Raw genomic sequence first — 72,089 nt, forward strand, 5'->3', positions numbered from 1 at the left:
CCCATAAGTGTCCCTGTATAGGCGTCCAAAAGGTGACTCCTCAGTTCTCTATTGTCTATTCTCCTGTGTACTTCCAGGCAATGGCACTGATGACAGGAAGAGATCATGCTGAGTAGTTATCAGTATAAAACACCTGAGAATAAGAAGCCCAAGACTTGCCAACAAAGTACTGTCACATCTTAGGCCAGGTTCACACTAGGTTTTTGCAGTCCATCAAACGTATCCGTTTTTAATGGTTACTTTTAACATACACAAATATGGGGCCAACCAGGCATACGTTATACGGACTGCAAAAACGCAGCCTACGTTTATTTTTCTTTTCCGCCTTCGGGTGCATTCACACGTACAGGATCCGCAGCAGATTTGATGCTGCGTTCATTTATTTAGTGAATTCTTCTGCGGATCTGCACCTTTAAATCTGCTGCGGATCCTGTATGTGTGAAGCTACCCTAAAACAGTTTTGTTTGCTTTTGTTCAGTTTGTTTTTAAGTTTATGGTTTAAAATGAGGTGTAATAACAATAATAATGTTGCCCTGTCAGTTTCACTTCTGATTTTGGTTGAAGATAAGACTGACAGAAATAAAATGTGTGAACATAGCCTTTTTGTATTTTCAGCCCACTTCTGGTTTCGGTTGATCAAATACTGACCAAAATGCTGCGTGTGATCATAGCCGGAACATTTCAATCTCATTTTGCTTGTAATTTTTTTTTTAACTATTCAGCTTTATTCAACCCTTTAAGGAAACAGCGGATTTTGGCCTTAGGCTGCATTGCCACGTTCCGTGTTCCTCACAGAACACAGACGTGGAATGCTTGTAACGGACTCTCCCCTCGCCCGGGCAGCATCTGTAATTAAATTCTGGGAGCGGGGGAACTGTAATGAATCAGCCGTGTAGCGCATATCTGTACAGTTCCCCCGCTCCCAGCATCTAATTACAGATGCTACCTGGGCAATATGAAACTAGGAAAGGGGAATAAGGCTGTAAATTATTGGCAGGCAAGGAGTTAAAGGAGAAGTACGGCCAAAATGTATTTTTTTTAAATCTTATTACCTAAGAAAAGTTCCAAATTCCTAATATAAACTAATTATGGGAAATGCACATATAGTGCTATTTCCCTCAAATTAGTAGATCAGGCAGGCTTCAGATTGTCACGAATCAGATGTAATTCACATGAAGTGTCCAGCAGGGGGCACAGTATATGTAGCAGTCTATGTAGTGTAGTATCATCTATGTAGTTTAGTGTATGTAGCTGAGCCTGCATGTATTCATCATAGGTAGAGGTGTGTAAGATGTACACAGGCTCGGACAGATCTCAAGGAAATGCCACTCTCCCACTCATGTAGAACTACAACTCTCAGCAGGCACTCCTGGCTGCTGTTCAGCCTGCACTGCACTGGGCAGCACAGGGAGAGAGATGCATCTAACTACCTTTCCCCTCCCTCCCTGTGACATGTGGGCTGAGCAGCAGCCAGCAGCGCCTGCTGAGAGTTGTAGTTGTGCAAGACTGGGAGAGCGGCATCAGATGTCCTTAAACTGTTCCCTACAGACCCCCGACAGAAAATGCCATCCTCCTACCCCCTACATACCCCAGATGCCGTAGGGGCTGAGTGGCAATCTCCCAACACTGCCCCATGCAGACCCCAGACATAGAATGCCTCCCTCCTACCCCAGATACTGTATGGGCTGGAGGGCATGCTAAGAGTTCCCTCCTCCCCCTCCAGGTGACAGGATGCTGCTGCTGTACGGAAGATCAGCAGTGAGGAGGGCATGCTGACAGTTCCCTTCTCATCTCTAATCATTATCCCATAGCTGAAGTTCAAAATTTAACCTTGGCATTGAGGCATCAATGACCCATGGTCATGAAAGGGTTAAAAGGGTATTCCACTCAAACATAACTTCTCATATCCAAAAGTGAAAACATTTTCCAGCAAAAAAAGTCCTTAAAAACATTTACTTTATTGTAGAAAAAACTTCCATAAAAAACAGCATGTGAACAGGTACATATATCTAGGTGCGGTTCGGCTGTTACCAGCCTTTATCACAGCCAAATAAGAAATGGACATACAACATACAAATCTAAATCCACAAATAAAACCAAAACACCAAACAAAACACCCTCTCATCACATGGTATCCGGTCCGGTGTGATGAGAGGGTGTTTCCTTTGTTACTTAATTTGTATATATATATATCAGTTGTATGTCCATTACTTATTTAGCTGTTTTTTATGGAAGTTTTTTCTACAATAAAGTAAGTGTTTTTAAGGACTTTTTTGTTGGAACATTTTTTCACTTTGCTGCTGCGGACTGTTCCCTGTAGAGTTCCTTCTGCATTTTTGTTCCAACATGATGACTATGGACAAGGTAGAGTGTCTCTAAAGCTGCTATGATATTTCAGCATAATTATGGTCTATGCTTTTCTTTTTTCTCATTTCGCCTGATTATAACTTTTCATATGTTGCTGCCTATGGCGAGACTAACAATTCATTCCATACGTGTTATTATCTATTCAGTCTCCTTCCCCCAGTTCTCAGCTGTTGCTTTCTGCTGAAGACACAAAAAACTGTGTGTGAGCTCTTTTCTCTGTCTCCCCCTACTCCCCCCTCCCTTCTGAGACAGCTGATGTTAACAAGTCCCTGACAGGCTTTATCTGCAACTTTGTAGCTTCTTTGTAATGCTATGAAGGTTAATCTGAGGTCAAGTTCCTGAACTCAATGGGGGAGATTTATGAAAGGGTGTAAATATAGACCTGGTGTAAACTGCCCACAGCAACCAATCACATCTCAGCTTTCAGCTCTGATAGGATAAAAGAGGAGTTGTGACTGGTTGCTGTGAGCAGTTTACACCTGGTGTATACTTATGGTGCGTTTACACAGACAGATTTATCTCACAGATCTTTGAAGCCAAAACCAGGAACAGACTATAAACAGGGATCAGGTCATAAAGGAAAGACTGGGATCTATCCTCTTTTCAAATCCATTCCTGGCTTTGGCTTCCAAAATCTGTCAGATAAATCTTTCTGTGTAAACGCACCATTACACCCTTTCATAAATCTCCTCCAATGTGATTAATCCTCCCCGCATTAAAAAGTTGCTACAATAATGCTTATGGTCCTTTTACACGGAACGATTATCGTTCGTTTCGCATTTGAACAATAATCGCTCCGTGTAAACGCTGCGAACGATCAAACGATGAGCGAGAAATCGTTCATTTTGATCTTTCAACATGTTCTCAAATCATCATTGATCGTTCGCAAAAAAATTGCAGAACGTTCCGTGTAAACATTCTTTCATCCATTTCACCTATGTGTGAGAGGCTTAAGCGATCGCAAACCGATTGCATAACGATTTTTCCGTATGGTGTATTGTTCTGTCTAAACTCTGATCGTTATAAAAAAAAACATTGTTCATTCAAAATCGTTAATCGTGCGATCGTGCGAATTATCGCTCTGTGTAAATTCACCATTAGTTACATCAGCCTTCTCAGAAGGGAGTGGGGGAGGGGAGGCAGAGAGAAAGTCTCACACACAGATTTTTGCGTTTTTAGCAGAAAGCAGCAGCTAAGAAATGGGGGAAGGAGATTGAATAGATAATAACAAGTATGAAAGGAATTTGCTAGTCTCACCATGGGCAGCAACATATGAAAAGTTTGATTGAAATACCCCCTTAACTAAAAGGGCTCAAAATTGAGCTTGTGCAATATTTTGCACTTCCCACTTTTGTTCAAGGTTGTAATAAACATTTAGAACATGAAATGAAATTATTTCTGGCTGTTTAGGCCTCCTTCACACACATTTTTTTTTAGCAAAGAAACAGGTAGCGGGTAATTATGGTCGGCACCACCTTAAATGTCCATGAAGCCCCAGAGGGTGAGCAGTGCATTAGAATTAACCAAATCTAATGCTCACTATTGCCTTGAGAAGGTGTGATGTGAACCTATTGTCCATGTAGTGTTACCTCCTGTTCATCTCCCTCCTGTTATCTGTGAACAAGCAATACAATTGGAAGATGACTATGAGTGCAGGAGATTACTCTCTGGTGAACACTTTTTTTTTTTTTTAATGGTTGAAAATTTATGTAAAAGCCTTAGTCACAAACATTTTAATGGTGATTTTTTTTTTACATTCTATTTATGTATTTTTTTTCTGCCATCTTTTAAAGGCAATGTGGTCATAGCTGCAGACATGGGCAGATACCTGACAAGGATCTTTTTTACCTATGACTCTTAGCTGATGGCTGACTGCTAAATTATTCTATCATATTTTCCTTCCAAGCCTACATCATAGAGACTGTGCTGTGCTGCTGCATGCATGCCTTCTCCTTCCCCTACTCTGGTTTGCTTCCAACATTGAGCACTAATATACAGGCCCGGGCTCAGCATGGCCTCTATGCCTCTTGAACTTGGAAAGGAAAACATGATTTTATAACTTTGCAACCAGCCACCAACTAAGAGACAGGTATTTTACCTCCCTATCAGCTATCTGTCCACGTCTGCAGCTCTGATGTCCTATGAGTCCTGTACAGAAGCCAATTTAAAAAGCTGGTAAAGGTCACCCTACTAGAGAGCATGAGTTGCTTGGAGTATTTAAAGGGGTAATCCAGCGCTACAAAAACATGGCCACTTTCTTCCAGAGACAGCCTTCTGACGACAGATTATCTGCCAAAGATTTGAAGCCAAACCCAGGAACAGACTGTAATCAGAGATCAGGTCATAAAGGAAAGACTGGATTTCTCCTCTTTTCAAATCCACTCCCGGGTTTGGCTTAAAATCTTTGGCAGATAATCTGTGGTCAGATCTGTTGGTGGAATAGTGTTTCTTTTCAGCTAGGAGTGTTAGGGTGCGTGCACACTACGGAATTGCTGCGTATAACCCGCGGCGTATTCCGTCGCTCGTCTCCGCACGCGGCGGCGCGCATTTCCGTCCGTGGCATAGACACTATTCTATGCAAGGGCGGATTCCGCGTTCCGCCAAAAGAATTGACATGTCAATTCTTTCGACGGAACGCGGAATCCGCCCGTGCACAGAACAGTGTCTATGGCACCGGCGGAAAAGCGCGCCGCCGCGTGCGGGGACGAGCGACGGAATACGCCGCGGGTTATACGCGGCAATTCCGTAGTGTGCACGCACCCTTCGGGCTCGTTCCCACTGAGCAAAAGCAGCTGAATTTCTGCGCTGAATCAGCGCTGAAATTTCAGCCGTTAAAATAGGTGCAGAGCTAATTTCCATTGTGTTGAATGGAAATTCTGCTCTGCAGTTCACACGGTGGAATTTCCGCACTGAACTAATCCGCTTTCCGCCAGAAGAATGAACATGTTCATTCTTCCGCTAGCGGAAGCCTATACAAATCAATGGGGCTCTGATTTTCTGTTTCAGCGCGGAATACAAGCGTAATACAAGCAGAAATTACTCGCTGAATCAGCGCGGAAATGGGTAAAGGGGGGGGAGGAGGATTCTAGTATATGTTCTGGTATAGTCTAGTTTACTCACCAAATACTCGCTGAATTTCAGCGCTGAATGCATGCGGATTCAGCGCGGATTCCTCGAGTTTTCCGCGCTGAATTTGTCAAGAGCTGATTACGAGCTGAACACTTTCCTAGCGGAATACGCAGGGATTCTGCTTACATTCTGCTTATACTCTGCTCGGAATTCAGCGTCAGTTGATTTCAGGCGGAAATATTTCCTTGCGTAATCCGCTCCTTTTGCTCTGTGTGAACGTAGCCTTAGAAGAAGCCTAGGAATATATCCAGGTGGGATGGCCCATCTGCAGCCAGCCTCAGGGTTACAGCCCCTAGTCAGATAATGATGTGCAGAGACTCATATACGATCTGTTATTTATAATGTTACATGCTATATTACATATTGTGCGGGATCCTGTTTCCAGAATATGTGCGGATTCCTGCTGTATATATCTTGTATGTGTACCATTCTGCAATGCTTGTATACAGTATTACACAGACATGCAGGATTCTTGCTTTCAGAGCACGTCACTTACCTTTCCTCACATACAACATGCACTGCTGTTCTAGCATCCCTGCCTGCACTACTCTATAACCTCATAACCGTACGTGCATATCATCTCCTGCACAGCGCCCCCGTGAGGACCGCCCGTGTATAGGAGCAGCAGTGCACATTAGGCGCGGGCACGCTCGCAGATGACGTCACCAGCAGGAGCCGCAGCATTCATGTTTTCCTTGGCAGAGCAGCGTGCCGGAAGTGAAGAAGAAGGCTGGGCGCGAGACACTGAGCCCCTCCCCTCTCTCCGGTCAACGCTCCACGTTCACCAATAGGAGCGGAGGGGCGGGATCAGCGGCCTTTGGTCCAATGGGAGCTCACCACGACCAGCGCTCAACTTACTGGGAACTAGTTGAAGTGCGGCAGGACAATTCCCTGTCAGTGTATAGGAGCCGAGCGGTGTGTGTACCGGGGTGCACGATACATAGAGCAGCATGGTGGCCCCCAGCGCCTGCGCCCACAACCTCCTGTCCTTCTTCCCCTTCCTGCTTGTCCTGTTTGATCTGCAGTATGAAGGTAAGAGGAGGCTGTGTCCCCGCACATCACTGGGCCATGGCACTCCTGGGCTCCCATAGGCTGCAGTGCTCTGCCCTCTCCTCAGCCCCTACACTCAGGGGCAATGCCAGAGCCCACACACCCTGCATGGGGGGCAGAACATATTCTCCTACTCTGTATAATGTGTCACCAGGGAGAAGAATATATATATATATATATATATATATATATATATATATATATATATAATTATACCAAGGCTGAATGAATGGTTACTGTATAACTATAGTGAATATTCTATGACAAGGGGCTCGTGTGCTCCAGCTCCGTAGGTATATATATATATATATATATTATACCTGAGATCACAATAGTGGTAAACAGAAGAGGTTGGTGGGATTTGTCTGGCGCAACCACCCCTATTGGAACACCGGCCACGTTCCCCTGTAACTTCTCTGAATGAGGAGAACTCCTGGCACTGGTGTGAAGTCAAATTCAGGATTTTATTTGATGCAACGCGTTTCGAGGGTGCAATCCCCTCTTCATCAGGCATAATACAGGTAACAAACAACAATCTTTTATAGTAAAACAGTAATGGATGACCCGGAAGTGCTTTCTGCTCTCTAGTGACCTCTGACATCATCATCCCACATTACACTGATACTAACAAACATTTGGCTAAAAACACATATCTTTCAACCGGAGATTGAATAAAATAAAATAAAAATACACATCCTCATAAAAAGCGTTCTTTACATTTAGTGGAAATGCTTCTCTGCTGTTTTCCAGACTTATAAGATCACTATCTCTATCCCATATGGCTTTATAGTGCTGAACATAGATCATTACCAATATCAGCTGCAGGAGGCAGAATGTCTAAATGGTCTAGTGGTAAGTGTCTGGCCTATGACCAATGAGCCTAGCTGAAGTCATGGGTTCAAGCCCCTTGGGAGGTTAATAAATAGAATAAGAGTATAATAAATTTCATTTTACATATATCTATATTGATACTACATAGTACAAGGTAAATCCACCCTACAGTGAGTGATTATGAATTTATATTGTGTGATTGATTATAACCTTAAAATATACATCAGATCTCTGCTACTTGGAAATCATTATAATATAGAATATAATATAAAAAGATATATAAAAAAATTGTATAAAAACGGCATTTGCTAAATACCTCTATAATATGTACTATTTGTGATCGTCGAACACTACCCATAGGTATAAGTATATGTGAATCTTCACTTGATAGACCTCAGAGTCTGTGGCTCACCTTCCAGCACAATATAAACATAGTTCTGTACTCCTGGGTTTTTTTCTTTGCATATACCTGAGATCACACTTACATTAGTATGGAGAGTGTATTGCACATCTATGTACACATTGTATGCTAGTCTGGGAATGTGTTCACAAACTTCTGTATTGGAAACAGTCAGCAAGCCTCTTGTCACATGCTCCCATAGCAGCGTAGCAGCAGTCCTGTAATGCAGAGGAACAGGAGGCTACATCACATTACTATACAGCGTATAGACTTGGTTTAGGCTTGGTTCACACTTCCGCCAGGACTCCGTCAGAGAGCTGACAGATCCCATTGACATCAGTGGGGTTCATCAGGCTTCTGTGTGGTGTCTGTATATTATACAGGATTTGTTTGCTGTATTTTTTAGATCCTGCAAAGTAAATGGAGCTTTCCGAATGAAAGAATGAACCAGCCTTAGTAAGAAGCCTGTGTCAGATTCTGTCAAAAACCTGGAGAGAACACCACAACATGCTGTGCTAGAAGACAGCATGGAGGAAACCTAGTACAGTAGTTATGCATGAACCTAGTACTAGTAGTTATGCATGTAGGCCGGGCTATAATACAGGGTAGAATTGAGAATCACTTCAGGAGAAGTGATTAAATGTGTGTACACAGTGACTCCACCAGCAGAATAGTGAGTGCAGCTCTAGAGTAAAGCACAGGCTATAAAAGTAATGTATGTACTCAGTGAGTCAACTTCATTCATATGTAAACCATTGACAGGCAAGTCTCTTTAGAGCAGGCTTTACCTCAAGCGTCAGTATCTACCTACCAATGTTGGTTCTCTCATAAGTGTATATGGGTGTGTTTGTATTGTTTTATTATTATTAGAGAAAAGTTCTGTATTGGATAAAAATACGGAACACCATTCAGCTGCAAAACTGATTAATTTTTGCGAATTGCAGATGAAAAATAGAGGATCCAGATTTTCATCCTTGAAAAGATACTGACGTGTGAATGTACCTCTAGGGCACTATTACATGGAGTGATAATCGGCCGAATCAGACTGACTCGGACGATTATCACTTTGTGTAATAGAGACAACAATCAGCCGATCCTCACCTGATCGTGTATTTAGGTCCAACGCCAAAGACATCACTAATGATGTTGGTGCAGCCCTTGCTAAACGATTATCAAGCCATGTAATAGGCTCAGTAAACCTAAAAGATCAGTGCTCATTTACATTGATCGGGCCATCATTGGCCTGTCTAATAGGACACTTAGCCGCACATTCAGCAATGTTCCAGGGTGGGAATTGTATGTTTTCAAATAGGCTTAGTAGATTAGTTCTGAATTCAGTAGGGAAGACAGAATACACATTGGCTTCCTAGTCTTCTGGCTTTTGCAGTCACTTAACTGCAGGTAATTATGTAACATTTACAAAACAATGACTGATTCTCTGTAAGAACCACCTCTGGGCTCTGGAACCTGCACCAATCGGAGAACTGTGGCCTATGCTGGTGCCATCTGTTCTGCTTGCAGTGCTGCCCTGTTCAGGCAACTCTACCATCTATAGAAGTTACACAAACTGCATGAAACACTCTGGTTGTGTATGGCTTCCGGACCACCAGCAAGCCTGACAAGGAAAGGGGCTCTCTTTGTCACTATAGATGCAGGTCCCACCTCTGGAAGCCACACCAGTCAGCCATGTATGGCTATTATCAGGATGGTTTAAATCCTTATACTTGCCCCCTTTTTCACTTCCAACATCTCAACATCAAGAGGTACATCCTCTTCAATCTGAACCAAGGATAGAACGTACATACTCTTCAATCTGACCCATGGATAGAACAGCGCAGTCACGGGGAAGCCAGTGCCGCAGTCCGTTTTTTGAACCGTGGCCCGCTTCTTGTGTACGGCGCCATTCTATGCACGGGTACCGGGCCGGGGCTGAAGCATAGGAGGTGGGCCGGCCCGCTCCCAGTGGGAGGGAATTCCCTCCCCTCTATGACGCGGCTCCATTAGAATCAATTGAGCCACGTCATAGAGGGGCAGGGGATTCCTCCCACTGGGGGCGGGCTGGCCCACCTCCTGTGCTTCAGCCCCGGCCCGGTACCTGTTCATAGAACGGCGCCATACATGGGAACTGGGCCGCAATTCAGAAAACGGACCGCGGCATCGGCTTCCCCCGTGACTGCGCTGTTCTATCCGTGGGTCATATTAAAGAGTATGTAACTGATGGTACATCCTCTTTAAGAAAGAAAGGTGCCAGTAAAGGCTATAGAACCCCCCAAAAAGAAAATCCAACTACTCTCAATGTAGATCATTGCATATTCCACTTTAATTTTACACGTGGTCTGCCTTGTTCACAAAAATGATTTGTTTGAATCCAGCCGTATACCAATGATAAGGGAAGCCTTGTGGTCTGTTTACACAGAGCGATAATTAGCCCAATCGATTGTTTAACGATTTTGAAGCAACAATTTGGTTTTTAGAACTATCAGAGTTTAGATGAAGTGAAAAATCGATTAAAAAAATCGTTATTGCGATCGTTTTAAGATCGCTTAAGCCCATCTCCAACATAGGGTGAATCGGTGAAAGACTGTTTACAAGAAGCTATCTGCGAATTTTTAGGGAACGTCCAACGACTATTTGAGAACGTGTTGTAAGATCACAATGACTGATTTCTTGCCCGTCGCTTGAACGTTTGCTCTGTTTACATGAGCCGATTATCACTCAAATGCGATTGTTCTTGCGGAAATTGAACAATCATCGTTCCGTGTAAACGCACCATTATTATATGTGATTAATCAGTGATGAGTTCCAGCTGTACAATGTAGTAGCTCTTGTGTGGCCCTAACATTTAAAGTAAAAGTTAATTGGTGTTCCTGAGTACCTCACCGCCATAGCTTCACATTAGTTGTAGTAATTCTCTGCTTTATGCTGCAGCCCACAGGTATGGAAAGCGTCTCCAGCTAATGAGAACACTTGTCGGTGCCATATGTCAATTGTTAGCTTCTTGTTTGTGTGTATAGACTCCTCAGTAATTACGCTCATTCTGGAGTGATTGCATGTTTAATGCTTGCAGGGTAGTTATTACCTCCGCACTGATAGCACGCTGGGTAAGCCCAAGTAGGTATTAGCGCTCATTCATTATAGAAAGCATATCTTCTTCTGTGCACATGCTCCTTTTACTGAAACGGGTATGACGGGAAGTGACCGGTCCTTTAATGAGAACTTACTAAAACATGAAGGCCTTTGCTTTATCTTCAGTAAAAGAAATGTTAACAAGAAATAGAAAACTGAAGGAAAGCTGTTATTTCCTCCTAAAAGTTATAAATTAAAGTGGAAGCAAATTCAATACCGTCTGAGGTGGGAAGTGTTATGTACGTGCTGGAGGATGCACGGTGTAAGTGCCCCATGTGTTTAAGGGTGCTCTGATGTCATTAGAAAATAAGCTATATCCTTCTAGGTGTGTGTACATTTTTTTTTCCCCTATGATGTATTATTTCACATTGTGCATCTCCACTGAATGTAGAGTACCTCTTTCACATGTCTACTGGTTGCCAATGGAGACGGACAGCAGTTTAGTTGTCAGAATAGAGGCCATGATCGCCCTGCAGTGATCCTTCCCCCATGTATAACCATCCTTACATGACTTTCTGATGCTTTGTCTGACAGGTGTGGAGTGTGGAATAAATGCAGATGTTGACAAGCACCTTGAGATGGGGAAGAAGCTGTTAGCCGCTGGGCAACTTGCAGATGCTTTATCCCATTTTCATTCTGCTATTGGTGAGTACTGGATAGCTGATAATTTGTGACATCTATATGGAGTATCTATAGAAGTACAACTGGGGAAAGAAACTAGTGCAAACTGATCTGACTAATGCAAACATTAAATCTATCTATCTTTTTTTATCGACAAATAGATCCCTTTTAAAGGAGAAGTCAAGTGTAATTTCCCCCCAAAAGTTATACAAATTACCAATATACACTTATTACAGGAAATGCTTATGAAGTGCTTTTTTTTTCCCTGCACTTACTACTGCATCAAGGCTTCACTTCCTGGATAAAATGGTGATGTCACGACCCGACTCCCAGAGCTGTGCGGGCTGTGGCTGCTGGAGAGGATGATGACCGGGATGATAAGGGGCACAGGGCACTGGAGGGACACTGAGCATCCCTCTGCCATCATCCTCTCCATCAGCCACAGCCCGCACAGCCCTGGGAGTTGGGTTGTGACATCACCATTTTATCCAGGAGGTGAAGCCTTGATGCAGTAGTAAGTGCAGGGGAAAAAGCATTTCCCGTAATAAGTGTATATTGGTCATTTGTAAAACTTCTAGGGGGCAATACAACACTTTAATAAAATTTTTTGCTGGTCTTCTACTTTAAGTACTATCAGCAGGTTAGACAAATCTAACCTGCTGAAAGCCCCTTACAGCGCCTGGGAGGCTGAGGTTAAAGGTATGTGTGTTACCTTCCTACTTGACACGGGTCCTGGAGTAATCTTTGCTCTGAAGCACCAATAGGAGCACTGCTGTGTCATCGGTCCACTCCTTCTAATAATAATCAATGGAGGAGGTGGGCCAGATGATGCAGCCGGGCACTGAAGTGCAGGATCGGTGCTGGAGAGGAAGGTAAGACACATACCTTCCTACTTGGCGTCCCGGGCGCTATAAGGGGCTAAGAGGAGATTAGATTTGTCTAACCTGCTGACAGTTTCCCTTTAAAATTGTGTTTTGACAAAAGAAGTGTATCTTATAAAGCCATGTGCTCTTCAATAGAACAGTTTATATTCAACAACAGTGACCCCTATATATGACCTTAAATAGTGAAAACAAGATTGCTATGAGACCTGTTAGTCCGTGTACTTGTAAAGGGACTGCCAGGAGCTCCCATAATCCTCTTTCAGACATCCTCTACTGACATTACAGACATCACAGTAAATGTGGCCAATCCAATTTCCTCAAAATTGACTGTTTGATGCCAGCTCACTGTCTTTTTTTTTTTTTTTTTTTTTTTTTTTTTTTTTGTTAGATGGTGATCCAGATAACTACCTGGCGTACTACAGGAGAGCAACAGCGTACCTGGCCATGGGCAAATCTAAAGCCGCAATTCCTGATTTGAGTCGAGTGATTGAGCTGAAACCAGACTTTACATCAGTACGTAATGCCACCAAAGCTTAACTGCAGGGCAGGAAAAATAACCTGCTCCTAAGTATTTTGTTATCGCCACTTTAGAAGGTATAAACCTTTAATACATGATGGAGAATTTGGGAGTTTTCAAGTAGGATTGTGAATATGACTGAAAGAAGATGTGGACACTGCTTGGCAGCCCAGTAAATTGTGCACGCTTTCCTGAAAGCGATTGTTTTGTAGAATAAGGGCTATGTAAGGGGTTGATTGTTTACAAACAATTCATGTTGTTGTGTTGGTTTTTTTTTGTCTCCCTCCCTCTCTTAGGCAAGATTACAGAGAGGACAGTTACTGCTGAAACAAGGAAAGCTGGATGAAGCAGAAGAGGACTTCAAAAAAGTGGTAGGTTTCCTGCTAAAAACTGTTTGGCTTTAAACTCAGCAACTTGTTCTAAGTTAAAGGGGTGCCCCAGAGAAGAGAAAACAGTTTAACCTTTGCCGTAAAGTCTTCCAGTACTTATAAGCTGCTGTATGTCCTGCAAGAAGTGGAGTTTTTTTTTTTCCCAGTCTGACATGGAGCTCCTTTGTTGCCACCTGTTTCCATGTCAGGAACTGTCCTGAATGGAAGAGGCTTTCTCTAGGGATTTGCTACTACTCCTTTCCTGACATAGACATTTGCTACTACTCAATTCCTGACATGGACAGAGGTGGCAGTAGGGAGAACTGTGTCAGACTGATGGCTCATAGTAGGGTAGAGAAGGAACATGCTCAATCCTTTTGATGTGTATGGCTGCCTTTAGTGCGACAGCACATGCAGCTGTGAACTGCAGGCAGGACCTGGGCTTTGCCAATTTAACCCCTTAACGACATCGGGCGTAAACTTACGCCCTCGCGCCCTGGTACTTGGCGCATCAGGGCGTAAATTTATGCCCGATGTTTCCCCGATCGCTGCGTGTTCGCACACAGCAATCGAGGAAGATAGCCTGCTATAAATCATAGCAGGCCATCTTAGCTTTACGGCACGGGGGGTGGTTAACACCCCCCGTGCTTACGATCGCCGCTATAGGCTGATCAATTCAGATCAGCCAATAGCGGCGATCGGAACCTTTCCGGGTCATCGATGACCCGGAAAAAAATGGCGGTCGGTGCTGTCTGAGGACGGCACCGACCGCCATTACTGTAAAAAGTAATGGTGGTCACCGTGCCACCGGCCCGATCGCCGTGAACGGCTGTCCGGTACCGGCCGGCCGTTACGGCGATCGGGCCGGTGGCACGGCGATCAGAGTCCCACAAAATAGTAAATACCTGCCCTGGACCCCTCAGCTAGGTAGCCGAGGGGTCCAGAGCAGGTATTTGTACATTACTCACCTGTCCCTGGCTCCTGATCGGCGTCTTCCGGGTTCGCAGCGTCCTCGTGTTCGTTCGGGTCTTCGGCTTCCTCCGTGACGTCACGTTCGGCTTCTTTCGGCTCCAGCGGCGGCTTTTTCCGTATTTTGCGCTCTGCTGCCCTCTAGCGGCTGATATGTGTAATACACTTATCAGCAGCTACAGGGATGTTCAGAATGTAGAAATATTTATCTTTTTTTTTTCAAATTTTTTTTTTCTATTTTCCGCACCCTATCGCCGCTGAGCGTTGATCAGCATCGCACGAAAGTGCGCTGCTAATCAGCAACTCCTCCTTTTTGGCGTAGTTTTTTTTTTTCTATATTCTACTGCCACGGTCTGCTGATAAGTGCGGCATTTATCAGCAACTCCTTTGTTGGCGTAGGTTTTTTTTTTTTATACTTACTGTAAAAAAACACGTAAAAAACACTACATTACACCACACTACATTGAATAAAGTTTGACACTACACCACTACATACCCCATATACCAATCCCAGTATAAAGATGGCCCCCAGGGTGTTTTCGGCGTCAGAGGGATACGTTATTCTTGCCTCCGACACCGAAACAGCCAGTGAGGATGAATGGGGGGGATCCTTCTTTCCTCCATTCTTCATCATCATCATCATCCAGTGACGTGTCTGGGGGTAGCGTAGCGTACGCTGCCCCCCAGACACGTCTTTTCCGCCAGTACCGTCCCAATAAGAGATGACTGTATGGCGTGAAATTCTACAAACTCTGTGAACGTACCTCAGGGTACTCTTACAGATTTAGGGTACGTGCACACTGCGGAATGGCGAAGGATAAACCTTTGTGCATTCCGCAGCTGGCACCCGCCGGCGGACTGATGTGGGCGCGCGTCTCCACCCGTGTCATAGACTCCATTCTATGCACGGGCGGATTGCATTGTCCGTCCAAAGAATGAACACATTGGACGGAGAGCGGAATCCGCATTGCATAGAATGGAGTCTATGACACGTGTGGAGACGTGCGCCTGCATCAGTCCGCCGGCGGGTGCCAACTGCGGAATGCACGAAGGGTTATCTGTCGCGATTCCGCAGTGTGCACGTACCTTTAGAGTGTATGTAGGAAGGGACACCCGAATGCAGCCCCCAGATGCCCCCTCCCCCCCCCCCCCCCCATCCTCGGAACAAGTGGGAAGATCGTCCGGGAACTGATCTTCCCACTGCTGGATAAAGGTTACCACCTGTACGGGGATAACTTTTATACCAGCACCCCCTCTTCCGGTCCCTCGCTGCCCTGTAGCTTGCGGCACGATCCGAAAATATCAGAAGTAGTAATAGAACCCTAATATCTAGCAGCCATGGAGCGGACCCAGCGCTTCTGGATATGAGGGACCCCGTATCTCACCAGGACAACATTTTCCAGGTGACGTCCCCCCACACTGGAGAAAGGGAGACCCCAGAAGAAGTGCAGAGTGTGGAGTAACAGGGGGATCAGGAAGGACACCATTTACTAGTGTGACACCTGTCCTGATCCCCCCCCCCCCCCCCCCCGGCCTCTGCATACTGGATCGCTCCAAGGCGCACCACACGTCATTGGGGTTCTACATTTTCTAAATTCCTTCCCTTATTCCTATTTCAGGGGTCACGTTGATCCAGGGATTATTCTGATCGCCAATATGGAGTCGGAAGGAATTTTTCCCCTGTGATGAGGCTACTGTTGTCTGCCTCACGAGGGGTTTTTGCTTTCCTCTGGATCAACACAGGTTGAGTTTGATGGACACCTGTCATTTTCAACCTTATAAACTAATAATTGGCCTAATACCCCCAAATAAATTAGAATTGTCCCTTTTCCCCAGCTAAGTAGGTATGGCTGCCATTCCCATTAGAGGATGCCATGATGCAATTATAAAGCCTCTGTGCGGCCAGGACAGTAGAAACCCCCCACAAGTGACCCCATTCTGGAAACTACACCCGATAAGGAATCTAACAAGGGGGGCAGCGGGGATATGGCCCCCTGGTGACGGCCACAATTGGGACGTGAAAATGAAAAAAATTGTATTTTTTATTTTCTCAGCACATGTTCTACGTAAGTGCCCGTCACCAGTGGGGTCCATATGCTCACTGCACCCCTTGTTAGATTCCTTATGGGGTTTAGTTTCCAGAATGGGGTCACTTGTCGGGGGTTTCTACTGTTCTGGCAGCACAGGAGCTTTGTAATTGCGACATGGCCTCCATCCTCCATTCCAGCCTCTAAATGGCGCTCTGTCCCTTTGGTGACTTGCCCTGTGCCCATATGGCACATTATGCCCACATGTGGGGTATTTTCGTACTCAGGGGAACTACCCTACACGTTTTGTGTTCATTTTCTTTTTTAACCCCTTGTGGAAATGGAAAAAAATCAAGGCTAGACTAACATTTAGTGTAATTTTTGTAAAATTTTTACTCTAAATCATTAATCTTGTCATGATTTTTTCATTTTCACAAGGGGTTAAAAGATAAAAAAAAAAAAACATTTAATGTGTAGCGCAATTTCCCCTGAGTACGGAAATACCCCACATGTGGACATAAAGCGCCATGCGGGTGCAGGGTAAGCCTCCAAAGGGACGGAGCGCCATTTGCTTTTTGAAGGCTGGATTTGGATGGAATGGATTTCGAGGGGCCATGTTGCATTCAAAAGGCCCCTGTGTTGCCAAGACAGTTGAACCCCCCCCCAAGTGACCCCATTATGGAAACTACACCCCTCAGGGAATGTAACAAGATGTGTAGTAAGCATATGGACCCCACTTGTGACGGGCACAAATGTGGAACAATGTGGCGTGAAAATGAAATATTACATTTTTTACACTATAATGTTGGTTTAGCCTTGAATTTATCATTTTCACAAGGGGCTAAAAGAGGAAAAAAAAAACAAAATGTGTAGAGCAATTTCCCGCGAGTCCGTAAATACCCCACATGTGGACATAAAGCGCCATGTGGGCGCAGGGCAAGCCTCCCAAGGGAAGGAGCGCCATTTGGATTTTGGAGGTTGGATTTGGCTAGAATGGATGATGAACGTCATGTCGCATTTACAGAGCCCTCGTGCTGCCAAAACACTGGAAACCCCCCACAAGTGACCCCATTCTGGAAACTGCACCCCTCAGGGAATCTAACAAGGGGTGCAGTGAGGATATGGACCCCTTGATGACTGGCACATTTGTGCCATGAAAGTGAAAAAATGAAATTTTTTACTTTTACGTCACATTGTTCCACATTTGTGCCCGTCACCAGTGGGGTCCATATGCTCACTGCCCCCCTTGTTAGATTCCTTCAGGGGTGTAGTTTCCAGAATGGGGTCACTTGTGGGGGGTTTCCAGTGTCTTGGCAGCACGAGGGCTCTGTAAATGCGACATGGCCCTTGAAATCCTTTTCAGTGAAATTCCGCTTCCAAAAGCCAATTGGCGCTCCTTCCCTTTGGAGGCTCGTCCTGCGCCCCCTTGGCACTTTATCGCCACATGTGGGGTATTTCCGTAATCGGGAGAAACTGCGCTACACATTTTGTGTCTTTTTTTGCCTCTTATCCCTTTAAGAAAATGAAAAATTGAAGGCTAGAACAACGTTTTGGTGTAAAAAATAAATTTTTCTTTTTTCACGCCATATTGTTCGGAAAATCTGTGAAGCACCTGTGGGGTCCAGATGCTCACCGCACCCCTTGTTACATTCGTTGAGGGGTGTAGTTTTCTAAATGGTGTCCCTTTAGGGGTGTTTTTTAGGTTTTGGCATCCCAGAGCCTCTGCCAACCTGAAGTGGTACAGTCAAAAATGACCAAATATAACGGAGGCGTTGAAATTCACTAGGCGCTCCTTTATATCTGAGGCTTGTGGTTGCGTCAAATAGCGCAATAGGGTCACATATGGGGTATTTCTATAAACTGCAGAAACGGGACAATAATTATTGGGGTGCATTTCTCTGGTAATAGGTTTATAATTATGAAAAATATTGGATTACAATAAAATCTCTGCACAGAAAATTAAAATTTTCAAATTCCTTACACACTTAGCTTTTATTTCTGTGACTCCCCTAAAGGGTTAAAACACTTTCTGGATATGCTTTTGCAGAGTTTGGGGGGTGCAGTTTCTAAAATGGGGTGCTTTGTGGGGCTTTCTAACATACAGGCCCCTCAAATACACTTTAAACCTGAACAGGTCCCTAAAAATATCTGATTTTGAAATTTTACAGAAAATTTGGAAATTTGCTGCTAATGTTTTAAGCTTCCTATCGTCTAAAAAAATGAAAGATAGTTTAATAAATGCCGCCAACATAAAGTAGACATGTTGCTAATGCTATTTAATATATAATTTATGTGGTATAACCACTTTCTGTATACGCAAAAAAGTTTCAAAGTTGGAAAAATGCATTTTTTTCAAATTTTTTTCACATTAATTGGGGTTTTTTCATAAAGATTTGTTTTTTTTTTTTTTTAATAAACAATTTATTCAGTTTTGTAATACAGCAAAATGAAAATACAGATCAACCGGTACAGAAGGCTGTCAGGTACGTACTGAAATCATAAGAAAGGGGGGAAACCGCATGGGAGCGGGAACGCTTAATCTAAGAAGGTTCAAGCTTGAGCGTTATGCAATGAGTCCGCATAGGATCGCACATGAGAAGGATCAGGCCCATGCGTCAGTTAGGTTTGAGCGGGCGGGCAGCATCTAGTGGCGAAGAAGGGAGTAACAGTTTCAGGTAAGATTAATATTACAACATTTTGTTGGATTCGCCTGAGTATGCGTTGTGGACGAGAATCATGAGGCTATAGGTCAGCAACCTGTTAACTCCCAGGTGGAGACTAGTATATCACATAACCTGACATTTAAAAGTTCTACCTTAACTAAGTAACAAGAACAAAACAGAAACAATAAAAACAAAATCAAAATGGGTTCCCGTGTCCTGATGTCTGGGGCAAGAACTGGTCCATCTATAGCAGAGTAAAAATCTCACAAAAATGTGTTGCCTTGCGTGTTTTGTTTTGCTTGGGGGTTATCAAACAGTAGCTAAGCGAGATCAAAGCAAATGCTCGGAACAGTATCCCCTCAGGCGGGGGGGGAAATCGGGGAGGGTGAGCTAGGGGCTGTGGGAGTCTGAATTTTGAAGATACCCAGAGTCCCTTTCAGGTCTTCCGTGAGGTACCAAGTTGACTGGGTGAAAGGGCTGATTAGCAAAGGCAGTTCAATAGTAGGGATGTACTTGGTGATAAAAGGCCTCCATTTTCTGAAAAGAGGGCCCGTAAGAATTTCCTTTGATCTCATAGCCAGCTTGCGCTCCACATAGAGTAGTTCACGTAGGTGTGTGATCACTTGTGTCAACGTCGGAGGGGATGGTCGTATCCACTCCAACATTATGCACCTCTTAGCTACAATTAGGATGTCATGAGCGAAATGGGGCAGGTTAATATAAGAGTTTTCGTCACCTTCCCCAGTCACTCCTATGTGAAAAAGGGCCTCTACCAGAGTAAGTGTATGGGATTGAGGAGTTAGCTCCTGTATAAGAGAGGACACGTCTTTCCAATAGGCTTCTAGGCGTGGGCAGGTCCAAATGCCGTGGAAGAGATCCGTCTTGGGGGTTGAGCATTTGGGACAAGCTGGTTTGCGATCAGGGAGTAGGACAGAGGGGGGGAATTGAAAGGCATAGATAGCGTTATGAATGAGCTTAAGCTGAAGCTCCCTCCATTTCTCGTTCCCAATTCGCTTGTAGAAGGTTCGTAGTCCCATTATGATATGTTTAGACATATGTGGGTTGTTTAGGATCTGGTTCCAATATTTCCCAAAAGGGGATTTGGAGTTCGGGGTCAAGTAAAGAAAAAGTTTTTTATATAAACTAGATATGGAATTATCAGGGGGGTGAAGTAGTAACTGGTCAAAATCGTTTGGTGGGGCTTCAGAGCCCATGTCCGTCAGTCTAGAATGAAAATATGATTTGATCTGTTGGAATGAAAGAAAGTCAATGAGTGGGACATTAAATTTAGCGGACAGTTCAGGCAGAGTGAGCCATCTACGTTCCGTTGGGTGGAGTAAATCACCTAAGGTTTGCACGCCCCTACCTTTCCAGGTGGCTAAAAGGCGGCTATTAGCTCCCGGAGGGAAATCAGGTACATTCCACAGTGGAAAATGTTTAGAGCACCTAAAGGGCCTTTTGTATGCCAGACGGATCTGTTTCCAGGCAATGACTGTATCCCTAAGCACTACTGACAATTTTAGGGATCTGGGCAGCGCAGAGAGAGGACCATGCAGAATCGCCATTGGATGCCATGGTGCGAATAGCTGACGCTCCAATGGTGTGTTGGAGTGCATACGTGTGTTATGTTGCCAATCTAGCACGTGTCGAAATAGGCACGCCAGGTTGTAGCCCCTTATGTTCGGGAAGTTAACCCCACCAAGGTCCCTGGATAACATGAGTTTAGTCAGTGAGATTCGTGGTTTCTTACCAGCCCAAATAAATTTGGTAAAGGAGGAAGTCAATGAATTTACGTCAGAATGTCGTAGAAGGATTGGGATCGTCTGTAGGGGGTATAGTAAACGGGAAAAGCAAGACATTTTTATTAGGTGGCATCTGCCTATAAGAGTCAAAGGGAGAGATCTCCATCTAAAGAGGTCCGTCTGTATTTTGGAGATTAAAGGAGGATAATTAAGGGAATATAGAGAATGTGGGTTTTTACCTATAGTGATACCCAAATATGTGATAGTCTTTTTGGCCACAGTCAGTCCCAGTCGTTCAAGCTCCGCCATTTGAGACCGAGAGGGGCTGAAGAGAGGAAGAACTTCCGATTTGGAGAAGTTGACCCTATATCCAGAATAAGATCCAAAATCTTCCAAGATTCCAATCAGGTTAGGTATATCTTGAACAGGGTTATCAGAGAATAGAATTATGTCATCTGCAAAGAGGGCCGTCCGTGCCGCCACCCCGCCCACCTTAATGCCTGGGAAAGCAACTCCTGAGCTGAGGTATCTTGCTAGAGGTTCTAGAGCTAGGTTAAAAAGAAGTGGCGACAGCGGACAGCCTTGTCTTGTGCCCTTACAAAGGGGTATAACAGGGGATAAGAAACCGGGCGTATATATCCTGGCTTTGGGGGCAGAGTATATGTGGGAAAGTAGGTTTCTAAAAGCCCCACTAATGCCAAAGGTGTCCAGTACCCTCCCCAGCCAGGGCCAGCGCACATTATCAAAAGCCTTCTCGGCGTCCAACGTGATTAATGCTGGCTGTTCTCCCGGCTGGGGAAGGAGATGGACCCTGTCCAAAACTGTAAGGACAGTTCGGATATTAGCAACCGCAGAACGGTTGCGAATGAAGCCCACCTGTTCGTGGGAAATTAGGGATGGTAAGATATCCGACAGCCTGTCCGCCATTATTTTGGAGATCAATTTAGTGTCCACGTTTATAAGTGATATTGGACGGTAAGATCCAGGTAGGAGAGGGTCTTTACCTGGTTTGGGTAAAAGCTTGACATATGACATGTCCGCTGAGGAAGGTAGACCTTTGTCAGATAAGGCATCATTGTATACGTCAGACAGGGTGTCGGATATCTGTTCGCACATAATTTTATAAAATTCCCCGGTATACCCGTCCGGGCCAGGGGCTTTGGAGTTTTTAAGGGTTTTAACCGCTGCACTAACAATTTGTGGGGTAATAGGGGCGTTCAAAAAGTCAAGTTGGTCCTGGGAAATGGTCGGGAGGGGGACCTTAGATAAGAGGGTGTCAGTCAAAGTCGGAGGGGATGTGTCTGAGTACAAGCTTGTGTAGTACTGGGCTAAGTAGTCACTGATCAGTTTTGGGCTGGTAAGAACACGATCGTGGTTATCCTTGAGGGCGGTGATATGGTTAGGTGGGGTACGACCTTTTGCTAGGTTGGCAAGTAACTTACCCGCCTTGTTTCCATACTTATGAAGGGTGACCTCCAGTTCTTTCTGGAAGAAGCTCTCTCTCTGCGCAGCCCAGTCATCAAAGGCTTGTTTGGCTCGTACCCATGCCTCTTTGGTGTTGGAGTCTGGATTCTGTAAGAAAGCAGTATAGCAAGTTCTGAGATGTTTACTATTACTTTCGTAATTCTTAAGTATATCTCTCTTTTTAGCGGTCGTGTATGCTATTATGTGACCCCGGATAACCGCTTTCGCTGCGTCCCAGAATAGGGCGGGGTTGCCCCTGTGGGCGATGTTATCAGCGGCGTAAGACATCCACCAACCTTTAAGGAAAGAGACAAAGGACTCGTCTGTGCCAAGAGAGGAAGGGAAGCGCCATAAAATATCCGTTCCTTTGGGGAACTGTTCTAATAGAGAGATCGTTATTGGGGAATGATCAGAAATTACCAGAGGTTCTATGTTTGTGTGTCCTACTTTCATATAGAGGTTTTGCGAGACTAAAATATAATCAATACGAGACCAAGAGTCTCTCGGCGCTGAGTAGAAAGTATATGCTCTCTCTACTGGGTTGTGGGATCGCCAGGGATCTATCAGGTTAGTGGACCTTAGCAAAGGTGGGAGTACCTTGTCTCTTCCCTGAGCAGGGGGACCCAGAATTCCTGATGTCCTATCCTCCAGTGGGTGTAGAACCGTGTTTAAGTCTCCCCCTACTATCCTATGCGGTACAGTGTCTGTTAAGAGGGATGTTTCCAAATTTGCAAAGAAGGGGGGCGTTTTCCCCATTTGGGGCATAGACGTTGTAGACGCTCAAAACACCACAAGGTGAATTCAGGGTCATGTGATGTATACGTCCCTCATTATCATGGTCTGTAGTTACCAGGGAATGCACCAGGTTCCTGTGTATCAAGGTTATGACCCCTGCTTTTTTGTTTACCGCCGGGGACCCATATACCTCCCCCACCCAGAGTTTTTTTCATTCTAACATAGTCCCCTTCCTCTAGGTGTGACTCCTGTAATAGGGCTACGTCAGCTTTGAGTTTTTTAAGGTGCCGAAGCACCATCATGCGCTTCTGAGGGGAACGTAGCCCCTTAACGTTCCAGGCTATGACTCTCATAAAGTTGTAGGTGATAAGAGATTTGAGACGGCCCTACAGAAGATGTATATATGCATGTGAGATTGCGATGGAACAGATTACCCCAGACCCAGGACACAGGACCAGAACAGGAACACCAATGTCTGGAAGATAGATAAAATGAAAATGAAAATACAAATACATTAATGGAAAACAACATTAACATTAACATAGCGCCATCAGGTGGCAGAATGGCCAAAGCAGGACTGTTGGCCACAAGTGTATAGGCGCACATAACTTCCTTTTTTCAGGGGAAGGAACACCCCAACAGACACTCAAACCTTTTCTGTAAGGGTATAGTATGTGTGTGTGGGGGTGGGGGGGGGGGGGGGGGGTAGGTGTTAGTAGGCGGTAGGCAGTAAGGAGAAGTGGGGGGAAGTGGGGAAAATGTTTGGTATGATGGAAGTAGAGAGGGGAAGCGGGGGAAGGGGAAGGGAAAAAGGAAACGGAGGGAGGGGAGCCACATACAGTGGGGAGTTGCCCTTAAGAGGGGGGAAACACGTGATTTCTGTCTCAGGTCCCACCGTGTAGAATAGGTGGCAAGTGAGAGGTAGTCTCAGAGAAAGAACAAATTAGTTAGAATAAAACAACAATTAAACTTTTTGTGGAAACTAGGTATGCATATACTGTGAGTACAACCAGTTGTCAGTCGGAAGCTAAGTTCAGTTTCAGGTAGGCAAAGAGGTTGAGGCAGCAGGAGACATATGCAGCTGTTTGCGTCTTTTCTTGTCCGGGCTCTGGAGAAAAGAGGAATCTTGTGTCCCTTGGATCATAGCTTCCGGAGCATTCAGGGGGTTTTCTTCGCCCGGGTGGAGTAGGGGGCATGTCGCTGCGGCTTCTGGGGAAGCAAAATTTTGTAGGCTGCCATCATTGTACAGGACTTGGAGAGTGGCTGGGTATCGGAGCCTGAATTTGACTCCACGTTTGTATAAGGCAGAGCAAATAGAGCTGAAAGCTCTACGTTTTCTGGTAGTTTCAGCAGAGTAGTCAGCAAATAAGATCACTTTGTGCCCTCTCAGTAGCAAAGGTGTGTTTCTGGCCCTGAAGGCCTTTAGGATTTCCTCTTTATCAGTGTAGTCCAGGTATCTCATGATCACTTGGCGCGGGCGCGCTCTAGTTACGCTGTTGTCGTCAGGGGCCGCCATGTTTGGGCCTAGGCGATGAGCCCTCTCTACCTTTTTGGGAAACGTTAGCCCTAGGGCCTCAGGTAGTTCGGATTCACAAATCTGTTTAAGGTGCTGCGGTTTTATTGCTTCTGGGAGACCTACTATTCGCAGGTTATTGCGTCTTGCTCTGTTTTCTTGGTCTTCTAGTTTATCACGCAGCAGCGCAGTTTCCTTGGTGAGCATTCTGACCTGCGCCACAGTGGAGGACGAGACATTTTCCACCTGGTCCATTCTATGTGCTAGCTCTCCAATATGCCGAGTATGTTGCTGCACCTCTACCTGGAGTGCTTGCAGGGAGGCAGTCAGCGTGGAGATCAGAGTCTCTTTCAAGTCAGGTGCCAGACGCTCCGCCACTGCGATGGCAAGGTATTTATAGTTAATAGGAATAGCCTGACCTGTTAGTGGAGAGTCCATTTCAGCCGGCAGAGATATTTGCGAGTCCTGAGACAAAAGGACGTAGTCATCATCCGCCGGGCCTGTATTGGTCTGCGGTGTGTGTGAAGCAGCAGCGCCCGTTCCGGTCGGCTGTGAGAGCTCCCCATGGAGCGGAGACGGACATGCTGCATCCGCCATCTTGGGATCCTGTTGCGCAGCTAAAGCGGCGGCTGTCGGTCCCGGCGGCACGCGCAGGACGAAGCGATCCATGCAGGAAGCAGCACAGGGATGATGTGGCACAATCTGGCTCCCGTTCTCTCCGGTCAGGTCGGTATAAATGCGGCTGGGTAAAGGCGGTCTGGAGGAGCTGTGTCCCGCACGTCCTCACATCCCTGCGCCGGAACCGGAAGTATAAAGATTTGTTATGAGTATCGACTCCAATTTACCAGAAATGTAAAGTACAATATGTCACGAGAAAACAATCTCAGAATCAGCCGGATAGGTAAAAGCATCCCGAAGTTATTAATGAATAAAGTGACACTGGTCATATTCATAAAATTTGTCTCTGTCATTAAGGCCATTTCAGGCTCTGTCCTTAAGGGGTTAAACAGTGGCATGTGTAGGTGCAGTGCACAATTATCAGTGAATTATAAGCACTTTTGGAAACAGCACATACAAGTCACCAATAATTGCAGGCTGTGCCTGGAATAGCCATTGCTTAAATCACCAAGCCCAGATTCTGTCTTCAGATTACCCATGCACTATCCCAGCTGCTGGCATTACGTGTAAGATTACCCTTAGGCCCCTTTCACACACTGGTTTATTCTGTCCACATTTGAGGGCAGAATGCAGATCCATTTATTTCTGTGGCCCCATACACACATACTGTAAATGTTATAGGTCTTTGTTGGGGCTGTGCCACAAAAAATGCACGGATCGGCCATTTTGAATCAGTGAAAATGCGGACAGGTTGTGAACGCTTCACATCTACGGGCAGGCCTACACTTCATGGCTATGTGTAGGATGTGTGAGTCGGACCTTAACCTTTAATTGCATTAGCCTTTCTAGAATATATGATACTGTGATGTTAGTGTGAGCTTCATTTTTAAAACAAAAGTACAGAATACAAAGATCTCTTCTTAATTGTTTTTCTTCCTATCAATAAATGTATCCGTAATCGATGAACCAGGTTTGGTGCGGACAGTGGCCTTATGATGGGGTTTTCGTCATGTGTCTGCTGAACACGCATACATATGGGCTTTTATTTGGCTAACATTCTAGTCACCCATAAACTTTTTATTTGACTCTCTAAATTGATATAGTCTCTTTTACTTATGGTTAATTGTTTAATAGATATTGACCATCTGGTGTATTTTTAAATGAATAATTAGGTAAAACTATAGAAAGTTGTTTTTTTTTTTGTTTTTTTTAATAGTCTTTCCTTACCTGTTGTCATGTCAACATTTTCTGTCAAGCATTACCAAGAAATCAGAATTAGATTAAAAAGAGCAGTCTTTGTGCCAGCCACAGCGGACATCACTTAGAGCAGGAAAGATTACCAAAGTCTTCACAACAAGTCATTACCATGGGAGAAATTCAATATCTTAACTTTTAAAATACTCCATCAAACATGTCCCTGTTAGTCGTGGGCTGAGTGTATTATAAAACAACTAGGTCACACGGCCATTCTTCTCAGACCTCCAGAATGTCAACAGATCAAAAGCGACACCGGGAGAGGAGGAGGTAAATCACTAGACAATTACATGGAATGAGAACAGGCAGCTGGAAAATGTCTTCCTGCATCAGCCCCTGATTCCTTCTCCTCTTTGCATGTGTCTTAGTGCTTTTATTAGACTGTCTCGATTGTGGCTGTGCTATTACCGCATCAATAAATAGAAGGCCAAATGACAGTGTCAAAATTAGTTATGCAGATATATTGGTGGTCTGCAACAGGCTGAATTCATTTGCTTAACCAATGCAAACAAATGAGTGTGAATAACATGGGGACATCTGTGTATGCCTGTCACATTACACAGCTGGCTGCACTTTTACTTTTGTGCACTACTTGCATTAGACATCCTGTGATGGAGGTTTTGTTTTTAGACAAGTAACTATAACTCCCTCTCATTTGTGTTAAGCGACGGCTACATAGGCAGTGCCATCTTGTCACTGAACTTAGTGCAGCAGCTAGTCCCTGCATGTGTATAGTAGACTGGACCAGACCTAATTCTCAGTATTGGGTACAGGGGATCCCTGTGAGTTAAGAGTAAAATAAGGGTTGCTTGACTACCACCTTCTCTGTTCAGAGCTTTTGGCTGGATTATACACAGTCCTGTAACGCAGGTAGTTACCTTGAGTGGCTGCTGTTTGGAGCAGATCACTCCTAGAAGATATTGGCTGGGAAGTAACAGCTTGTTCTGAGTAACACTAGTGCTTGCTTATTCAGCACAGATATCGATCACCTATAAATAAAAGAACAGTGATTTTCTGTGTCCACTCTTTTTTTTGCACTGGGATTTTTTTCTTTTCATGCCAGGTTTACTTTCTATCTTTCAAAGTGCTGCATTAGTCGCCCATTCACCCGTTCCCAGCTTCTCTGCTGTAGCCTAAATAGACCTCCTGTCTACAACAAAGCACTTCTAGAATCCAAAAAACAACAGTCATGACCTGGATGGAAACAGCAGCAGCACTGGCAAATAATTTAGCACTTTGAAAGATGGGCCTGCTGACATGAGTAAAGGTGGCGTACACCTTCAATACCTGTCGGCCAAACAATACGGCCGATGGCTATCTCTCCTATACTCCCTGTGTACATAAATGTACGGCACGGTGGTGGTTTATCTCTCCGAGAACAACAATTCAGGCAGTGATTTTCCATCATGCTGAACTCCTCTCTACCAACATAATCTGCTGGTGGAGTCTCATGCGAGCCCCATACACTCTATACTGATGGCTGAATAGAAGTATAAAGTGCATGGGGAAGCCTGGCATGCAGAATATGACCAATAGAAAAAGTTTCATAAAAAAAAAAAAAAACTCAATTTTTGAAGAGTTTTCATAACAAAAAGGACACTTGCGTTTACAAAGCACACCAACCCCACTCATACCTCTTAGATCCCTCTTCCACTCACAGAGCTCTCACAAACCAGAGAGCAATATACAAATATATTTTGGAGGTAATCATAATATAACACAATACTGTATGGCAGGCAGGGAGTCAAGCAATACCTTAGCTCAGAAGAACCACCCAGTAGTAAATTATAGGTGATACATAGCAGGATAATAAGGTCAGTTTAGATACCTCATAGGTCAGGTGCCTACATGGATAATCCAGAAATAACATACAAGGCTAAATATACCCCTTAGTCATGGATCTGTCTAAGATGTAATAAACATAAGCTCCCTTCCATTCTCACAATGGGACATAACCAGAAATTAACAGTTTCCCTCCGTGAAGCGGTTATACGCTCCCACAAGGAGTGCATCCAAAGTTTACATATCTAAGGAAGCATAAAAAAAAGGAGAAACTGGCAGCTATCGGTGAGCTGGTGACACCAGACTGGTAAGTATAGCTTCTTTATTATGTTGCCCCCCCCCCCCCCCCCCCCCCCACCGACTGCTAGCCCTGGATTTATTTATTTATTTTTGCCACTCCTATGTCTTTTGTGCCCAATCTTATATCTTATTCCAGTATCTGTTCCCTAAAGACCCTTTATGGATGTTTGGGACACACACCTCATTGTGTCCTTTGTCTTTGCCCTGCCCATCTGTTCCATTCACCAGACTGTGCTCATGTGTTAATCCAAGCATTTCCAGATTAGAAAAAGTTCTCAAAATTAATCTTATAGAAAAATTCATTAAAGCACAAGTCTGATCCAAAGCTAAATTAAAGTATGTTATTGCAACCTAAAAGTGATACAAATTCTCAATATACACTTATATAGTTGCCTTCCTCTAGAAACAGTGCCAGATTTGTCCTCTGCAGCTCAGTTCCTTTGGAATGAAAAAAAATTTTGTACAGCGCACAACGTGTGACACTATTTTATTTTTTGCAAGAGAGCAACTATGTTTTTATTTATTTTGGATATCCCCTTTAAATCTGGTATGTGTGTGTGTGTGTGTGTGTATGTATATATATATATATATATATATATATATATATATATATATATATATATATATATATATATATATTAGGGCTGGGCGGTATACCGCAAAAATACCGATACCGTCACTGGCGTCGGTTAACCGACCTCAACTCTGCCAGGACGGTATCTGCGGTATTTTCCCCCCACACCCGGCGGCCGCATGCTCTGGTGCAGGGAGAGAGAGGGGTGCCGGGTGGAGAGACGGAGGCTGGAAAGCTTATGCTCCGATTCACCTCCCGAGCCAGGACACACATATACTGCTGCAGGACAAGAGATCCTGCTGCGGGGGGCTGAAGAAAAAGGCTGGAGATAGGACAGGCTGCACACAGACGGCAGCTCCCCCTCCTCCAGTGTGAGCTCAGCGCTGCTGCTGCCGGGCGGCTCTCTCCTCCTAACTTCTCTGGAAGCTGCACGGTGAGCCCTGCCCCCCCTCTCCCGCATATATAGTTGGGGTCAGGTATGGGTCGGCACCTCCATGCTTCACTGGCCACCGCACTCTGTCCCGCACAGGAATTCTCGGAGCCCCGTTATGTTTTGTCAGTGCTGGAAGCAGCCGTGTGTGACGCTCAGTCCGGGACACAGATATATGTGCTACAGCACCGAGTGACAGGGGCCGAGGATTCCTGTGCGGGAGAGAGAGAGCGGTGCCTGGGGGAGCAAGGAGGTGTCCACCTATACCTGACCCCCTGCAGCCACTGAGTGAGAGAGAGATAGAGAGAAAGATAGAGATAGAGAGAGAGATAAAGAGAGAGAGAGAGAGAAAGATAGAGAAAGAGAGATAGAGATATAGAGCAATCAGAAAATCCACAGCACTCCTGCAGTAAAGGTATAGGGTGCCACCCCGCACTAAGTATCCTTCGTGCACATATACAGACTAAAAAATAGGGTTCCGGCACTCCAATAGGGAAGAAAAGTGTAGGAACATGCAGCAGCAACGTTTCGATGCCACAATCAGCACTGTTTTCAAGCTGGAACCCTATTTTTTGGTCTATAGATAGATAGGAGATAGATAGATAGATAGATAGGAGATAGATAGATAGGAGATAGATAGAGAGGAGATAGATAGATAGGAGATAGATAGATAGATAGATAGGAGATAGATAGGAGATATATAGATAGATAGGAGATAGATAGAGAGGAGATAGATAGAGAGGAGATAGATAGATAGATAGATAGATAGATAGATAGGAGATAGATAGATAGATAGATAGGAGATAGATAGGAGATAGATAGATAGATAGGAGATAGATAGATAGATAGATAGGAGATAGATAGGAGATAGATAGATAGATAGGAGATAGATAGGAGATAGATAGGAGATAGATAGGAGATAGATAGGAGATAGATAGGAGATAGATAGGAGATAGATAGGAGATAGATAGGAGATAGATAGGAGATAGATAGGAGATAGATAGGAGATAGATAGGAGATAGATAGGAGATAGATAGGAGATAGATAGGAGATAGATAGGAGATAGATAGGAGATAGATAGAGGAGTTACATAGATAGAGAGATAGATAGAGGAGTTACATAGATAGAGAGATAGATAGAGGAGTTACATAGATAGAGAGATAGATAGAGGAGTTACATAGATAGAGAGATAGATAGAGGAGTTACATAGATAGAGAGATAGAGAGATAGATAGATAGATAGATAGATAAGGAGATAGATAGATAGATAGGAGATAGAGAGATAGATAGAGGAGTTAGATAGATAGATAGAGAGATAGATAGAGGAGTTAGATAGATAGAGAGATAGAGGAGTTAGATAGATAGGAGATAGATAGGAGATAGATAGATAGATAGATAGATATATAGATAGATAGGAGATAGATAGATAGGAGATAGATAGATAGGAGGTAGAGAGATAGATAGAGAGATAGATAGAGGAGTTAGATAGATAGATAGATAGATAGAGGAGTTAGATAGATAGAGAGATAGATAGATAGGAGATAGATAGATAGATAGATAGGAGATAGATAGATAGGAGGTAGATAGATAGATAGATAGATAGGAGATAGATAGATAGATAGATAATAGATAGGAGATAGATAGATAGATAGGAGATAGATAGATAGATAGATAGATAGATAGATAGATAGATAGATAGGAGGTAGATAGATAGATAGATAGATAGGAGATATATAGATAGATAGGAGATAGATAGATAGATAGATATATAGATAGGAGATAGATAGATAGATAATAGATAGAGGAGATAGATCTCCTATCTATACATACACATATATATATATATATATATATATGTGTATATATAGATATATACATAGATAGATAGAGCAAACAATATAGGCAGCACACTAAACGAACTGTGGAGGCCAGCAGTCGAATACCAATTCGGCTAGTAAAAATACTCTGCAGCACTCTGATGGTGATACAAACGTGAATTTATTCCATATAACAATGTGCAGCAAACTTCACAAGTAATATACGATGTTTTGGCGTCTCTTATGCCACTCTTAAGTGGCACTTGAAAATGGTGTAGGAGACGCCAAAACATTGTGTATTACTTGTGAAGTTTGCTGCACATTGTGATATGGAATAAATTCACGTTTGTATTACCATCGGAAAATGGGGTTTTCAAAAGGGGTGTGGCTTTTAAAAGGGGCGTGTCATAATTATCGTTCAATTTATCGTTACCGCGGCTACATGTACGATAAACCGCGATATTGATTTAGGCCATTATCGCCCAGCCCTAATATATATATATATATATATATATATATATATATATATATATATATATATATATATAATTTGCCATAATGGATACATAACTTACATAAATTACATTACATGATGATCAATTCATATTTTGTCAATTCCACGCCATTACATAGATCGGATTGTTCAGTAACATCAGTATAGAAGAGGAGATATACTTCAATACAAGTTATGATTCCATGGTATGGAGACTTATTTTCTAAAGGCTGTGTGTGAAGGCGCAAAAGCTCACTGGGCCATGTATCATTCTGGTGTAGACAGACAGATGTTTGGTTTATAACTGGTGCAATTCCACTAACTTTCTGCAGATGGTGCCAGAACACCGGTTTCTGTGCTCTGCATGTCTGTCTAGTATTCTGCAGCCTGCTGCAGTGCGTGCCATAGTGATAAGCTGTAGTCTGATAAATCTCTTCTTTCCAGTGACCTATAGTGATAACGGGTCTCTATAAGCTGTACTATAGTCACAAATCCAATTATAGCGGCTTCTAAGATTTGTATTTATGAGAGGAGGCTGAAAATCAAGTTCTTCACTTGTTGAATTTCTTTTTCTTGCTCACTATATTCCCTCACGACTGTGACACCAACTTATTTGGGAAATATTTATCATGAATAAATTATACCATTTTAATGGAAGTTGTTGCGCTGCCAGTGTCTTTACCATGTAGTGGGAATTTTTGCTTGTATATTGATTTGGACCATTCATATAGAGCACAAGGCTGGACCATTCTGGCAGGGAGGCACAGTTTTTGGCCAAGTGATTTACTCTCTGGCTTCTCTGTCCTATTGCAAGAAACAGTCTCTATTAGGGCTGGGCAATTAATCGTGACAAAAAGGAAACTGAATATGACCTTGGTGAACAAACCTGATCTCCTGTTTTTTCTCAAGTTTTTATTCACAAACAAGCAGCTTGGCAGCTCCTGGAAGTTGATCACACAGCACAGACCACATGTCCTAGAAGTATTCCCTGCTCATCATTCACCACAGTTCTGCGGATCACAGATCTAAACTTGGGACATTCTGTATTAAACAGGACCCCATATTAGCGATCATGGTCATTGGTCAGTGAAACACGTTACCGATGTCCTTGCAGCCCTTGTTTCATACATTACCTGTCCAGGCTGCAGGTCTTCTCCTTCTTCCTCCCGGTCCCATGCCGCAGCAGCTTCGGAGCGGGGCTGTCTGAACTGACTAAACGGGCTGTCAGTTCAGACAGCCCCGCTCCGAAGCTGCTGTGACGCGGGACCGGGAGGAAGAAGACCTGCAGCCCGGACAGGTAATGTATGATACTTGTTGAAATCGTCAGTCGCCGCCGTGCACCGATGTGCTGGTGGCAAATGATTATTTTAGGTCTGAACCTAAATGAACTATCAGCCGATGACACGATCATCGGCTGATCATTCTCTCTATTCCACGGAGCGATAATTGGACGATTAATCGCTCCGTGGAATAGGCCCCTAACAATCTGTGAGGTTCTGATCACCCACTTCCCGTGTGTTTTTTTTTTTTTTTTTTTTAAATAGTGACAGGGGCACTTTGTGTCAGTCTTTATTTTATCAGACAAGTTTATTCTATTAAAAAATAATAATATTGATTTTTTTGCATTTGGAATCACTTTTTTATAACATTGTAATGTCAACATAGGGGACTGCCATGTTCAATAGGATCAGTGTAGTGTGTCATTTCACAACTACTGCACAGATGCTATACAGCACACACAATGGCATAAGGGAACAAAGACTGGTCCTATGTCATTCTCTAATGCTGTAGCCTAAGATACTGTGTACTATGCATGCGCAGTGCACAGCATCAGTCTAGTGGAAGGAGTAGCTCGTGCCCTTTTAGTGGAGCCCAGAAGCTGCCACTTACTTGATTATAATCAGAGTGGTGGCTTCCGCTCTTTTTCAGTGAAAATAATGGGATTTGTTACTCTGGCATACTTTATGAGCTATTGCCTGATCTAATCAGTAAGTATTTCTCAATATGTTTTTTATTATGTGAGCACCTTTCAGACCATTTTGCTTTCCATGGTATTAGACAATAAGATGACCATATATTTTCTTTTCTGTTTCAACTTCAGTAATATTTTGATTATTCTGTTTTAACTTGGCTTTGAGTGGCACTGGCTCATAAAGTGCCATAGGCATAAAGGGTTCTCTTCCTCACATCTAAGCCGCTTGTGGCAAAAGGTTTCTTCACACTTTGAAGTTTAGTACAGGGTAGTCTCTGTGTTGCCAGCAAGTCCCTGGATGTTCTTTTACAGCTCAATGTCATTCACTCAGCTGGGATATCTGATAGAATAGCGGTCCTAATAGTATGATGTGGGGTTTTATTTATTTTATTTTTACAAAGTTAAGGGTGTTATTGTTAGCTTGGAAAGTGTGATGGTCCTTTGTGTTAGAAAGTACATTATACATGTTTACAGTACTAATTCTCTGCTAAAAATGGCCACTTGCATAGAACAATTGTCTGTGCTTAGTTTTGAAGTATCTGAAGTTGGTAAATCAAAGTATATTGGGGGGGGGGGGGGGGGGGGTCAAGGATCATTGTCAGTGAAACTCACAGCTGAAACCAATTCGGGTTGTGAAAACTCTTGCATATTTTAAAGCCCATATGACTGAGCTGTTACTCCTAGAGGCTTCTGTATCACAATAATAGCATCTATGGGTGACTGGCAAAAATAACATCAGTCTTTTTGTGAACATTGTGTTACATATATATGATTTTTTTTTTCTTTTTTGTTAAAGATAAAATCTAACCCAAGTGATCTAGAGGAGAAAGAAGCTACTTCTCAACTGGCGAAGTCGGATGAGCTTCAGCGCATGCGTGTGCAAGGAATTGCAGCCTACAACCAAAGAGATTACACAACAGCAGAAAGCTTGCTAAATATTGTCTTAGAGGTAATGGCGGCCAGTAGTTGACTAAGGTTACTACATAACATAGTTTTACTTGCTTTATTTATCTTTTTTTTTTTTTTTCTTGTAGTTATGTTAAATACTTGTGAAGCAGAGATAGACAGCATAGTTCCCCTCAGAGATTGCTTATTACTGTTCCTGCCTTCTTCAGTGCTGTATTTACTCAACTTATTGAGGTTACAATGCTTGATGCTTCAATCCTAGAGATCCTGTGATTTCTGGGTAGTTGCTGGAACTTGTTAGACTCAGATCGGCTTTGCATGTTAAGAGGCTGCAAAATGTCAACCTCTGTTAAAGGGGAAACTGGCAATAAAAATATATTTTGAATGGGCACTGTCCTTTAAAAAAAATTTTTTTTTGACATGACGCTTGTGGTCTGAGTATTCATACCGCAAGTAATCAGGAGAACAAGTTGGGAAATGTCGTATCAGAGCGCACTCACTCACTCAGGTCACAGAGCTGGGAGAGGAGTGTGCAGCAATGATGTCCTCTCTCTGCTTGTTATACTGATCAGTCAGGATCTGAACATTCAGACCCTGACTAAAAAAATGATAATTTTTTTTTTTTTTTTTTACTGACACTTTTGTAAACATTTTTAATATGTTACAACAAAACTGAACTCAAATGATTTTTTTTTTATAACTGAATGGGGGGAGTTCCCATAACATTTATAGCCACACCCATGTTGACCCAAAACTATATACCGCTTGTATATAAAACAATTAACATATTTTAGTGAATCTTAAAAGAAAAACAGAGGTTTTTTTTTTTTTTTTTTTTTTTTTTTTTTAATAATTTCCTTTTATATAATGAAAAATACTAATAATATAAAAATAAAGCTGTATATATCATTAAAAGATGTGAAACTAAGTACTGCTTGAGAGAAAACTAATGCTTTCATGTACAAATGTGTCTGGTCCAGAACAGCCAATGAGAAGTCTTGCCAGTGTTAAACTGGTTAATATTTGTGTAGGTATTCCCTTCTCTTGTATCAAATATTGCATTTTTATGGTAGAGTGAGTAGGCAATCCAGGTCCCTATGCTGTATATGTCACATATTCTGCAATGTAATAGTCTCATTCTGATTACTAAACATCAGCTACTGTGGGTCACCAGAGAAAATGTGAGCAACACTTAGCCGATTCTATTAAGCTAATAGATCTTAAGTGTTTTATGTGCTGAAGTAGAGAACTTGTATTTGTTTATGCCTCAGTGTTTCCTCAAGGTCCTTTCCTGATTGTCTCTTATTGATTTTCAGAAATTACTGTAACTGCCTTCAGGTTGAAAAGAGGCTGTAGTCTGTAGTTTTTTTCATTATTGTGATGATTCTTGTTGTAGATGTATTATCAGACATTACTGGTAGTCTGCATAGGTAAATAATGTCTGAGGGGTTTTTTCTTCTCCCTTTTAGACTTGTGTGTGGGATGCAGAAATTCGAGAGCTGCGGGCAGAATGCTACATCAATCAAGGAGAGCCAGGGAAAGCCATCAGTGACCTGAAAGCTGCCTCTAAACTAAAGAGCGACAATACAGCAGCCTTCTACAAAGTCAGCCGTATATATTATGATTTGGGAGACCATGAGATGTCGCTCAGGTAGGTGTCTTTTTAACTTTGCCCATAACTTTTGTAAATTTTTTTTTTCTTTAAACAGCCATATAAAGGCTTATTTATTGCTGTAGTAAAGTCTTTATATTAAATGGTACCTAGTTTATGTACCACGTTCCAACACCCATATACATTATACAGTATAATGCTAATAAAAGTAATATACTAACATGGCAGACCCGGTGGTCCCTATTGTAGGTCCCAATGTTGTAGTCATTAGTGACAGCAGCATCTACAGAATTAAAGGTGTATTCCAACATCAGGTAAATAAATAAAATGCCGCAGAAGGATACGGCATTGCTCGCCTTTCTGCCCCAGTTCAGAAATCGACAAAAAACGATTTGTTTTGTTTGTCTGTAGTCCTTTTCCTTAGCATGTCAGAACGTCCAGAAATTCATTACTTCCCGATTGAGCAGTTGTTCAGTACTACAATTCCTAGAATCCAATTCTCTCAGCTCTCCATCACAACCCTCCCACCCTGCCAGTTCCTCCCACCCTGCCAGTTCCTCCCACAGCAAAACTGCTAGTTTCCTGTCCACAGCTGCTACAAAACATTGCATTTGCTCTATTCATTGCCTCTTGCTCCTCTCTGTGGCATTGTTCAGCACAAGGCGGCATGCAACATCTATGGAGAGAGGGAGGAGCAATACAGCCTCAAAAATGAAAGGCTTAGGGTGGTATTACACGAAGCGATTTTTTTCAATTAACGATAAACGATCTCCAACGATCGCAATAGCGGTTGCCTAATAATCGTTCGTTTTACTACACGGAAAGATTATAGGTTATATTGGAGCAACAAAATTCAAGAACACTCCCCTTTCAATTTGCGAATGAACAGGGAACGGCTAACGACATCTTATTCAAACGAACGATGTGCGAACGATGTGTAAAAGACAAACGATAAAAATAGATCCAAAACATATTAAACGACCAACGACCAATCGTTCGTCGTTTAATCGTTGTCTACTATTACACTTAAAGATAATCGTTCAAATACGACCGATTGAACGATTATTCGAACGATAATCGCTTCGTGTAATACCACCCTTAGACACCACCCTGGGTAATTCAATCAAAACCATGCTGAAGCTGGTACTAAATTAGTAAATGGTATATCTTGGGACGATAGATTTTGATTGCCTTTTTTTAGTGCACATTTAGATTTATACTTGTGTTATGTCTGTCTGATCTGTAATGTATATTGGCACAGCTTTAGAAAGCTATATCTTGATTTTGCAGTGAAATCCGGGAGTGTTTAAAACTTGATCCTGATCACAAGGATTGCTTTTCCCATTATAAACAAGTGAAGAAGCTGAACAAACAGATTCAGACTGCTGAAGAGCTTATACAGGAAGGAAGGTAAATGTTTAGCTACTGGAGATAACACTCCTGTAAGTGTTAGTGTCCTAGAAACTACTGTAAAGCAGCCAGTGCTTGTGGACAGGCTGGTATAGAGACCCTGTGAATGTGATTTTACTTTCTAATTCTGACAATATAACAAGGATAGGTAATTGTTCTGTAAGCCATTCCTTGGTGTATCACTATCCTCCATAGATGAACTCACTCTTTAGTGGGTGCACATAGAAAGAAGGAATATTATAGAACATAGATGTGTCCCTTCTTACCTTCCCATACCCTAAGACGAGAACTGTGAGACTACCAGCCTTGAAGAAATGTTATATGAATTGCAGTCTGAGCGTTTTCCTTGCATGTTGAGATGATAGATTGAATTTGTATTGTGGGAAATTGGGGTCCATGACAAAATTTGTGGAAAGGTAAGGGTGGACACATCTGCATATAAAATACTAAATCTACACAGCAGGCATCGCTCTAAATGGGTTTTGTAGTCTTTCTGGCAGCTTTTTTTCTTTTTCTCATTTGGAAATTGTAGCGTCTGATTTGAAAATGCACTCTTTGATTTCTGGCTATATTTTGAAGTCATTGTACAGAAATTTGAACATGTGGTTTCATCAGAAAGATGAAAAGAGCTTCATGAAAGGTCACGATAGGAAGTGGTGCTATGTCTAATGTGTAGAATTATGTGTGACTTTGTAATGTAATGTAATTTAATTGGAGCCTCTTATACACAAAAAGCCTTTTTATATAAACCTCTACAATTGGATATCTGGAAGGCTGCGGATGGTGTATATCACATTGCAGGTGTACAGATCTTCAGAACATAGTTGAAATCATCTTGGGATTATACAGACAGAATTATATGATGATCAGTAGCATTCTATATTTCTATATTTAACTATTAAGGCATTTCCCTGCAGGTATGAAGATGCAATCAGTAAATATGGAGTTGTTTTGAAAACGGAGCCAAATGTCCCTACTTATGCCGCACTTGTCCAGGAACGTCTGTGTCACTGTTACTCAAAAGTAAGTGATGACCAGGGCAGTGAAAACATGGTGGGTTCAAAATAAAAATTCAAAAGAGAACTACAGTTTTCAGATGGTGTCTGCATCCTAATTATTGCTAGTATAGGAAACTCACAATGTTCCAGGAGGTTCATTGGCTGACCTTTTACTAGAAACAACCTGAGCGAGACTAATCCAATCGCCAATAACCACATTACACTACAAACATTTTACATTTTATTGAACAGATAACATTCAGCAACTGAGTAATGTAATTGCTAATGTAAGTATTTTATGGTTTCTGTAGTATACAATAGTTATAGTTTATTTTATGATATCCTAGTCCTTATGTCTTAGTCTCATTAATTAATCTGCCCATAGTAGGGGTAGATTCTGTGAGATGATGTTTGGCATTCACTTTCTCACTGCATACAATATTCTTGTCACTCCAAATTTCAGTCATTGGTAAATGTCCTACATGTCCAAAGACGCAGATTAGAGGAAAAGAATACGTTTTCAGTCAGTGCATTAAGCATATCAATCTTATCCCTCAAAAAGTGCTAAAGATTTGTATTATGCATTTTGCTATGGATTTTTTAAAGTATATTCCACCCAAAAGCTTTTTTCTATTGTTAAATGGGCCACATATTGATAAAAGCAAGTGATTGTGTTTTGAGCTGTTTTCTGGCTATTTCCCCTAACTCACCCCCTTTGGACACAAAAAAGGAGTACTCTCAGTCTTCCTCCCTGCTCTTGGCCCTCACTTTTTTTTAGTATAGAGAGCGCATGCTTTCCCTTTCTTCAATGGGTTAGTTGTTCTGTTCTGTGTTGGGCCCCGCTATGCCATGTCCCAACCTGACAGGTGGTTTACTACAGATAAGGTGGGTGGCCAGGAGAACCAGTACACATCTCTTTACTGATCTATGCTTCGAGATCCCGACCACCTGTCCCTTCAGAGCAGTGAAGGAGTTAGTCACCAGCCTGGACATTGCTGATAAAACAGAGAGGTGGTCGGTGACTGAGACAACAGCTATACGCAAGAGACCAAAATAAAAAGGTAACTGGAACCAATTGCAAAATGTTTTTTTTTTTTTTTTTACTTTTAATGATATCCTGTTAAATATAGTTCATGTGATGCAAATACCCCGATATTGAAAATAAAGACAAAGCTTTCTTTACTTTCCTGTGACTCTGTTCGTAAGCACCACAAACAAAGAATGTATCCAAAGTGTTGGCACCAGCAAATTGAACTCCTTGCTGCTCCACTCTGGGTGTCTGGAAAAGCTGGATCCATTCCTGGGAAACTTGGAGATCCAGCTTTTTCAGGCACCCAGAGCAGAGCGGCACAGAGTATAAAGGTAGCTAGCTGCTAAGCTAACAAAGCACTTTGCTTCATCTTTACTGTAAATTTGCTCATCCTAGTAGAAACCCTATCCCTTTTTTTTACCTTTGTGGACAATGGTATACTCTAGGCATTGTTGCTTTAAAGGGGTACTCCGGGCCAGCTGTATAATCCGTATCTGGCCGGGGAGGGGTTGGAAATAGAGGGCTCCTGTGACTCGCCTCCCCGGTTCCAGCGCCGGCTCCCGGATCGCGCCGCCCCATACTCCCGTCCCGCAGCCTCTTCCTGGACTGAGCTGCGCCTTGAGACGTAACGTCTCAAGGCAGCTCAGCCATTCAGCATCCAAGGCGGGACTCCGCTACGACCGCTGAATGTCTGAGCTGCCTTGAGATGTCAGGTCTCAAGCCGCAGCTCAGTCCAGGAAGAGGCTGCGGGACGGGAGTACGGGGCGGCGCGATCCGGGAGCTGGCGCTGGAACCGGGGAGGTAAGTCACCGGAGCCTTCTATTTCTTCCCCCTCCCCGGCCAGATACGGATTATACCGCTGGCCCAGAGTACCCCTTTAATTTCCCCTTCATTGATGACCAAGGAAAATGATGCTGATATTGTGTGCTTATACTTAACCATACTTAACTGTTTATCTCTACCTCGCGGCCTGACACCTGCGTGCCTTATGTACCAGGGTGGTATTTGTCACATTGTTCTGCTGATGGTTATGCTTTTGCAGAATCTATGGTCTTCCCTCACTGTAAGGCAGCGTTGACGGGCAGCTACAGGATTCTACCCATTTCACTGTTGCTTGACCTCTGATCTTGCAAGCAGACAGTTTTATAGCTGATAATTTTATATATAACTGACTTTATAGCTTACCATTCAGTCCTGGTGTGTTATTCAATTTTCTGTCTATACTGTAGGCTAGAGAAAATACTCTGAAGTATGGAGTTTAATAATGGTTTCCTAAGTGAGAGAGGAGACAGTAATTTGTGAATTTAACGTTTTAATGCAAGGAATGATGCCTTTTGGTTGTATGTTTTGTTCTTTTCTTAATTCATTCTGCACTGGTGTGCCATGGTGGTAATAAAACTAGAAAATAGATCCTTTATGGGGTGCATCTGCCCAAGATAATGACCTCCATCGCTACACTTTTCTTAGTTTATTAGACATTAAAAGACTTTCTGTGAATGCATTACGCCTTTATGCAATGCAGCATATATGAAGAAATATACTATATTCCTATTACTTCCAGAACCAGCAGCCTACTGAAGCCATTAAGGAGTGCACAGAATTTCTACAGAAAGATCCCAATAATGTGAATGCACTAAAGGACAGAGCAGAAGCTTACATACAAGAAGAAATGTATGAGGACGGTACGTACATATTTTATTTATATATATAATTTTGTTTCTGTCCAGTTTACAGGTTTATTCTGGCACTTTCTAAGTATCTGTGATAATTTCTACATTGGTGGCAGTCTAACCACTAGGACCTGCACCCTTCTTCCGAATGGTGGCACAGTATCCCTTGTTTGAATGGGTCAGTGGTTGAGCATGCACTCTTCTGATGGAGATGCTCGGCTATCTTCCTCAGTCCCACAGACTTTGAATGAAGTGGCAGTGCACATATTCATGGAACCAGTGTTCTGGTAACTAGTTGGGGTTCCAATGGTTGGACCTCTACTGATTCGGTAGATATCACCCATCTAGGGTAATCATTTTATTATAGGAAAACACCTATAATATATTAATAAAACAGATGCCAGATTATTAAAGGGGTTGGCCACCTTTTAGTAAAATAGGTCAGTACAAAGTATTAGTGAGTGTACTCAATGTATATACTGACAGCAGCTCCCTGTGTACCTCATAGAGCTAAAATCAGACTCCCCTCCTCCAGGCTGGGCTGCCCTGCTCTGTTTTGTTTCAGTCCATAAAATGGCCGACATGGAGGAGCATGTGACCATGCCCTGTCCACTGTGTTCCCATAGACATGTACAGGCTCAGTGGTGGACACTGGGGGGCAGGGCATGGTCACATGCTACTCCGTGTAAGCAATCTTATGGAACAAAACACCACAGAGCAGGACAGCACAGCCTGGAGGAGGAGAGTCTGATATTAGGTCTATGAGGTACACAGGGAGCTGCTGTCCGTATATACAGTGAGTAACTTACTAATAGTGTACACTGAGCAATTTTAATATAAAGTGGCCAACCCCTTTAAGTTAAGACCAGTGGGTGGTTTCACAGGCACTTTCCCACTCTGAGACAATACTTTGTATTGGGAGTCATTCCTGACACCTTATGTGCATAATTCCCAGCTTTAAAGATGCACTGCAAGCTATTTATTCCTTTCACGTTCAGTAAAACTCCATTATTCGATACATTACAAATGCTGAAATATTGATAAGCTCAAAGGATGTGGAATGATCTTTAACAATACTTGTAATGGCCTTTCTAATATTGCCTCCATGGTGATTTCATGGTAATTTCTGGGAACTGTATGCATGTTAACAGCACAATGGGATATGTAATTTTGCCTTAGGACACCAAAAAGTTTGTGAATTCTTCTAGTGAATTTCAAAGCAACTTGAATTGATTGCTACAAGAAGTATACTGTATTTGTGACAGGATGCATACAGACTGAAATGGGCCTGTGCAGGCCAAAGGGTTTGTATGTTCATTTCATGGAGCAAGGTGAATGGCTTTTGGACACTTCCCAGCATTGCTTGTCACTGGAGAAAGAATTGAATGGCACAGCTTTTCTAATCCATGATTCCCCTTAAAGCAGTGTGAAAGCCTACCTATCCCACAATCAATATTATCGACCTAGAAAATTGTAATCTGTAAGGGCAAATTTTCCAGATGGGTTCTGTAAATGCTTTACCATGTTACATAAGAACATGTGTTTGATAACCCTTGATAAGCCATGTACAGATTTGTTGAAATTACCTCTAATTTGGGTAAGGATCCAATTTTCTCATGAAACCAATCGAACACCATACGATGACATTCTAATGAACACTCACTGGTTGTTATGGTGCATTTACACAAAGATTTATCTGACAGATCTTTGAAGCCAAAGCCTGGAACAGACTATAAACAGAGAACAGGTCATAGAGGAAAGACTGAGATTTCTCCTTTTTTCAAATCCACTCCTGGCTTTGGCTTTAAAAATCTGTCAGATAAATCTGTGTGAATGCACCATTACACCTAGACAGACATGGCATATTCATCTCCTGACAGTGTCTGGAAATCATGCTATTGTGAAAAGTTAGTAATTTCACACCATGCACATTGAAAAAAGTTGAGTTCGGAAAGGTCAAGTTAAGAAAGGGACCATCTGTATTGCAGCTAATATCCAGCTACTGTTGTAGTGGTAGCTAGCTTCCAGGGTATTGGTAAAGATGTTAACAGCACTAGGCTCAAGAAGTATGGTGCACTTACAACCCTCTTACATAAGGCCTTGTCATCCGTGTTTGCTGTGTGTCTTTATGGTGAGGGTGTTGAAACTGCTTCTCGCTGCCACCAGAGACCTGATCCCTGATATTGCAGGAAAAGGTTAAATCTCCCGGACTGCTAGATATGCTAATGAGAAAGATGTCGTATTGACATTTGAATTTTAAGCTGATTGATTCTCGTTAGGTAAATTGTGACGGGCTGACTCCGGGGGATTGTGTGCATAATGCCAGATCGTATTTGTGCATAATGGATCTTTATTTGGCTCTCTGCCTGCTTCTGCTGCTTGTATGTAAGCCATGTCTAATATTTAGTCTGGTAAGTTTACTACACAAGGATGCCGCTTCTTTAGTTTTAAGGGTATATTGTTCATTCTGTCAGCAGGTAAAAGCTGTGCGAGCGCTTATTAATATTATCAGCCAGTACAATAAGTTCCTTATAAATGATTCACGCTGGCTCCGGCTGATATATATGTCATCTCTTCTGCCACTAAATCAAGTCAAAAAGATGTTTATATGGGGACTTCTCGTTTAGCACCCACCAGCCGCTCTCTGCATTGAGAAATAGGCATGTAAGTCAGGATAAGACAGGATTTATGTCACCTTCAGATTATTCTCACAGAAATAACCTCTCAAATTGTGAATTATTATAGAGGTGATCACAAGATTTTTTTTTTTCTTCTTTGAGCTGCCTCTGAGGACTAGATAAATAGGATCAGCATAGTTGAATTTATTATTTGTGATCCTGAGAACTATGCTGTTCTATCTGTCCGTACTCTCGGGCTAAATATATGATCTCTTTTGTAGCTCTAATGAAGAGCTGTGGGTAATATACTGGCAAATATGCGTTGGAATATTTAGGAAGTAACAGTGGAGTATTTTATAACAGTACTGATCTCCTGCGTTGTACATTTCTCTGATAGCGGAGTGCTCAGTCTTCTCGGTACAGAGTTTAGAAATCTTTATAGTTTCTGCTGCAGGATGTTCTGATGTGACAGCGCTCCATAATTATATGCTTTGGGACCATCTTGAAAGCATAGTTAGAGCAGAGTAACATAAAGGCAGTACAGTGCAGATGAATAGTACCTAAAGGGGGGCGAGGAAAGTCCACTTAAGTACAGTAAAAGATTAAAGAAAATCTTTGTTTACTGTGACTAAATGGGTTATTCTTCTGGGCTGTTAAGCATTCGCTGAATACAAAAATTAAGCAGCTTTCTTAATAGTGTTCGTTAAAAATGTCCACCCATTCAGCAGCTGGTCAGAGAAAGTTAAAGAGGACCTGTCACCCCCCGTGCCAGGGTGACAGGCTCCCGACCCCCCCGATCCCCCGTTAGATCCCCATAGATGCTCATAGAGAATGAATGGGGAGTCCGATGCTCCGTCATTCTCTATGGGCATCGGACTCTCCTGTGAGCCCATGCACCGGGCTTCGGGCACTGGAATCTCAGTCACCCGACCGGCTCAGGACCCGGCGCGATGAGGTAAGTATAGGGGGATCTAAAAGGGGGTCGGGAGCCTGTCACCCCGGCACGGGGGGTGACAGGTTTTCTTTAAATCTGTCAGATGAACTTTTTGCCATCTGTGATAGAGATTACAGCAGCCAGCTGTGTGTGTGTGTGTGTGTGTGTTGAAAATCCTTTGAGGACAGCTCACACATACTGTAGATGGGAAGGAAAGCGGATACAAGGCAGTCTGCATCTGGAGAATTGTGGAGAGAAAACAGAGCACATCAAACAAGCCACAAAGGTTGTGGAAGGAGAAGTAATATTCCCACTTTCAGAGACTAGCATTTGAGAGAAAAAAAATATATAAAATAAAAAAATATTTGCCTCCTTGACTATTCAGGGACAAGTACATATAGTTGATAAAATACAGGGGGGCATAAAAAACTGTATAAATCTGGATTTGTCTGTTAAGACCTGACCACTGGTTCTCTTTTTACAATGTAAGGGCGGGTTCACACTACGGAATTCTCGCGGACAATGTCTGGAATTCCGTCAGCTGTCCGCCCTCACGGGCACGCGCTTTTCCGCCGGCTCCATAGACACCATTCTATGGGCCGGCGTATTCCGCGATCCACCAAAAGAAGTGACATGACACTACTTTCAGCGTATAGCGGAATACGCCAGCCCATAGAATGGTGTCTATGGGGCCGGCAGAAAGGCACCCAGATGTGCGGGCGGACAGCTGACGGAATTCCGCGGACATTGTCCGCGAGAATTCCATAGTGTGACCCCCCCCCCCCCCCCCTAATAGTAAAAGGGGTACTCCGTCCGGGATCCCTTTTTTTTCACAATCCCTGAAGGAATGGGTAAAAACAATTATATCCACTTACCTTCTATCTCCAGTGCTGCTGCTGGCCACATCCAGCTGCTCTAGCCCTAGTCTCCAGCTGCTTCCTGGTCTCAGACCCGCTCAGCCATTCACCAGTAGAGGCAGGACACCGCCAGAGCCGCAAAATGACTGAGCAGACCTGCCATTTCATCTCAAATTCTGTCTCAGACCAGATGGATGCAGATGACAGCGCTGGAACCGGGGAGGGAAGTGGATGTAATTGGTTTCACCTATCCCCTCCCTAGTGATTGTAAAAAAAAAAAAAAAAAAAGAGGGGGGGGGGGGGGGGGTCAGCAAATGGAGTACAATGCACTTAAAATGCACCTAAAGCTATCCATAGATTTTAGTTATTTTGTTTTATTTTGGTATAACAAATCTTTTATCTTTTCCTTTTATCTTCAACTGCATGTGTTCACGCAGTAGTGGACACGCATTGATGCACAGAACATTTGCAAGGCCTGTAGAAAAAAAAAGAAATTTTTTTTAAATTTAAATCAGGGATGGAGAACCTCAGCCCGCAAGCTGTTGCAAAACTACAATTCCCATCATGTTTGGACAGCCAAAGCTCTGCAACAGCTAGTGGGCTGGAGGTTCCCCATCCCTGATTTAAAACCTTCAGATAGAGGGTTAAATCATTTTGCTTGTACCCACTGAATGTCACTTATAGACAGGTGTCATTTCTGTCAAATATAAGTGGCCTTACTGCACCAACAGCCATTGGGATAAAGCAGGACACTGCTCCAGATTGCAGGAGCAGGATTTGCAGACAGGGCTCAGCTCTAAGCAGAGTCCTGTATGTCAGTCATAGGGGGCAAGGGAGTAAAGCAGGTGTCAGGAGACATGCTAAGCTACTGAAGTGCCGTAGTTTAGCATGTCTCAACACCACCAGATCCACCTTTTTAGTTGCCATTTTATTAGCCTGACGGCTACTTAGCACTGAGGTCAGCTTCATGCATCATTTACATCTGACAGATTCCCTTTACCTCCTACAGTAATTTGTGCTACAGTAGCTCTGCTGTGTGAAGGAACCAGCTGGGCTAGCCTTTTCTCTAAGTATTTATCAGTTAACCTTAATGCCCATGACCATGTCATTAGTTGATCTCCCTTGGACTAGTGCATCTCCTGGGAATGGCCCACAAGACTTGCCATTTTGTAGATCTGACTAGCTCTTAAAAGTTCAGTTGATTTTGTGTCAGTTTTATCCCATCTTTTGCCCAGAGCTGTTACTTTACCTGTCTATGCTCTCTGGGTCAGTTTGCACACAGTGGCTACAGAGCTGCCTAGAGCCATACCAACCTGCAATTTAGTTTTTCCCGCAAGTCGGCTTTGTTTTCAAATTGTTGTTGGGCAGTTGTACTGATTATATGGTAAATTTTGTAGATGGTAATCAGTGAAGACTCTTAAGTGGGTACTCCATTGTTTTTTTGTTTTGTTTTTTTTCTCCACTGATCTCCCTGATTGTTTTGTTGGTCTATTTTTCATTGCCCCCGATAGCCAGAATCCTGCTCCACACTGACGAGGGGCAAATACCATGAAACAGCTGTCTGTGGATGGATGCCTAGCCTTGGTAACCCTTGTCTAATGTCGTTACACTCGCAACAGAGTTAGACTTTGACTTAAAGGTTCCACCCTGGTGTTTCCACAACGGAGTGGGGACCTGAGGGGCTACGTATCAGGGTGGTTTGGTAACAGGCTTCCTTCTCTGGAGGGAGGGATATCTGGCTATTCCCATGTTTTGAGACCCACAACTAAGGCTTCACGGACCACCTCTTTCGATATATGGTAAAACTACTATATGTTGGCGCAGTGTTATGTACAAAGTGTTACCGGCTGCCCATCGCCTGCTTGTTTCCCGGTATAGAAGTGCCTCTGTACTATTGTGTGATTTCTAATGCAGTCAGACAGCATGTTAATGTTCCAGAAATAGAAAGCTTTCCATGTGTTAAATGAGTGTTAAACACCTCCATCTGAACGCTGACATGACCGCAGATGTAACATAAGTATGCACTCTTATTCTTCCATTACTTCTCCCAAGTACAAATGAAGTTGTGGATTCCTACAGCGCTTATAAGTAACTGGACAGTATATTAACTTGTCAGCAGCGGGTAGGCTGAGTGTTTTGACAAAGTGGGAAATGTCAGCGAGAGCATCTGCTTATCTACACCTGATGGCGAATACTATTTATTTATTTATTTGCTTTGCAGTTTATCAAGCCACTTGTTGGTTGAGAATGAAATGTATTTATAGGTATTGCTTGAAGCCTCCTAGGAAAGCTGAAGTTTGACACTGATACATGTTGATGTTGCTCCAGCATGTAGAAATAGCTTTCCTTCATGAGGATTTCATTCTTTTTTGCTTTTTTGTGTGGCCTTTCTGTGTTTTTTTTTTTTTTTTTTGTTACCAGAATTTCAGAGGTAATGTTTGCAGATTCATGTATTCATGTCATACTTCAGGACAGATTTGCACTGAGCTGTCAAGTGTCTAAGTAATATAAATTGGTTGGCACCTCCTGCTGTCTTGCCGGGAAACGGCACAAAAGACAAATGTAACACTTGCTGAGAGGGAACATCTGCTTGGAAATCATCTGATGCAAATACTTTGTCTTACTTAAGACACCTTGGAGTGGTAGGCCTAAAATAGAACTCGGTGAGTAGAGAGATGTTGGTTACATAGAAGACAACACAATACACTGGAGCATGTTAAGGATTTGTATCAACACTTTTTTTCCCTGGAAAGAGAAATGTGCAAACTCTGTGATTTGTTTAATAGACTAAAATGTGTGTGCTAGGCCGTTGCCTCTAATTTCTTGATAAGAACATCAACTGCATGTGTTGTAACAGGAGGGCTCCTGCAGGTGAGGCTTCAAACTCTCAGCTGGAACTGGCACTGCCGTAGCTGCTTTAAGATTGCTCTGCCGCTGATATATGTGGGAGGTTTTAAGTGTTCTTACCATTCTTCATGTTTTTACAACAGCTATTCGGGATTATGAGACGGCACAACAAAACAGCGAAAATGATAAACAGATAAGAGAAGGTCTAGAAAAAGCACAAAGGCTCCTCAAACAGTCACAAAAAAGGGATTACTACAAAATCCTGGGGGTAAAAAGGTATGTTCTTTATTTCTCCAGGGCTGATATGAGTGCTTAAAGATTGGAAGAGCTGCTGCAAGTTTATAGTTAGGCCACAAGACGTTGTGTGTGATATACATAGTTACATAGTTAATACGGTTGAAAAAAAGACACATGTCCATCAAGTTCAACTAAGGAGGGGATGGATACGGGGAGGGGTGATGGGCTCTATACATATGCATTTATATTATTTTGGTCTAAGAACTTGTCTAGGCCGGTTTTGAAGCCCTCTACTGTTTTTGCTGTGACCAGATCCTGTGGTAGACTGTTGCACATATTCACAGTTCTCATGGTAAAGAAGGCTTGTCGCCTCCGGAGATTGAACCTTTTTTTCTCCAGGCGGAGGCAATGCCCTCTTGTCCTTTGAGGGGGTTTTACCTGGAACATCTTTTCCCCATATTTCTTGTAGGGGCCATTTATATATTTAAATAAATTAATCATATCTCCCCTTAAACGTCTCTTCTCCAGACTAAACAAATGTAATTCTTTTAATCTCTCCTCATAACTAAGATGCTCCATTCCCCTTATTAGTTTAGTTGCCCGTCTTTGTATCCTCATGAAAAAATTGTTATCCCATGAAATATATTTTCCAAAATACTACCCTATTTCCTCTGTCATACCAAAGCTGACCATGCTCCACTTTCTCGCCTGAATTTATTACATGTAGGTTATATTCTGTATTGGTATATCTGTTTATTGGTTTGGTTCACCATCTTGAGCAAAAGATTATTGAGAGTGAGCTTCTGCCGTGATGGATCATTAAAAGTTGTAACCGTACTTTCCTCTGCGCTGCTCTCCACCTTGGGCTCAGTCCTGCCTACTTCTTTGCAGTAGTCCTCGTTGGTACCTGGGCCACCTGTGTCCTTGCTCCTCTGCTGCTTTATTCTGGCCACTAGGGTGTACATGTGGCCACTTGCTGGAGATTTAAAGGGCCAGTGTGTCTCCAATTATCTGCTTTCTTCAGTCGTGTTTCGCCTGTACCCATTCAATGTTGCTCCGCTTGTTCCTTTTTGCCTGAACATTGTTCGATCTTTGTGCTCCCAGCAAAGATATGTTTTGTTGTTGTTGTTGTTTTTTTTTTTTTTGTCCTGCACCTGTCTTCTCCCTGGCACTGTGCTCATTCTCTTAGGGATCACCCAGCTTGCTGACTACTCCATTTCAGCCTGTTCACTAGTGCCTTGCACCAGCACTGTCTGGTTCTTGCTACCCACACCAGGACCAAGCTTGTGGAGTGACCTAGTATTCATTAGCTGCAGAAGTCCAGCTTTCGCATCGTAGAGCGAGATAAAGGGTGAAGGGCTAGAATTAAACTTTGGCTTTCAGCTACCCCAGGGATCAAAGTGGTTCAGAAGCACAGTGGGTCCACATCTGCTGTCCATTATAAAAGTCTATGTTACTGGTGGAAACAGCCAAGTACAACACTTTAAAGGCAAAATCCACAAAATCCAAAAATGACAGGAAGGCAGGGGGGTGCACAAAAATAATCAAATCAAACTTGCCTATCCTCGTGCCCCGTATCGCCAGACTGTGGCGTTGAAGCTGGAAGAGTCGGGAATGTGATGTACCCGGTTTCCAGCAGAAAATGACATCGGTCTGGACCTGTGAGCGGTGTTGCAGAGGCATGTGGACAGGTGCGTTTAAATTATTTTTATTTTCCCACATTCCCCTGCCTTCTTTTTATTTATTTATTTTTATATTGGTGGGACGTCCCGTTTTAAATAGGCACCTCAACAAACTTTGCATAAATCAATAGTACAAGTGATTATAAGAAACCCATCTTATTTTTACCTTCATCCAATTACTCGAATAGAATAGTAGATATTTCAGAGTCTGATCAATGCCATAAGTATAACAGGAGATGGCTGTCTTAATCTAAAAACTCACACTTGCTATTTTCACGGTAACTCGCAGGAATGCCAAGAAACAGGAAATCATAAAAGCTTACAGAAAGCTGGCACAGCAATGGCACCCAGATAACTTCCAAGACGAGGGAGAGAAAAAAAGAGCAGAGAAGAAATTCATTGATATTGCATCTGCCAAAGAAGTCTTAACAGATCCAGGTAACATCATTTTGCTCTTTGTTACATGAGAGTACTGTATTCTCCCACCTTTTGCACTCACACCGCATGTACAGCAGGGATAAACATATACTTACCCTCCTTGCTTTCCAGCCACCTCAGGTCTCACAGCAAAACACTTCCAGGATTGGGGTGAACATGTGCAGTTGCCTGCTGTCCCAGTCAGTGGTTGGATTGGGGTCTCACCTGAGCCACTGACTGGCTTAATAAGCAATTGCACATACTGACCCTGATAGTACTGGGCAACAGAACTGGAAGCTCCATTGGAACAGTAGAGGAGCAGGCAAAGTATGTATTTATCATCTTCAAAATTTAAAATCCCCCAAATACCCCTTATCAGTGGACTAAAACTAGTTGTGACAGAAAATTCACCCTTGCCCCACCAATTTTATATGATTGTGTTTGCAATCCCCAGTATTGTATAATAGCAACTGCATAATACATCACTGGTGAGATGCCAGCTTAGTCTGGCATCCTACATTCCTAGTATCTGTCCTCATTAAAGAGACTGTCACCTCCAAAATTATCTCCCTAGACTGCAATCCTATAGCATTCAGTAATTAGCTTCAAGTCATTTTACAAAACTTCTGATATGTCATAGTAAGATGTCAGAAGTTTGCATCGGTGGGGCTCCAGGTGCTAAAACTCCTGCTAATCAGTAGAACAAAGGGGCAGACAGGCTCAGCGGTGCACGCTCTGTCCCTTCTTCTCTGTATAAACTTGTAATACGAGCGATCTGCGTTACAATAGCAGCCTACTGAACTTCAGGTAGATGGAATTACCAGAAGTTTTATAGGCTCCCATTGTAATTATGTAGACCCCAGGTGTAAAAACTCAGGCCATCCAGCTGTTACAAAACTACATCTGAATGGCCTGGTTTGACACCCCTGCTCATATTAGAAATTACTGCAGAGATGAAAGGGCAGAGGGTGTCAGACCCCGACCGATGCAAACTTCTGACTTGTTGTTATGACATGTAATAAGTTTAAAAAAAAAAATGATAGTTACACTTTAAATTCACACTTAGTGTGAACAACTTTTGACACATTGTATTGATGACATGCCAGAAGAGTGTGTCCAACAGCACCACTGGACCTAAGTCTGATCTTTGGGGGTGGAGGATGGATCATTTAAGGGAATGTGCAGACCAAGGAATAGGTGAGGAATTTGAAACTGAATCCGCTCTTAGTTTCCGCTTGAAATTCCTCCCGTAAAATACGAATAGAGCAATGTCCCATTATTTTCAATGAGATTTCCGCTCTGTTCACACGGCAGAAATTTTCTGCCGCTGATCTGCTTTCCACTCAAAGAATTTGTGTTAATTTTTTGGACGGATTCTGCTAGAGGAATCCAGTGGAAGTCAATGCGGCTTGAATTCTGCTCAGTTCCTTGGGTGGACGGAGGAATCTGCCAGGAAATATTGAGTCTATGCAATGGGGGGAAATTGAAGCAGAGCCTGTCCAGTGGAATCCGCTTGAAGTCTCCACCTGTATTCCGCAGTGTGAAAGTACCCTAAAAAGGCAAAGAACAACAGCATCCAAAGGCAGTAGTAAAGTGTTCCTGAACATGTGAATAAAGCTTTGAAAACTTCACTACTGCTTTTGGATGTGGGACTTTGCCGTTTTGATTGCTGACTATTAGAACCAGCACTCCCCACTCTCTTTGCAAGTGACTGAGCCAAAGCCAGGAATGGATTTGAAAAGAGGAGAAATCTCAGGTTGATCTCTGTTTATAGTCTGGCTTTGGCTTCAAATCTTTGGCAGATAATCTGTCAAATGTTTCTGTGTGAATGGACCCTTACAATGGTAAATCATCTTGGTCACATGGTATAGAGTGCAGCTAGAACACTTTTTTTTTTGTTTGTTTTTTTTACCCCCAGCTTGTTCTAGCTATTGTTTGGGTCTGAACACCCAGGCCACTGAAAACTTTTGACACCTCTACAACATCAAAGTGCAACAACATCCAAAGACAGTAGTAAAGTTTTCAAAGCTTTATTCACTACGGCCTTTGGATGCTGTTGGAGTCTTTGGTGATCAGACCCGAACAATAGCTAGAACGAGCTGGGAAAAGAGTGTTGTTGGTGCATTCTGTACCATGCTATCAAGATGAATTATCATTTTAGGCTTATGGGACTTTCTCATTCACTTGTGGGGAGTGCACAGCCGTCTGCCTCTCTATCCACTAGTTCTAACAGTGGGCAATCAAAACTTTTGACATGTTTCTGTTTTATACTGCTGGGGACACTTTTTAATCTGCATATTATCAAGGGACCCTTCTAACAAGCAAGGATTGTCCAAAAAGTGGCAACCATTTAACACTTAGAGGACCGGGTGGCTACCACTTAACCCTTAGAGGACCGGGCCAATCTCAATTTTTGCAGTTTCTTTTTTTTCCTCCTTGTGCTTAAAAGGCCATAGCTTTTGCTTTTTTTTTTTACCTAGAAACCCCCATGAGCCCTTTATTTTTTGCGTTACTAATTGTACTTTGCAGTGACAGGTTGAATTTGTTCATAAAGTACACTGCAAAACCAGGAAAAAATTCAGTGTGTGGTGAAATTGAAAAAAAAACAACACACTTTCATTTGGAGGGTTTTTGTTTTTGAGCCGTTCGCCCTGGGGTAAAACTGTCTATGTTCCTCATGTTGTTACGATTACAACGATATGTAACGATATTTGATGGCTTTTAAAAAATTCAAACCATTGTTAACAAATATATGTTCCTAAAAATCGCTCTATTCCCAGGCTTATAGCGCTTTTATCCTTTTGGTCTATGGGGCTGTGTGAGGTGTCATTTTTTGTGCCATGATCTGTATTTTCTGTAGTGAACAGAAGGATAAGAATGAAGGTAATTTTCTTATCTTTATCCTCAGACCCATTTTAGCCAAAATGATGCTAAGGAGGAAGGTAAAAACCACTTTCATTCTAAGTGTCCTTCCCCTTTGGAATAATAACAGCCAGTCTGAGCCTTTATAGCCTGCTGCTTCCCCTTTTAGAAGACCTAAATATTGCCCTATTATTATTATTATTATTATTATTAATATCTTATTTTTTTTACAGAAAAGAGAAGTCGGTTTGATGCAGGTGAAGATCCTTTGGACCCTGAGAGCCAGCAAGGAGGGGGTGGAGCACACTTTCATCGAGGATGGAACCAGTGGCAGGGATTTAATCCATTTGGCTCAGGAGGACCTTTCAATTTCAAATTCAACTTCAACTAGAGACTATAGTGGCAGCACTCTCACGCACCTTGCTAGCAAAGATATTTTGTTACACAGCTGTCCAAGTTCCGCAAGAAATTGGTTGGAATGACTGCTGTGCAGACTTCCAGTCAAGTGCAGTGAAGTCGACCAGACAATGACTTGTTTGAATACATTGTCAGGAAAACCTTTTCTGTATTGAAGACAGTTGAGCTAGTGTTCAGCTATATTTTTCTTCCCAGTTTCAGCAAATGACAGTATTTCTAGAGGAAGAAATGCTAATTTATTTTCCTCCTTTAATAATTTGGAAATGATCTGCAAAAAAAGGCTGTTTCAGAGCCTGTAGCCAGTCGAAGACTTATCAGGATACCAAGATATATTAGAGTGACAGTATAAAGCCGTGCCAAGACTTCATACCTAAACTGAAACAAAGGAATTGCTACACACATTAAACCATTTTCTAGATATATATGTAAGAAGTGGATTTCATCTACTGTCATTTTATGTCTAGTTCTATAATCCAGACACTTACTTGCCAGCATGTGTACATTGGTGCTAAGATGATCTGTAGTAGGTCAGAATGTTCCATAGCCCCCGTCCTTCACCATCGGTTTAAAGTATCATGCTATCAGATTGTAGTGTGCTTGTTTCCATTGATGTGTTCTATGGGAAATGTATTATTGAGGTTGTTCAGGAAGTCAGTCAACTGTAATGAAGGCTCAGATGAATCCTAATCATGGTCCTGGTGCTCTTACCTGTACATTACCACAGTGGGCAGACAGAGTGGAAGAAATTCACAAACACCAAAAAGTGGTGGTCATGGTGTGCTTCAAATCTATTATGTGTTTTAAAGTCAGTTTAAAGTCTGTCGTGAATTTTTTTTTTTTGCAGAAATCAATAGTCCAGGCGATTTTAAGAAACTTTGTAATTGGGTTTATTATCCGAAAAATGCATTTTTATCATGAAAAAGCAGTTTGAAGCTCTCCCCCCTGTCTTCATTGTTCTCCTATGGAGAGAGCTAAAGAAAAGACCAAAACAGGACAACAAAGAGTTAATCTACAAATCCCTCACGGGATATCTCCTGTGACAGTCACCAGTGACCTGTCTGAGCTCGGATTACAGCTGTCACCCAGCTCCGTGCCTGTAATCCTCTGTTATCTGCTTTCTGCTGCCGGCTAACTCCCTCCTTCCTCCTCCCCCCTCCCCTCTCCCTAGAGCAGACAGGGTACGACTCCTGCAACAAGTCACAATTTTCAGATTTTTCAGAGTGGATGAAAAAGAGGAAGGAGGGGGGGGGACCTGGGAAAAGGCTTTTTACATGCAGATAATGGCAGATTTGGCTAATAAACCCAATTACAAAGTTTCTTAAAATCGCCTGGACTATTGATTTCTGCAAAAAAAAAAAAAAAATACGACAGTGACTCTTTAAGCACTTTGTAAAGTGAAGTCACAAATTTATTTGACACAATATTTTGGACACAAAATGCATATCAAAAGTATACCATTATGAAGTGTCATGAGGAAAGCTTTCTAACCTGTGGCATAAGTTGGGCTAAACTCATCATTCAATGCTTCTCTCTGAGAGATTTGGCACAATTATATACTCTCACATACATATTGCTGTTCAGCCTCAGCTGCTAGCTAAAAGATGTCAGCCATCTGCTGGATTGTAGCTTCATAGAAAAGTCCTGATTTCTTTAAGGTATTCACACTTAAAGCAAAGTTCCTAAAGATGTTGCTAAAGAGATCGCCTTTTGTCTGGGGTCTTCAGACCCCAAGTGATCTCTAGCTAGAGCAGGGAGAAGTATGTTGCTAAGTACTTCACTCCCTGGATCAATGCTTAACCTGTCTCATGGTAGGAGTTAGCCTTTTTAGACCTAGGGTCCTATGGGCTGATGGCTTTACTGGGCCTGATAATTGTTTAGCAAGGGCTGCACGGACATCATTAGTGATTATCATGCAGCCTTTGCCTAAACAGTTTTTACATTACCTATCCACAATTCTGCTCTCCTCCTTCACTCTGCTTGCTTCCCCCCCGGTCCTGCCCACTGCAGCTTCAGAGCGGTCCATCAGAGCTGGCAGGCCACTCCACCAGTTACTGGCCGGGACTGCCGCAGCCAGTGATAGGCTGAATTGCCTGCTCTGAAGCTGCAGTACACGGGACCAGGGAAGCAAGCAGAGTGCAGGAGGAGACTGGGAACGGGGATAGGTAAAGTAAACACTGTTTGTTTGAATCATCAGCCGTGCATTGCTATTACACGTAGAGATGCGTGGTTGGGTCTCAATGATAGTTTCATCTGCTGATCATTGTCTCTATTACACAGAGCGATAAGCAGCCGGGTCGATTATCGCTTCGTGTAGTAAGACCCTTACTAAAGAACCTGGCTCCTTTAACAAGATGTCAAGCGCTCTCCTGTGCACCTCTCACAGCTCTATCTGAAAATACAGACCCTAACCGATTAGACAAAAATTATTGTTTTAATGCTAATGTATACAACCTTTAGGGTCCACTTACACAAAGATTATTTGACAGATTATCTGCCAAAGATTTGAAGCCAAAGCCAGAAGCAGACTATAAATAGAGATCAGGTCATAAAGGAAAGCCTGAGATTTCTCCCCTTTTCAAATCCATTCCTGGCTTTGGCTTCAAATCTTTGGCAGATAATCTTTCTGTGTAAATGGACCCTTACAGTGTAAGGGCCCTATTTCACAGGACGATTATGGTTCACATAATCGTTAACGATAAGTGATTTCAAACGACTGCTATTGCGAACGGCCTGAAACCTTTCACCCATTAACATGGAACGATAATTATGATCATTCTTGCAGTCGTCTTGCCGTCGCTATTGCATTTGTTGCTACTGCGAATGACGTCTTATTCAATGCAAACGAGCAACGATATAAATAGGTCCAGGTCTTAAGCCATCAACAATTTCTCATGCGTCGTTTAATTGTTAACTGCTATTCAACCGAACAATTGTTTAGATCCGAACGATGTAACGATAATTCGAACAATAATGGTCCCGTGGAATAGGGTCCTAATGGCCTATTATCAGGATAGGTCATTAATATTAGATTGGTGGGGGGTACAACTTACAGTAGCCTCCCTATCTGCTGCTTGATGAAGCTCTGTTCCTGTGCATACAGCATCTCTTGCTTGTACTTACCAGCATACTAGGTTTTTCAGGTAAACCAAGCATGAACACTACAGCCCCTTTCAGCAGCTGATCGGTAGGGGTACTTGGGAGATGAACACCACATATCTAGTAATTTTAAAAATCTTTCCTTGACTGTAAGATCTATGTATTGTAAAGTCATGTGAGAAAATTTACAGTAATAAGTGAATCGCTTTATCGCAGCAGTCTGCTTCCTTTTAACACAGTGCTGCTCCACTTTGGGTGCTGGGAAAATCTGGATCCATTCCTGGGAAAATGGGAGTAGTTTCCTAGAACTGGATCCAGCTTTTCCCTTTTCACCCATGACAGCACCCATGGAGAGCGTCCACCTCCTTCTCGTCAGACAGGAAACAGTCACCAGGAAATTTCCATAAGTAGGCTGGACTTCCCAGTTCAGTTTCCTGTCTGGCGAGCAGGAGGTGGCGGTGCAGGAGCACCGCTACAAGCACCAGGTATTTATATTAAGGGCTGAGGTTCCCCCTGAGGAGGAGCGAAGCCGCAAAGCCTGCAGCTGATAAGCAGAATGCCGATAGCAAGAACATTTCGTTCCTACTGTAACTTCGCTCATCTCTAATCCCTATTAAAAAGTATTGTGTGCAGATATGAACTCCACTGAATGTGTATTTCCTGCCATCTTAATTTGGTGCATAGCAGCTTGAAATGTTTGTATTTACTGTGAAGCAGCAGGAAGGCGCTCAGAGCATCACATTCTAAACTCCCTTCTTTGGTCCATGTGTCAAAATGTATTCTTGTCTGAGTTTGGGCTTCATTAAAGCTAAGAGAAAAGCTGTCCCCAAGCAACCAATTACAGTGCGCCTTTCATTTATTTAGATCCAAGAAATGCAGATGAATGAACCTTGCAGGAAGGAAGAGTATAAATAAGCTCTTATAGAGCCTAACACAACCGTATCATGGAGATGATGAGTACAGATTCATTCTTCTAGCAGTATATTTTCTCTTCATCTGATAGATGAGTGGGGTTTGTGTTCTGCATGTATATTTTATTTGTCACAGCTCATCAGCTACTTTAGTTCACCATTGTGATTGTAGTCAGAAGCTTGTGACATTTACCAAATGTGCCTAAGAGGATGAAGCTGTTACCTTGTGAGATGTCTGTACTTCAGAGTTGGATTGCATGATTTGACTGGATGGATAATTGTTTGGACATTGTTCGGTGCCTTTAGTCTCCTCATTCTGGCCATGTCAACAACATCTGGGCTACTTTGAGTTCTTTTGGTCAGGGAATCCACTAAAATGCTGGAATGCTACTTGAACAATAAAACCCTTTTACTTTGAATGGACTAGACCATTAAATTGTCTGTGTGGATCATTAATTTTCTGTTAACGTTATAGAAGGAAATGCCCTGTAAACACTTTCTTAACCCCACCAGGTAAATGTCTTCAAAACTCTGTCTGTTAAACCCCATTCATATTAACTGTATTGTGCGATCTATGAGATTTTGTGATGCAGTCGTTACCAAAATTCTGCAAATAACAGTCTGTGCTGCAGCTAACCTAACCCCGCTGAGTCCATAAAACAGTGAAAGAGATGCTAGCACCCATTATAAGAAGGCCCTATTGATGTACGATACCAGAATCATCTAGGTGTATTATGTTGTGAGATATTATTCTTTAGTGAATAATTTCACAATATTAATGTATCATTAAGAGAAATTATAATCTTTACTACGCAGGCATATAGGTTCTTTCAGATTTCTTTTATCTATAGGTATTGTTTCTAGAGGAGAATACATAGAGTGCAATTGCGCTTGCCATTTTTCAATCTTTATTATATGCATGAGCCCCTAGTGTTAAAGGACAACTCCGGCGAAATTTTTTTTGGCTTATTTAACACATATTACAAAGTTATATAACTTTGTAATGTGGTTAAATACCCGGTCTGGCCCCCTTCCCCCACTTTCCGACCCCCGACCCCCCACCCCGGAAGTTAAAAAATATATACATTACCTATTACGGTCGTCACGGTCCTCTTCTCTGGTGTCGGGTGATGTCAGAGCTGGGGGCGGTCCGGGTCTTCTTCCTCCTCGGCGTCTTCATTGAGAGTGAATGGGAGAGAAAAGGCTGCTGGTGCACATGCGCACCAGCAGCCTTTTCATTGGCTGGAGCGCATCACATGGCTTCCAGCTTGCTCAGCCCTGATTGGCTGAGCTTGCTGGAAGCCATGTGATGCGCTCCAGCCAATGAAAAGGCTGCCGATGCGCAAGCGCACTGGCAGCCTTTTCTCTCTCATGGACCCGGAAGCAGGAGACATCGCTGGACGGCGGAGGCAGGTGACGGTGAGGCGGACGGTGGTCGAATGGAGTGGCGATCGTCACCGGAGGGATGGTGAGTGTGTGTCTGTGTTTTTTTTTTTTGGGGGGGGGTCCCGCCGGAGTTGTCCTTTAAATAATTAAATATTAAAGCTCAACTTGTGTGAACAGTACCTTACATGGTGCGATCTTAACATACAGAAAATAACCAGCCAATCACTGGCTAAGATGAGTCACCGCTGTGGCCAGTGAGTGGATGAGCAGGCATTTTCCACATGTATAAACATCTCCCAAAAGCAGTAAGCAGCAGGGATCTGGTCACCCTAGGAATGGTAACGGCATGGCTTGAGGCTGGTGAATATGCATTAATTTTTAAAGCATCCTGATGTTTTATTTAACCCCTTCACATCCACAATCTGCATATATATACAATCCTACTGCACATGCCCTGTGCAGCAGGAACGTATATATGTGTTTCTGGACTGAAGGCGCTTTTTAATGTGTGCTGGACCGCGCCAATGTGAGCAATCCCGCACACATCAGTGTGGCCGGAGCTAATGACAGGCAGCTGTGGTTAATAACCCCCTTAAACGCCATGATGCATAGCGATCGCAGCGTTAAAGGTAGTCAGTGACAGGTTAATCACCTGTCACTGACTGACGGAGACCACCTGATCCCGGGCACAATCACTTTTAACGACAGGCGGGGGTAAGCCACTTACCTCTGTCCAGTCGGATCTACGATCTGTGCATAGAGTCTGTTCTCAGGCAGACTATGCACAGATTGCCAATAATACCAATGAAAGCTATGCTATAGCATAGATCAGTATATGCAATCAGACCATTGCATATATAAGTTTTAGACTTATACTGTATATGCAATATAAAATGTGTAAAAAGAAAATAAAACTTAAAAAAAATCCTGATAAAAATGCCCCAATAAACATTTATATCGCCCCCTTTCCCAATGTACAAATAAAAATATTTATATATAAAAAAGTAAACATATTACATTTTAATGGGACAATTCTGCACGCTACGATATGTAACAATATTGTTCCCGAACGGTGAACAGTAAAAATGAAAAGCAAAAAACACCAAGATTGCTGGGGTTTTTAAGTTATATATTAGAAAAATTTTTTATTTTACACCAATAAAAACTAGAGATTATGTCACAAAAAAATGACACCCCAACCTGCCCTGTAGGTGGAAAAATAAAAGCGCTATGGCTCTTAGAAGGCGGGGAGGAACATTGCTCCAATTTGACCTGGACATCTGGGCATCAATGACCTTCAATTATGAAGGTCATCAGCAGGAAATTAAAGTGGTTTCTGCTGGATTTTTACAAGACTTTCTGCACATTCTAACATCATTTTTTTATACAATTTTAGAAAATGCTTTTGTTTTTTTTAGGCTTCCTTGCATCTAGAATTTAAACACTCCCACTACTGTATTTGCTCTTGAATTACGATAAACAACAAAGAAAATGCACAAAACTCCAGGGCTAGTTTGGTTTTATATAAAAAAATTGGTTACAATAAATTAACTGTAAAAAAAAGTTTTTTTAAAAAATCTCTCTGAATGGAAAGTTTCTATAGTAAATAGTATAAAATCTGAGAAAACAGATTTTTTTTTTTTTTTTTTTTTAAATCTAAAAACCACGTACAGCAAAGTGCAGAATAGTCAACACCTAAAATCAGCCTCATCAAGCTGTCTAGACAGGATACTTTCATTTCCAATTTTACCAGACTTGTAGCATTTTGTTTGCAACACTAAGATCTGTCATTTTCACAGCAAACTCTGCCATAGTGAGGTGCTACATAAACATAACAGGATAAAAAAAACTAGTTCTAAGTTCTTGGGTTACATGTAATTTACTTTTTGTACAGTGCCATCATAAAATTACCTATTGTTTTAATCAAATTTATATAGTAATAAAAAAAAAAATTATTTTCTCAAGAAAGAACTGACGTGTCGCTGTGAACACATACGAGCCACAGAATCCGCCAGAACTTATCCAGGCGGATTCCGTAGTGTGAACCTTCTTTAACACAGGGCAGGTATGGCTGACAGGTATAAATTGTATGGGGACCTTTCGCTGAGAGTTCCTGATATGTCTGGTTATAAAAAGGAGGCTGCTGTAGGCTATGCTCATACGTCTTTTTATGCAAAATAAGGGCCGTTTTTAATATAATGCCTATTATCAATTGCAATTTATTTGAAACTAATTAACAAAGGAAATAGGAAGTTAAGCTGATATTTTTACCGAACGCGATTAATAAATCACTCACTTTTTTTTTTTTTTTAATTAATTAAAACACTTTGTTGATTTGTGGCATCTCAAGTTGCAGAGTACCTTACTTTTTTTTTTTTACAGGCACTTTTTTTTTTTTTTTTTTTGTTAAATTGCATTTTGGACTGTTCACAGGAACACTTCTTTAAATCCTTTGACCTCCAGATAAGGATATTTTTCCTGCAATTTCATGCAGACTTAGGTCAGTCTGGAGAATCGTTTCAGCAAATGTTGTAGTAGCTACTTGAAGAGTGTTTCTAGGTAGCCAATCTTTTATAATTGCGACCGAGGTACCGATTTGGTATAATTTTTTTTTTTTTTTTTTTACATCTTATACGATCCCTACAATGGTACTTCCATCTAATGGGCCTCTATCAACATACACCAAAACTGTGGAATCCACCAACACGTCTTTAAATTTCTTCGAAGGAACTTTTGTTTTTGTTTTAAGCTGATCTTTTCAGGTGTTTTGTGGCATTTTCGCTTTGATCTTTAACGCTCTCTGCTGTTCTGTGTAAGTAGCTCAGAATTTTCAACCCATATCCTCCTTCTCCTATGACATTGCCCATATATTGTGTGCACATTTTTTTTTTTTTTTTTACAAACGTCACTCAAATGGGTTCCGGCAGATTCCGGTCCACAAAACGCAACATGCTTTACTGTCGCCGACAGCCGCTTCCCCTTCCGACACAAGTAACACTACAGACGATTGGCTCAATAGGATAAGCAATGCTCCTGTGACTCGTTCAAATCCCTGAAATTATCTAATCCCTGACTTTCTTCAGGGAAATCATCATTTCCCAGGATTTGATCAAATCCCTGGATTCTATCATTTCCCTGCAATAAACATTATATTTATATATATATATATATATATATATATATGTAACAGAAAATCTAAGCAGCACTGCTCAAAAATGTTCGGGTGCCAGCGGTCCTGGATCCTGACCACAGATCGTTCCCAAATAGCAAATAGATAATCCACGGCACTCACGGGGTTAAACGGTGAAAAAACTAAGTGATTTATTGCAGCATTCCAAAACAAGACACGACGTTTCGGTAACCTCACGTTACCATCCTCAAGTGTACAAAGTGAAATACATCAGGGGTGTATATACCCACACAAAGTTCTGTGATTGGTTTACAATAATTGCAAATAGTTCACACATGTGTTAACAAACATCAAGGTTGTGCAAAACAAAGTTAGGTTGTGCTGATTAGAAGGACACTGCCCACTGTGGGCGTGTGTCCAAATACATGTGACATTGTCATGTGATCAGTGGGCGTGTGTGTCCAAATACATGTGACATAGTCATGTGATCAGTGGGCGTGTGTGTCCAAATACATGTGACATAGTCATGTGATCAGTTACAATCCCACCCACATTGTTGTAAATGACTCTCAGTGTCTGTGAGTTAAAAAGAGTACAAAGTCTCTATTCAAAATGAAGTCACTTGAATAGGGCAACGCAAATCTTAGATACAAAGTATAAGTCCATAAGACATAGTTACTGCTTGCTGTAACCGGTTCTGGACCCACCATACGGCTCGGGCGATCATAGCGGCTGGCACATGCGCAGTGAAGAAAGATAGAAGCCTGCGTCCTGCGTCGTCATGATGACGTGAGCCTTCCCACAGGTAAGGAGAGTCACTGTAGGTAGCTAAGCCCATCGCTTACAGGTTCCGTGAACATGACCCCGGGACCCATCTTGTCCTGTGCAGGCACTCTCTTGGTCCCCTGTCATCCGGACTGGAGCTCCCAAGTAACCTGGACAGCATCCTAAGCCAGGATGCCCACCCAAAGCCGAAGGGAAAACATCCGTCCTACAGACCAGGTCAGTGTTCGTGGACCTCTCCAGGTCCTATGTTAAAGACGCAGCACTACCGTTACATGTGAACTGCTCCCAATGGTACTTTGTGCTCCGCAGGAAACATCAGGTAAAGCAAGCAAGATGTAAGATGTGAAAGCATAGCCAGCTGATCGTGTCCTTGGTGAGGTCCTTCCGGCAGCAAGAAGATAGATCTACAGACAAGAAAGGTAAGTATAAGTAAATAAATTCATGAATGTATTTCACAGATGCCTATTCAAGGTAAGGTAAATCGGATGGTTTCAGTGTACGGGGAAGCTACCTAAGCATGTCATTACTAACCTTATAATCAATATTGAGTCCTCTAGGGGACAAAGAATCCAACTTGTGGATCCATTCCAATTCCCTCTTTTTCAATAACATTAGTCTATTACCTCCATATTTCAGAGGAGGAATGTGATCAACGATCATAATCTTCAGGTCATTTTCTGTATGATTATTATCCACACAATGCTTGGATACAGGGAGATCCAACCTTTGTTTTCTTACTGAATATCTATGTTGCCCAAAGCGTGTTCTCAAATCATGTGTCGTCTCCCCTACATAGATAATGTTGCATGGGCACCACAGTACATAAATAATCCACTTAGTGGTACAGGTGAGATAATGACGGATCTTGTATGTCATGCGGTTATTAGGATGTGTAAAAAATTGTCCTTTAACCAGTTGTTTACAAGTTACACAGCCCACACAGGGAAAGCAACCTGTTTGATGTGTACCCAAAAGTGTTTGTCGCACTGTCTTTTTCTTGCTGATGTCAGTTTTCACTAATCTGTCCTTCAAGTTCTGACTTCTCCTATATGATAGTAGAGGTGGTACTCTAAATTCTTCAATGTCACTATATGTGTCACTCAGGATCCTCCAATGTTTTTTTACTACCCTTCCTATGTGTGGAGAACAGTCCGTATATGTCGATATAAAAGGTATCCTTTTTTGTGAGTCATGTCTGTTGGTTTTCTTGAGTAGTTCCTCTCTAGGGAGTAATGTAGTTTTCTGTCTACATATCTGTAGTAAATGATCAGGATATCCCCTCTCACGGAAATCCCCTGTCATTCTGGTTAAGGCCTCATCCAGGTTATATGAATTGTCGATTATACGTCTAGCCCTTAACATTTGGCTGTAAGGCAAGGAGCGTATCATCCTCTTCGGATGGCAGCTAGAGTAGTGTAAGGTGGTGTTTGAGTCTGTCGGTTTTCTATAAATGTTAGTCGATAATCTTTCTTGTGTCACTGTTACCTCTACATCTAGATATTGCATGTTTGTTCTAGAAAAATTAGCTGTGAACTTGATAGTGCGGTCCAATCCATTAAGCATGTCCACAAATCCCAATAACGTGTCCTCTAACGTACCTATAACTGTTTCTACTAGAGCTCATTGTGACACCAAGGCTTTCAACCTGGACCGGTTAGGTCTCAGGCTAGAGAGCAATTTTTCACCCCCCACTTTACCTGCAGCAGTTGAAACATTTCAAAATTTGGTGAAAAATGATGTTAAACAATTGCGTGATGATATGTTTTTTGAACAGGTTTTCCATCCCAATCTTACCTCTGAGGAGGTTATATGCCTCCAGTCTCTGATCCATGACCGCGATCTAGTCATCAAACCCGCCGATAAAGGCGGGGCGATCGTGGTCATGGATCGGGAGATGTATTTGAATGAGGCGGCTAGACAACTCAATGATCAGGAGGTATACCGTGTTTTGCTTAATGACCCGAAATTCTCCATACAGAAAAAAATTGATGGTATTATTCAGGAAGGTCTTAACCAAAATGTGATTGATGAAAAGGTTGCTGAATTTCTCACTGTTACCCATCCTAAAATGCCACTCTTGTATTTCTTGCCAAAGATTCACAAGAGTATGGTCAACCCACCTGGGAGACCTATTGTGTCAGGCAGGGGGTCTATTACTAACACCATTTCTATCTTTCTTGACAGGGTACTCAGACCTTTAGCTACTAACACCAGATCATTTATACAGGACACCACCGACTTCCTGAATAGAATTTCAGACTTGAGAATACCAGAAGGGGCACTATTGGTAACATTGGACATAACTAGTCTCTATACATCTATTGATCAGGATATGGGACTGTCTGCAGTAGCCGCTTCACTACACAAATTGAATCTCAATAATACTGAATGTGATTTTATCATGCAATTATTGACTCTGGTTCTATCACATAATTATTTCACATTTGATGATGTAATCTACCTACAACAAAGGGGCGTGGCCATGGGCGCGAATGTCGCGCCCACATACGCAAATATTGTCATGGCACACCTTGAGGAGCATCTTGTCTATGTGGCGCCCCAGTTCCAGAATGTGCTGGCCTGGTGGCGCTACATAGACGACGTGTTCCTCATCTGGAGGGGGGATGAGGACACGTTATTGGGATTTGTGGACATGCTTAATGGATTGGACCGCACTATCAAGTTCACAGCTAATTTTTCTAGAACAAACATGCAATATCTAGATGTAGAGGTAACAGTGACACAAGAAAGATTATCGACTAACATTTATAGAAAACCGACAGACTCAAACACCACCTTACACTACTCTAGCTGCCATCCGAAGAGGATGATACGCTCCTTGCCTTACAGCCAAATGTTAAGGGCTAGACGTATAATCGACAATTCATATAACCTGGATGAGGCCTTAACCAGAATGACAGGGGATTTCCGTGAGAGGGGATATCCTGATCATTTACTACAGATATGTAGACAGAAAACTACATTACTCCCTAGAGAGGAACTACTCAAGAAAACCAACAGACATGACTCACAAAAAAGGATACCTTTTATATCGACATATACGGACTGTTCTCCACACATAGGAAGGGTAGTAAAAAAACATTGGAGGATCCTGAGTGACACATATAGTGACATTGAAGAATTTAGAGTACCACCTCTACTATCATATAGGAGAAGTCAGAACTTGAAGGACAGATTAGTGAAAACTGACATCAGCAAGAAAAAGACAGTGCGACAAACACTTTTGGGTACACATCAAACAGGTTGCTTTCCCTGTGTGGGCTGTGTAACTTGTAAACAACTGGTTAAAGGACAATTTTTTACACATCCTAATAACCGCATGACATACAAGATCCGTCATTATCTCACCTGTACCACTAAGTGGATTATTTATGTACTGTGGTGCCCATGCAACATTATCTATGTAGGGGAGACGACACATGATTTGAGAACACGCTTTGGGCAACATAGATATTCAGTAAGAAAACAAAGGTTGGATCTCCCTGTATCCAAGCATTGTGTGGATAATAATCATACAGAAAATGACCTGAAGATTATGATCGTTGATCACATTCCTCCTCTGAAATATGGAGGTAATAGACTAATGTTATTGAAAAAGAGGGAATTGGAATGGATCCACAAGTTGGATTCTTTGTCCCCTAGAGGACTCAATATTGATTATAAGGTTAGTAATGACATGCTTAGGTAGCTTCCCCGTACACTGAAACCATCCGATTTACCTTACCTTGAATAGGCATCTGTGAAATACATTCATGAATTTATTTACTTATACTTACCTTTCTTGTCTGTAGATCTATCTTCTTGCTGCCGGAAGGACCTCACCAAGGACACGATCAGCTGGCTATGCTTTCACATCTTACATCTTGCTTGCTTTACCTGATGTTTCCTGCGGAGCACAAAGTACCATTGGGAGCAGTTCACATGTAACGGTAGTGCTGCGTCTTTAACATAGGACCTGGAGAGGTCCACGAACACTGACCTGGTCTGTAGGACGGATGTTTTCCCTTCGGCTTTGGGTGGGCATCCTGGCTTAGGATGCTGTCCAGGTTACTTGGGAGCTCCAGTCCGGATGACAGGGGACCAAGAGAGTGCCTGCACAGGACAAGATGGGTCCCGGGGTCATGTTCACGGAACCTGTAAGCGATGGGCTTAGCTACCTACAGTGACTCTCCTTACCTGTGGGAAGGCTCACGTCATCATGACGACGCAGGACGCAGGCTTCTATCTTTCTTCACTGCGCATGTGCCAGCCGCTATGATCGCCCGAGCCGTATGGTGGGTCCAGAACCGGTTACAGCAAGCAGTAACTATGTCTTATGGACTTATACTTTGTATCTAAGATTTGCGTTGCCCTATTCAAGTGACTTCATTTTGAATAGAGACTTTGTACTCTTTTTAACTCACAGACACTGAGAGTCATTTACAACAATGTGGGTGGGATTGTAACTGATCACATGACTATGTCACATGTATTTGGACACACACGCCCACTGATCACATGACTATGTCACATGTATTTGGACACACACGCCCACTGATCACATGACAATGTCACATGTATTTGGACACACGCCCACAGTGGGCAGTGTCCTTCTAATCAGCACAACCTAACTTTGTTTTGCACAACCTTGATGTTTGTTAACACATGTGTGAACTATTTGCAATTATTGTAAACCAATCACAGAACTTTGTGTGGGTATATACACCCCTGATGTATTTCACTTTGTACACTTGAGGATGGTAACGTGAGGTTACCGAAACGTCGTGTCTTGTTTTGGAATGCTGCAATAAATCACTTAGTTTTTTCACCGTTTAACCCCGTGAGTGCCGTGGATTATCTATTTGCTATTTGGGAACGATCTGTGGTCAGGATCCAGGACCGCTGGCACCCGAACATTTTTGAGCAGTGCTGCTTAGATTTTCTGTTACATATCTGGTGACCTTAAGCTGGCACGCAAAATACCAGGAGATGCTTGAGAAAGGTCTCGTGATGAGACAGAAACGTTGCTGATTTTTGTTATTTGCTACACCAAATAAACCACCAGTTGTTTTCACTATTTTGGAAGTGCTGCAATTTCTTACGATTATTTGAAGAGGAGACGTGGATCCAGTCTCCGTTGCTGGCACTCCGAGCACTTATTCCTGAGAGTGCACTCCGTTCTGCCGTTTTTATATTATATATATATATATATACATATACATATACATACATACACACACACACACACACACAGTGGTGCCTTGGATTACGAGCATAATTTGTTCCGGGACCGTGCTTGTGATCCAAATCCACTCTTACACCAAAGCAAATTTTACCAGACAATTGGTTCCACGCCCCAAAAATAATTTTTTTTTATTCTGAATAACATGTAAAACAAATGAAACAAACATTTAGAAACAGCAGAATATGTGATATTATAAATTACTGTACAGTAATGGAGAGGATGGGAAACACAAGGGCTGACAGAGACTGCAGGGAGCATGAAGGAATGAGCAGGGCAGATGTGGGCACATAATGCAGCACTCTGGGGAGAGATGGGTTACAGCTATGAAGAGATTATCTCCACAGTCCTGTTCCCTGATGCAAGCCCCAGCCTGACGTGGATCTGCCATGTTTTGGAAGGTGAGGGAGACTTCCTGGGCATGAATACAGTGCTGTAGACCACCCTGTGTAGGCCATGCCACTCCCCCTCCCACCCAGTACACGGAGCTCTTCAACAAAAGCAATGCTATTAAACAAAGTTACAATTTTGGAAAACTGCCAGCTCTTCTTGCAAAACGTTCTTAATCCAAGTTAATCTTAAACCAAGGTACCACTGTATATATATAGAAAAAAAATATAAATATATGTATATATTCTGTAAGCACATAGATTTTAAGAATTGAAATAGAAAGCCACCATGCCACCAGGATACAGGGTTAGGAAGTCAACAACACTACAACTTTTTTTTTTTTTAAATATAAATCAGTGTTCTACATATGACCACCAGGTGTCTCCCTTCACTGTGTATGTGTACAGCTGCTGTGTGTCCATATTCAGTAGCATAGACTCCTGGGGGTCAGATGTGTAGCTAGGATTCATGGGGCCCTATGGATTCTGTACGCCCCCTCCTCACTACTCAACCTGGCATGGCACAGTCCTTCATTCTCTGAGCTGAGTGAGCAGGGCAGCATTGATTATTCATGAAGAGGTAGGAGTGGTGAGGGGTGCCAGTCTGCTTACAAGGGAACTGCCAGCTACAGCATACTGTCAGCACCTTAGGTAGGGCCCAGGAGCTGACAGATTCCCTTTAAAGCCTGCTGCCTTCTGGTTAACAGCAAAAGGGAGTTGGTAGTGAATACAGCAGCTTTTGCAGACTTGCTGTGTGGTGAGATAATCTGCTGTGTAGAGCAATGTTCTGCAGCTACTCCGGGAATCGAACTAGCATGAGAGCTTTGAGATGGGAGTGAGCAGGGTGTGAGGGCTGTGAGGAACAGCTCAGGGAAAGCAATGTATTCGGTGAATTGTAATACGGAAGAATTGCCCACCCAGGAAGCACAATGATTATGTGACAAAGGAAGAGACCAACCCAGTTTCAGAACTGGGTCAGACAGGTCAACAATGCTAGATGCTTCTGCAATATTTTTTTTTTTACCCACTGTCAAAATACCTCTTTAGGGAGTGTTCACACATACAGGATCTTCAGTAGATTTGATGGCCCAGATTTGATTTGCTTTGAATCTGCAGCTCCTGTACGTGTGAATGCAACCCTAAGGTAGACCATCAGTATTATGGTCCCTATACACTGTTGGGGCTGTCCCAAGTGACCCGACACACAGGATGTTGGAGGAGATAGGATGGTAGGGACGGAAAATCTTTATGCAACCCCTTTGTTCTGGGAGATTAGCTGTGGTAAGAGCTTTCTGGCTGAGGCTTAACCCTCCCTTCTCCACAGAGAACACAAGATCGCTTGGCCATGCCGAACCTTCCTGTGTATAAGGAGGACAGGGACCGGATAAGAGAGATAGCTGAAGGCTAAAGAATCAATGAACTGTCAGTTATTGAAGATGTATGGCCACCTATGGATCAGTGAGGGTCCAACTACTGACACCCGTCCAGTCAGCTGTGTTTGGTGCTGCCGCCCCTTCATTTTTGGGGTCCTTACTTTATAATGTCTTACTTTAAGAAACGTCTGCTTATTATTGCAGCTTTGTACATGTACATATTCACATGATTCTAATCTTAATGACCTGTCATAAAGATTGGTCATCAATCCTAGAAAGCTTAATATTTGCTTTATTCAAGGACGGCAACAGGACACATGCACAATAGTACCCCTGTACATTTCAGGGTGCAACCCTTTAACCATGTTGCACCTTGAAACGCACAGGCGTACTATTTTATCCTTGTTTTTCATATGATGAAATAACGTTTGAAGCTTTTTACATTTTGGAGCTGGAGACTTCCTTTCTACACAGCTTGCAATTACGGGACCGACCTGGCTGTTTTCTGTCTACTGTGTTACAGGAACCCGTCTGACTCATGCACATAGTAGGCTGACTTGTACATAGAGCCATACAGCCTCTGCGTGTACAACCAATTGCTGCATCAGAGATACAGTAGAGGAGTCATAAGTACATGATGGCTAATAATGTAAGACATTCTATACCAGCAAACTCCATAATTTCAGGCATAAAAAGCATAAACTCACTTACATAAACGTGTATGCGACTCTGATTTCTCTTCAGCCCCATATGGAGGATGTAAATGTTTTATTGTTGTAATGAATGATGGTGCTCCATCCTTGTAAAATGTTGCACAACCATGACACTGAAGCAGAACTTAAGTTCTTTAATTAAAGTAATCAATGCCTCATCAGCCACAATTACTCCTAATCATTTGTCATTTCAGAAATAGCTAGAAATTCTGATGTTTTTTCCCTGAAATCTGTAAAGAAATGTGCAGAGCTAATCATACTCAATTCACACAGTGTGAACCCTGAATAATTACATTAAAGGCAAATTACAGCTAAATACATGTTGCTGCTAAATGGAAGAATATTTTACAAAATGTGTGTATTCAGAAGGAACTCCATATTTCCAGAATTATATTCAATGGGTAGACTTGGAATGGAAGGGTTAAGCAAGCCACATCCTACCTGCCTGGATGAAAAAGTTTTCCTCTTGTAAAAATGGTGCAGGCACGAATCTCGTGATTAGCACTCAAAGAGTAATATTATACTTTCCTAAAACAAATAACTGTCAATCAAATACAGTAATGCTGTCTCTGTACAAAATAGAATGGTGGTTCTACAGGGGAAATAATGCATAAGAAGTTTATTTACTTATTTATTTTTTATATGGGCCAAATCTATGTGAATTAGCAGGTAAACAGGAAGGAAATATTTAAAGGGAATCTGTCAGCTGCAATTCACGTTCCAAACTGCTGACACTGGTAGATAGCTGTTAGGACAAGGGGATGCATGGTAACTTTTATATATCTGTCTGTACTTCCAGAACAAAGAAAATCGCTTTAATCTATATTACAAAGAGTCAAAGAGGCTTTCCTGAGCTCCTGAAGTGCAGCCAGCTGTAACACCGCCTTAGTCCCCCCTCCCATACCTGACCCCGTTTGGGAC

General features: G+C 42.5%; 1 protein-coding gene across 1 annotated transcript; it reads left to right on the plus strand.

Annotated features, from left to right (window-relative positions):
* Positions 1–6,275: 6,275 nt before the first annotated feature.
* DNAJC3 (DnaJ heat shock protein family (Hsp40) member C3) lies at positions 6,276–54,975 on the plus strand. The gene is made up of 12 exons (XM_069970677.1): positions 6,276–6,528; positions 11,438–11,548; positions 12,797–12,921; positions 13,222–13,296; positions 34,442–34,594; positions 36,021–36,202; positions 37,454–37,573; positions 38,491–38,596; positions 41,163–41,283; positions 48,671–48,803; positions 50,736–50,884; positions 53,959–54,975. Exons 1-12 carry the CDS (start codon positions 6,447–6,449, stop codon positions 54,114–54,116), a joined length of 1,515 nt encoding a protein of 504 aa, XP_069826778.1. The 5' UTR covers positions 6,276–6,446; the 3' UTR covers positions 54,117–54,975.
* Positions 54,976–72,089: the final 17,114 nt, after the last annotated feature.

The sequence above is a fragment of the Dendropsophus ebraccatus genome, chromosome 5 (assembly GCF_027789765.1).
Source record: "Dendropsophus ebraccatus isolate aDenEbr1 chromosome 5, aDenEbr1.pat, whole genome shotgun sequence".
In the NCBI taxonomy this organism is placed as follows: domain Eukaryota; kingdom Metazoa; phylum Chordata; class Amphibia; order Anura; family Hylidae; genus Dendropsophus; species Dendropsophus ebraccatus.

Bases quoted from the DNA above. Each gene is read 5' to 3' on its own strand.
- DNAJC3 (XM_069970677.1), top strand. From the start codon at position 6,447: ATGGTGGCCCCCAGCGCCTGCGCCCACAACCTCCTGTCCTTCTTCCCC. The intron at 11,549-12,796 runs GTGAGTACTGGA...TTTTTTTGTTAG, and splicing joins CCATTTTCATTCTGCTATTG to ATGGTGATCCAGATAACTAC. The intron at 38,597-41,162 runs GTAAGTGATGAC...TATTACTTCCAG, and splicing joins TGTGTCACTGTTACTCAAAA to AACCAGCAGCCTACTGAAGC.